Source organism: Phoenix dactylifera, chromosome 10, assembly GCF_009389715.1.
Source record: "Phoenix dactylifera cultivar Barhee BC4 chromosome 10, palm_55x_up_171113_PBpolish2nd_filt_p, whole genome shotgun sequence".
NCBI lineage: Eukaryota > Viridiplantae > Streptophyta > Magnoliopsida > Arecales > Arecaceae > Phoenix > Phoenix dactylifera.
In genome coordinates this window covers 4,266,846-4,333,186 of record NC_052401.1, presented here as the reverse complement: position 1 = coordinate 4,333,186, position 66,341 = coordinate 4,266,846, and the positions used below count along the sequence as shown (strand labels likewise).

Below are 66,341 nucleotides of genomic sequence, written 5' to 3'. Positions count from 1 at the left end.
ACATCCGCGGAAAGCCATACTGCACCTCGCGGGGTCTTACTATGCCCGGCGGCAAGCAGAATATAAGTCGTAGGACCGGCCGATCCTACGCCTAGGGCCGTGTCCCCCCCTAGGAAGGGACTGGGCTCCGCCCACCTAGAAGGCTACTATGTGCACAAAGGCCGATGTTCAACCCCCATCGACTATAGGTGTCCTGCAGATACTGCCAAGCCATGCATAAATGCCATAATGCACCCTCCCAATACTCTACTAAAAAGGAGTATGATCAAGACTACCGCTCACTCGACTCCGACCCAATCATAAACTAACATCAGGGTTGGGAGTGAGGGGTCAAGGATGTACAATGCAACTCAATATACCACTGAAATGGGCTCTACAAATCTTTGAAATAGAGGAAATGAAATCAATTTACAAAAGAAATCATTTCACAATTCGGAATCAATTTGATTACTCATCAACCCCTCGTAATTCCTCTCAATGTTCCCTCAAATGCATGTACAGAATAATCAAGCATGGAGAATCAAGATTATAGAGGAATCTACTACAATATCAATCAATATGCTCAAGTGGAATCAATTCACACTTGGCGACATTCATGAAAATGAATTAAGGATGCTCATAGTGCAAAGTACATGACTCCCACTCACCTGTCAATCTGGCACAGCCCTGATATGCCTCCAAAAATCTACAGCTGGCAGTAGGAAACTTCTTCCTCTTGTTCCCTAGCTTCTTGCCCAACTGTGACATGCATTTACAATACATTTAGTTTTGTATCAAGGGCTATAATCTACGTGCCAATTATAATATAGAGAACTTTAATTAATTCAACTCCCCCGTTCCCTAAATCTTTTCTTTTCTTTCTCTTTTTCTTTTTCTATTAATTAACTCATCATTTATGTGTATTAGGGACTCCCTTGCACGAGTACAAGGTCCCCTTAGCTTAATCTGGGCTTAATACTCTATTATAGCATGAAATCCCCTATTTTCCACCCGGATGAACAGTAATCCGAACTGACAGTGGGTTACTTCATCCCGGTTTTGATCCACTTTCAGGACTCCAAATTTGATGAAATTTTTACCTAACATTCTACACTCATAGAGAATTCCAAAGAGATAACATGCATCATCATCGGAGGCCGTTTGACCCCCTAAATAATTCGCCGAAGTTGGGACTTCGACACAGTTTTTCCGTAGTGCCGGAAAAATTTGTCAAAATCCGATTCTTCCTCTTTTAACCGCCTCTACAACCCTTATCCGACCCCTCTAGACTATATCCACCCTTTGTATAGCCTAATGTCATCAAAAGACTAGATAGGGATGGATATTTACCTTTTTCTTTTTGGAAATCGAGGTCCTTGCGTAGAGGGGAAGGAGATCTACGTTTTTCCCTTCAGCTGGAAGTGCAACCGGGATCTCTTTCCTCCTCGAATCCCCTTCCTCTTTTTCTTTCTTCTTCTTCTTCTTCTCTTTTTCTTTCTTTCTTTCCTCTGTTTCACGCCTGAGAACCCCCTCCCTCTTTCTCTCGGTTTCACCAGCTCAAACCCTCCAATTAAATCACATCAAAACACTATTCACCCTTTGTTTAATATTATTAAATTCCCATTTTGCCCCTAACACTTCAACATATCTACCGTTATGCCATTAACTTTTGATTCCTTCCAATTTTACCCTTACCACTTCAATGCATCTACAACTATGCCATTATCTTTTCATTCCTTCCAATTTTACCCCTCATATCAATTTTAAAGGACTATTCTATCCTTTTTTATATAAAAAAATATTTTGGGGTTATTACACTCACATGCTTCTCCAAATGCTATTATTGCCTTTTGGATTAAACCCAAAGGCCCTTGTCTGCTTCCCAATTTCCATAGGCGATGGGAGGAATGGGGCCCGCCCCCTCAAGTTTCTATAGACAAGAAGCTGTAGTCTTTGCTGTTGCCCATTTGAAATGCCACCACTAGTCTTGGTTTTGCCTCTCACATGGCAGGTGAAATCATGAAGTCAAAGATGTCCCCAATAATTGTACCAAAAAGAAAAAAAAATCCCCAAGACCATAATTGTCTTCTCCCACCTTTAACCTTTATTCAGTCTCATTTCATCCCAATTGCGAAGGTACCATCAATCAAGGAGAAGCAGAGACAGGGGTATTAAAAATGGATGAGTTGAAGGAAGTAGTGGATTAAAGAGCAATTGAGCTCCTTCAAACCAGTGATAGGATGACAGCACCTAGGCTAACCAAGAGAATTTGTTGAAAGTTAGGTTGATAATGGTGCATTTTTAATCACTAACAGGACTTTCTTTTAAACATCCATCTTAATCACTAAAAATAATCATAGTCATAGTTCAACAGTTTGATCTTACTTTGTTAATCAACTGAATGCCGTCAAGATGCTCTCATTCTGAAAAATTATATACTTGCAAGGAATGAAATTTCTGACTGCAAAAGACGGTCTCAATCAAGTTATCCAATTGAAACCGGTTTATTAAGATCAATTGCCGAGAGATAGTCAATTTGAGATAGGAAAGAAAAGAGATAGAAACTGGTTTGGCAAAAGATGCAATATACAATACGGTTTTTCATTTCATTCCCAAACAAAAGAAACTTGAAAATCTCAAATAGGCCATTTTCCAAATAAATTTAAACCTGGAACAACTTGAAGACTTTGTTTAATACAACACTAAGCAACCATGCAGTATAATTTGGTAATTAGCGCAAACGTTATCATCTAAAATAGCATGAAAGAATCTTATATAATGATAAGATAGATAGGATGTCTTAAGAGTTGTAGATGGATCCATGACCTCGTTTCATAGACAGCCATCTTTTACGGTTGGATTTGATGGTGATGGTCACATATAACAAAATTAAGGGCCTACAGTTCAGGAACAAATCCTACACAAGTGGGATAGAAATGGATCTGTTGTTGGGGGGGGGGGGGGGGGGGGGGGGGGGGGTGCCAAATTTAGTCCCACATCGACCGTTCAGCGGAAAGTTCTGTGCCTTAAATGGGGGGGCTCAATAACCCTTTCCTTAGGAGGCGTCTTTTGTGGGGCAAAACCGTGAAGCGCCGTGAGGAAGGCTCCGGGTACGCTCGACCCCCGAATCAGACCCAAAGCGGACAATACCTCCTGGGGGACACTTTCCTTTCGCTGCGCGGATCGGTTGGGACTGTGCTGGTGACGGGGTGCAAATCCCGCATCAGATGGCGCGCCAGGTAGGGGCCCCTAACCCTGCACAGGACCTTTCCGCTGGGGTGGCTGTGTTGTGGCGGGGTTTCCAAATTTAGTCCCACATTGACCGTTCAACGGAAAGGTCTGTGCCTTAAATGGGGGGCTCAACAACCCTTTCCTTAGGAGGCGCCTTTTGTCGGGCAAAACTGTGAGGCGCCGTGAGGAGGACTCCGGGTACGCTCGACCCCCGAATCAGACCCAAAGCGGACAATACCTCCTGGGGGACACTTTCCTTTCGCTGCGTGGATCGGTTGGGACTGTGCTGGTGACGGGGTGCAAATCCCGCATCAGGATCCGTATCAGGTGGGTCCTTTTTGGGTGATGTTCAAATGGCTAGGGGGAAGTTTGCAAGGGAGTATTTTGCAGTTAGAACCCTATCACCTATTACTGACAAAAATTTTACCTGAAAATTGGAAAAAGGTGGGGATGGCTCTGCCTTGGTTTGAACATAGGAAAGCACTAAATAGTGCTCATTTCAAAATCTCATTCTAATATTTTTGATTAAGAAGCTAAATATTGCAAAGCTCACTCTTCTCAGTCTCCTTTTCTGTCTTTCTCTCTCTCAAAAAAAAAAAAAAAAAATTGCATATAATCCTACAACACTCACAATGGCATTCACTTACAGGTTTATGTGCTTTATATTTGTTTTCATTGTCCATCATACGCAGTAAATTTGTGATTCTGCCAGGCTAATGAGAGGTTCAAAGTTCGGCTTTGGATGGTGGCAACCCCCATGGCCCCACCATGTTTCTGGAGGAAGAAAAAAAGTTCATTTGATGCATGAGGGGGTGTTGTGGAGGGCAGCAGCCCTCTTAGAGGATTATTACTAGATAAATCTCATCAATTATACTCTGATTCTTAACTTGCGAAGGTGAAAATTAATTTCGATATCAAATAGACTTACTCTCACTTATTAATCATATTAAATAGTCTCATATTTTGTAAATATATCTAGAGAATGGCCTGTACAATTGTGCAACGATAACAAGCGTAATTAGGTGATCACCAAAGTCCCTTTGATAAGTCTTTTAACACTATAATAAACACAAATAGTTATTATAAATTATAAAAAAATTAGCCAAATTGTCGATGCTTCTTTCTAGCGTCGGCAGGTTAGAGTCGCCATATCCTATTTTTTCTGTAGTGACATGTACCATATTAGAATAACAAGCATATAGTATCACAGAGAATATCTACTTAATGTTTTAATTGTGATTGTTTCCTGTTTTCTGGACTCTAATTATGGGTTAGAGTTTGGACTTTTGAGTGTAAGAATCCTCCAAGGCTCCAATCTTATCTTAAGCATTTTTTGTTTTCGGTGATTTTTTGAAATAGATAATGGTTGTAAGCATACGACAGAGGAAGATTACACTTAATAGTTGGGTGAGAGCAAAATCTCCACTTTCTGTTCTATGTTAGCAACAAAAAAGAAAAAAAATAAGAAAGAAAAGAATGAGAACCTCGCTGAAAATGGGGATGTACCATAGCTCTTCAAAATATCTCCTTTGTATTAAATTACTCATAAATGATACAATTGCAATCATTAATCAAATTCTAATCTCTCGTACTAGTTCTGCATGCTTAATATACTTTTATCTTATTGGTTCTATTGAATTTATAAGTTGCATGGCTTATGACACATATCTGTCCCTTGATTGATAGGATTAGCTTCATGCATCAATTATCTTCATTGAATTAGCTGTGTGTACAAAATAGACCTAGGGTCCAGTGGTCAAAAACAATATGAAATATTGTTTTTGAGAGCTATTTTCTTCACCATATGAAATGGGTTTAATTCAGCCTTATTTTTGTAAAACAATGAAAAGTTTTGCACGTACAAAAAGCTCTTAAAGGTTCACATATGTAACAATCTATGACCGCACATAAAAAGACTAGTCAAAAAATATTATTTGAGTTACTTAGCTTTATATATGTATCTAAGATCTACTCAATGTATAGCCAATATGAGATTAGATACATGTATGCCCGAATCCTTACATACTTCCTCCATTTAAGATATAATATATTTTTCAGGAGCTAGTCCATTTAAATTTTAAATTCCATCATAGATAATATATTTCAATTACAAACACTACAATCAGCTCATGTTCAGCCTAAATAGGATAATTATACCCCCCGTTATTCTATACCTTCAATGTTTTCTTGCTCAATAGTCGATAGAATCATGGTGCATACCATGTAACATTTTTTGTCAGTTGAGGAATCATAACCATCCATCAGCAGACATATCCTTCTTACCCAAAATTGACGGACGGCTACGATCACTCCAAGAATGTAACGGGTCGCTCCTAACTTTTTCTATTTTGTTACCCGCCCACGATGCGCGCTGGCCTTCGTGCGTCTTCGCCGAATAAAGAAGATTTAAACAAATGCGGAAAGAAACACCGAAGGGGGAAATCTCGGCGGGTTTTTGGGGTAAGTTTTTGATTTCGGCGTGTCCGATAGAGGGTACTCAGTGGGGCGCCAGCTCAAACCCTAGAGCTCGTGACAGGATTCTCTGCTGCATTAAATCCCCAAAGATCCCAAGATCTCCTCTCCTTTGATTATTTGATCGCTGGCCATCGAAACCTCCTTTTTCTCCTCGTTTCTTTGCTGCATTCCTTTCTCCGGATCCGGAATTTAGGTACATTTCTTGCTCCAAGATCGCTTTTTTGTCTTCTTGGGTTGGCGACTGAAGTCGCGGTGAGCTAATAGGATTAAATGTTGCTTTTAATGTGCCATCGTAGGTGATTCATGGGTGGATTTTTTGCTGAATTATGAGAAAAAGATCGTTTTTTTCCGGGTCAAAAGATTGGAGATCTTCTTTACGTTAATGCGTGTTTTTGGTGGTGGTGATAGTCATTGGACTACTGAGGATGCTCTGATCCGCAGCTACAATGTCTTCATAATTACCGGTAAGAAATTCTTTTATCCTTAAATCTCGCCTGTGCATTTTTTTTTTTTGTTTTAATCATTCTGCTTGTTTGATAGGTTTATGATTTTTCGGGTGGGGGTATAATTTGATGCTCAAGTATGAAGCCCGAAAAATCCTGGGTTTTGGATGACTATTTTCTCTTCTCTTTTCTATTTAGATGGAAGCAGGACGCGTGCGGCGTGCAGCTTTTGGTTTTTCTTAAGGTAGACTTTGGCACACTTACAGTACAGAGTTTTCTCCTTCACCTCAAGTAGGAGAATTGTTTTAGTTCAAGGATAAGCGTTCCACAAGATTTTTTTTGATGTTTCCAGAAAGTTGCATTTGATTTTGCTGCGTTCATGTAGTGCCAGTGTCCTGATGCCCAATCATCTGGTGTGATCTTCTGTTTCATTTCGTCCTCCAAAGTCTCATTGGAATGCCACTTGTCTCATTCCTTATAAGCCAATTTAAATAATAAAAAAATCATTAATCAAAATAATTCTACCTCATAAACATGTTGTAGGTGTACGCAGGCAATTTTTTCTTTTACATTGCCTTTTGTATTCATTTAGTCTCTTATTTACCCGATTTCATACCAGTATCATTTTATTATCATCATCTCCTTACTATTACTGTTACAATTATGATCTTCCTATCATTGCTGCTGTCATAATAGTTATGCTTCTTTTCATCATCCGTTGCTTTAGCATTTGGAAGGCTGTAATTTCTGATGCCACATTATTACTATTTCTGTTATCATTATTTCATTTATTGTTATTGCTATTAATTTTATATGTATGGTTAGCATGGTTAGTATTGTTTTTTCCAGTTGATAATTATGGTTATAGTCATACTTTTTATTTGTTTCCTAACCTTTATATTTAGTAATAACTCTTCTTAAAGACCTTTTATGCTTGCATATCAAGATCTTCCTTTTTTTTTAAATTTGATGCTGTGGCAATATTCTTGATGTTTTAAATCGAAGGATTAAGAAATAGTAGGTCATAAAAGCCTATTATCCAATTTTTAGCTGTTCTAATCAGTTTGTTGTGGAACTTCAATTTGAAAGTTGGCAATCACAATAAATCTTGTTCCCGGACTGCTGCTGCGCTTGGACTTATATGGTGATGATCATGGAGATGCCATTTTCGACTTGATCCTCTTCACTTGGTTGTTAAGGCTATCTGGTAGAGTCATTATATTTGTGAAAGATTGTTCACATAATTCTTTTTATCAGTTAGGAAAGCTAAGAGTGACTAGCAAATCATGCTTCTCAATAATGGTGAATCATTGGCCTTCAAACACCATTTTGCATTTATTTGTTTCACTGCTGTATTTTCTGTAGACGTTGGAGATATTTTTACTCTTTTATGTTCCCAACATTTGCAGCTGTATGAACTCTTCATGACTTGGAAAATGATTCTATAAGCTATAAACATGTCATATATTCTTCAAGCTACAAAAAAATTTCCAGCCCCTTCTGTGTCTAGAATGTTATAATATCTTCACATATAATGAATTTCCTGAAAATCCTTTTATTACGCTTTTGTGATGGAAAGGTATTGAGAAAGCTTAAGGTAGACGGAGTAACATGATTCCAAGTGTGGTGATGTGGAGAATAATCAAAGAGCCAAAAAGGTTGATTGTGGATTTGAATCCAAGTTGTTGAAACCTTTTAGCAAAGACGATCAACAGACTATTACACTATTTTGCCCTTTCACAAAATTATATGAGCATTGTTGGATTGTTTTTAGTATTTTATATATATCGTAGGAAATTCACAACTTGATCCTTATGTCTGATATAGAGAAGTTAGAACTACAAACCTCTTTGGATCAGGAAACATCTTACAACTGGTGTGGACTATGATTGAATTTTTTTGTTAATGTGTTTTTAGAATGTCACAATGTTAAGCTAAGAAAGAAGTTAAACGAAATACGATCCCCATGCCAGTGATGCAGGGGATATGAAACATGCATTAATGATGACTGTTTGAGGTGTATACAGGTATCTGACACTTTCATAGAAATGATTTTGACTTGATTATAGGATGTGATTTAATGGCAAAACCTTGATGTACCGAGTTATTCTAGTGTCTATGGTATTTCTAGAGATGATTTTAAGTTACTTTTCTTGTAGTTGAAGAATACATTCAATTGAATTGAAACCCGTGTCCTTAAAGAATCTATGAAGTGTACGATAATGCTCCTGAAGCAATGAATACGTCCGGTTATGAACTTCACTTCGTATTCATCACATAATAAAACAAGATATAGAGCTCTTGACAAATCTTGAAGTTTTGAACCATTTCACTAGGGGTGCAAGGCCCACCTAGAACAAACCTGACTAAGAAAACACCTAACCAAACCCACCCAACTCCAAAATTTTCAACTTGAATACAATTTGGTTTGGTCAGGTTTACTTGGGTTGAGTTGGGATTGTTCTTGTGGAAATGCAGGTTAAAAGTTTGGTTGGATCTGATGGGAGCCCTACACAAAAAAAGGGTGTGAATTTAGGTTACGTTGGACTGGGAGCCCTATTGTAGAAATTTAGGTTGGATCAGTTGGGTTGGGTTACTCAAGCTTTCAACACAGATCCAACTCAAGCCTGACCAAGGTTATGTACATTTTGGCCAACCCACAACCAAATTGCATGTTGGGTTTGGGTCAACCCAGCATACCTTTCAACCTACCTGTTAAGGAAAACCCATTATCAAATTCTCTCTAAAATCCAGTTTTGACAACGTTCTCAAAACCCATCGAACATCTATTTTCACTCACATTCATAACTGTACTCTGGATATCCTTCAGCACCTTCTCTTTTGCGGAGATTATTAGTAGAAGTTAAGGGATAGAGCATGTATATTTCCACCTCATGCTGATATGTGATATTTGGTAGTGAAATTTAACTTCCCACATACCCTTCTTACTCCCACCACCTTAGAGTTTCGAGTGAGAGGGATGGTTTGCACAACCCCACAACAAAAGTAAAGAAAAAGGAAGGGATATTTTATGTTAAATTAAGTTGGAATATGAATGAGCTCAGTCTGGTTCAGAAGTATTTAGGTTTCATCCATCATATTCAATTCTGTCTAATTTAATTTTGAGTATGTCAAAACCTAATTTTGGTCAATTCGGCACCAGTTTATGTGTAGGATGGTTGATTCAATTCTTCTCCCTTACAGATAGCATGGTTGTAAGGCCAGAAACTACTTTTCCTAGTAAGGGGTCTAAACAGATGTTTGAATCTGCAACATCTGCTTAAATTCAGTATTGGTCAAACATACTCTTCTTAAAACAACTAAGGGAGAGAGAGGGAGTGACTTGGGATGCGCGCCTAGGGGCGCCAATTTTCGTGCGGCGGGTGGGGACTTCTCCCAAATGCCTGGTGTGAGTGAGGGGGGGCTCCATGCCTGGGGGGTGCACCGGCACTCGTGCCGCCAGTGGAGCATTTCATCAAACAGTGGGTCGCACTGAGAATGGCGGCGTAGGGGATACCTGAACTGGAGAAGACGGAGGCAGGCAGGAGTGACAAGGGGGTGCGGCCTCAGCTAAGAGCAGGCGAGAAGGGCCGGTCGTGGGCGGATGTGGCGAAAGGCCCTTCGAAGGTGCCGACCTGGACCAACCATCAGATTTCGCCCGTGGAGCTGGAAGCCCTGAAGCGGCGGTTTACGGACGTGGTGGAGATCCCGCCGGAGAAGATGGAGCTGGCTAGGGCGGCGTGGCGAGACTGCGGTGATCATGCGCAGCCTGGGCCGCCGAGTTTCGGTGAAATGGATCTGCCGGGAGCTGCGGGTGGCCGGGAAACTCGACTACGACGTCGAGGATTTCACGATGGCGGATGAGACTTTCGTCTTCCGATTTCGGAGTGAGAGGGATCGGGAGGCTGCCATGGAGGCCGGACCCTGGCTGGTGGCAGCTCAACTCCTGACTATGGAGCGCTGGCAGCCAAACTTCGTTCCGGGGACCAACCGGCTGAGTCGGACGGTCATTTGGCTATGGCTTCCGAGTCTGCCGATGGAGTACCGGACGAAGGAGCTGATTTGGAATATAGCGGCGAAGGCAGGCCGTCCTCTGGTGCAGGACAAGGTCACCGACCAAGGTCGGAAACTGGGATTCGCCCGTGTCAAGGTCGAGATGGATGCGTGCGAACCGATTCGGCCGGAGACCTTCATCCAGGTTGGTGCTGACCTACACTGGCGGGCTTTTCGTTATGAGAACTTGCCTAGCTTTTGCTACAGGTGCGCTCGGCTGGGGCACGGAGAGGGAGCCTGCCCGTTTTCTTCCACAACCCCGGCGATGTCCGGAGAACCGGGAGATCTTCATACCCAGGTGCCTGGGATGGAGTTCAAGGAGGGGGACGGGTTGGGAAGCCGGCTGTCCTTTGGTCCGTGGCTGACAACTACCAAGCTTTGGCAGCTGAAGGGGAATAAGCCAGGGAAGCAGACCACCGTGTCGAAGGTGGATCATACGCCGGTGTAGGAGCCCTCTAGGTCGGGGCCGAGGTCCCCTAAAGCCACGACGACCCTCCCCGAGTCGCCCACGGACACGGATGGATGGCAGAAGCCAACCAAGTTAGCCAGGAGGAGGTCGCCGGAGAAGGAAGCGGCGGGTGCAGTGGTGATGGACACCGAGTTGACCAAACTCGGAGTGGGGTCGGGGTTGAACTTGGAGTCCGTCGGAGGGTTGGGTCAATTGGGTCGAGCTGAATTGGGGCGGGCCGAGGTGGTCAGGCCGCATCTAGGCCCATTATCGAGCCTACTACCCAATGATGGACCGGGCCAGGTGGGAACGGGCCAGGCTGCTGTTACCGGGCTGGCTCGTGGATAGGGCCCAAGCCCAATGAAGCGGGCTCGTAGCCCAGCCAAGGCAACCAAGGACCCGAGGGCGAGACGGACTGAGCCGACTCAGCTTCCCCGGTCGATGTCGTCGTCTTCCTTCGACGATCCGCGACTACGACGGAGGGAGGAAGGAAGAAGGCACTTCCGGAGCGCCTCTCTGCCGCCAACGAGGGCCCCTAGCTAGCCGGTGATGGGGGAGCCCTAATAGTTGATGGAGCCGCGGGGACTACGCAAGCGGCGGACGGCACATTTGCGTCGAGCGGACCGACGGTGGTAGATGTGGCCCCACAGTCGCGGGCGGCCGTGGTTGGAGGCGGTGGGAAGCCTCTGGCCACAGGGACGACCCTGGAAGATGCGCCGATGGAGGGGTCCCCGGCACCAATTGTGCAGCGAGGGGTGACATCCGTAGGTCTGCGAAAGGGGGGAGGCCTGTGACGGGAGCTGTGGAGGATGATCCTAGCTCACTGGCTCCGGCAAATTCTTTCCCTGGTGCATCAGCGACGGTGGTGATGAAGGGCATCCTAGGTAGCTCGGGACAGGGGTCAAACTCTCCCATTCAAACTCACGGGAAGGTGGTGCATCTGCTGCATGCGGCGATTCAGGGGGGTGCAGTGGAGTCTGGGGAAGAAACAAGGACAATTATACAGGGACCGATCAGCCCAAGTTGTCAGGGGCGAGCCTCATCCTCATCCCACAGTGTTAAATGAAAATCCTAGCATGGAATTGTAGGGGGGCGGCCAAGCCTTCATTTTTGTGGACGTTCAAGAGATTAGTCCAAATAATTGCCCCGAGGTTTGTTTTCTTTGTGAAACACGGATGTCCGGAGAAGGGTTGCGTCGGGTGTTGCGACATTTGGCAGTTGATTGGGAGTCCTTTGTAATAGAGTCTCAGGGCCTGTCTAGAGGTATTGTGATGTTGTGGAGGCGAGGGGTGGCCTCTATAGATGTTTTTTGTAACTGTTCTTAGCAGGTTGTGATGGTCATCTCGGAACCGAATGAACCCCCATGGGTCCTGTGCGGGGTTTATGCTAGCACTGATTACCGGACTAGGAGAGTCCTCTGGGGTGAGCTGACATGATTGTTGACTCAGAGGGTGCCAACTATGGTGGTGGGAGACTTTAATTGCATCCTTAGTCCCAATGAGAAACGAGGAGGCAGAGTCTATTCTGATTCAGTGGACAGGAGGGAGTTTCGGGAGCTTCTGGATGCGACTGGCTTAGTGGACCTTGGCTTCTCCTGACCGAGATTTACCTAGTGTAACAATCTGTCTGGACGAGCGAGAGTGTGGGAGCGGCTTGACAGGGCCATTGCCTCTCTGGATTGGATTCAGCGATTTTCCTCCTACTAGGTTAGTCATCTTGCTTGGATTGCTTCGGATCACTGTCCTATTTTGATTTCTACAGCTTCGAGCTCCAGCCATCATAGCCGATTTCGTTTTGAGAAGCTGTAGTTGTCATATCCCCAATCTTGGGGAGTAGGTCAGAGAGGCTTGGGGCATGCCAGTGCAGGAAGATGCCATGCAGAGGGTGTCGCGAAGATTGGAGCTCACTAAGCGCCGCCTTCGTAGATGGAATCGGGAGGTAGTGGGCAACATATTCCGGAAACTAGAGGAGGTGGAAGGTTTGATTGCGGATCTTCAGGGGAGGGAGGACCGAGAGGGGCAACTGGAGGAGGGTGAGATGGCTGACTTGCGACGTTACTTGGCATCACATCACTCTTTGCTGCATCAACTGGAGACCTTTTGGAGGCAGAAGTTGAGGGCACAATAGGTCAAAGAGGGGGACCAGAACACTAGCTTCTTCCATCAATCGACGGTCATCAGAAGGCCAAGGAATATGATTCGATTACTAAGAGTTGGGGCGGGCCAGCGGGTGGAGGAGGACACTGCAGTGAGACAGGCGTTGTTTGATTTTTTCATAACCAGGTGGACGGAGGTAGAGGGGCCCTATGTGCTGGTCAGCTCCCCAGGCCGGCAGTCCGACTTGAGGAGGCAGATAATGTAGCATTGATCCAGCCAGTGTCAGACAGAGAAGTGCAGGAGGCAGTATGGGCTTTGGCGGAGGACAAGGCACCAGGACCGGACGGATTTCCGCCCTTCTTTTTTTGGAGGTATTGGAGTATCATTCGGAGGTCAGTGGTGGAGGCAGTGCAGCTATACTTCAGTCGGACGGTGATGGCAGATGACTGGCAGGTCACTTATATCACCTTGGTCCCGAAACGTCAGGATGCGTCGGAGCCGGGCCACTATAGGCCCATTAGTTTGTGCATCACTTTGTACAAGGTAGTGACGAGGCTCATGGTTGGGAGAATGAAGGCTTTGTTGCCCAGCATGATTAGTATGGAGCAAAGGGCGTTTGTGGGGGGCAGGAGTATATCAGATAATATCTTGCTAGCTCAGGAGATGATGAGAGACTTGCAGCGAGCCTCGAGGAGGCGATGTTTGATGGCAGTGAAACTGGATATGGAGCGTGCTTATGACCGGATCCGTTGGGACTTCCTCAGACGTGCATTGGAGAGCTTTGGATTCCATCAGATCTGAATTGACTGGGTTCTTGGCTGTGTGTAAGGGCCTAGCTTTTCTATTTTGGTTAATGGTACGCCATCTCCCTTCTTCGAGCCACTATGGGGCTTCGCCAAGGATGTCCTCTGTCCCCATATCTGTTTATTATTTGCTCTGATGTGCTCTCTTATGCCCTACATATAGCTTGCGAGGACCAGGGGTTGGCTGCCTATAGTCTAGCCCCTGGCGCCTGCCCTATTTCTTATTTGTTGTTTGCAGACAATTGCCTGCTGCTTGCCAGGGCGAGAGCGAGGGATGCACGAGCCTTTCAGAGAGTGCTGGCTGAGTACTGTGCGGCGTCTAGGCAGAGGATTAATTTTCAGAAATCATCTATGCATTTCAATCCGAGCACGGAGAGGAGGGTGCGACGGGAGATCAGGGCGTTACTGGGGATGCAGGAGCAGGAGGGGGCTCTGGACTATCTTGGAGTCCCCATCACCGGAAGGAGGCTGCGGGTAGCGGAGTGTTCCACATTGGTGCAGAGAGTGCAGAGTAGGCTTAAGGGTTGGAGGGCCTCATCGCTCTCTATGATGGGCAGGTTGACGCTGGTCAGATCAGTGCTTTGTTCCATGCCTGTTTACATTATGGCTCATACTGTTGTGCCGAAGATGGTGTTGGTGGGGATAGAGCGGCTTATGCGTAGCTTCCTGTGGGGCTCCTTGGGGAGGGGTCATGGGATGCATCTGGTGGCCTGGGAGAGAGTTTGTCTGCCTCTGAGTGAGGGTGGTTTGGGGGTACAGTCACTCCTGGCGAGGCGGGCAGTGCAGATTGTTCTGGAGCCACATGGACACTGGAGTCAGATCATGATAGCGAGATATGGTCGGGCAGGCTTAGTGGGCCAGGTTGTGGGCAGCCGGAGGAGCTCTTTCATGTGGCGAGAGGTTGGGAGGTATCTGCCTATGGCCCGAGCACACTCTAGGTGGTTAATTGGCGACGGCCAGACCATTGACGTGATGAAGGACCCATGGGTGGATGCACTTCCGCTGAGCTTGTGGCCGACGATGATCAGTGGTGAGGGGGCTGTGGGACTCCGGATATGCGATCTCCTCGTGCCAGGGGTTATGGAGTGGGATGATGACAGACTGGGCCAGTTGTTTGGGGAGCACTTAGCGGAGCGGGTGCGGGCTCTTTCCGTCCCGGGATCAGCAGGTCCTGATGTTAGGGTATGGAGCACCACCTGCAGGGCTAGAGTCAGAGTTGGTGATGTTTCTCGGGTTCTTCAGCAGGAGTCCGAGTTGGGCAGGGACTGTGGTTGGGTATGAAGGTTCGGCCTACAATAGAGGATTGCACTATTCCTCTGGAAGGTGGCCTGGGATCGCCTGCTGACTAGCTCGGCGTTGAGCCGACGGAGAGTTAGCATTTCTCCCTTGTGCACGTATTGTAAGGTGGAGGAGTCAGTGGATCATGCACTTTTTCAGTATGTTTGGGCGAGGACTTGGAGGCTGTCAGGGCTCTCGGAGGGTACTTGGAGCCAGAGGGATAGCTTTCTGGAGGTGGTTCGGCGTTGGTCTAGCTCCCCTCAGATGCGTTTTGCGGCTATTAGGGCGTCATGCATAGCTTATCAGGTGTGGATGGCCAAGAACGTCCGAGTTTTTGGCAAGACCAGTCTGTCCCCACGGTTTGTGATGGAGCGGGCACGGGCACAGGCAGCAGAGTTCTTTCATGCAGATACGGACTATGGACCTTTGACAGCTTGGGACACCTGGGGCCCCCATCCTGCTTCGGCAGCTTCTCATATGGTGTTTTTCACCTGGGATCCCCAACCCCCGAGTTTTCTCAAGATCAATTTTGATGGCTCAATCCAGGATGGAGGCAGGAGGGGAGGGGCCGGGTTTGTCATGAAAGGCCTGGATTCCAGCACGGTGGCAGCAGAGGGCTGTCAGATCTTCGACATCTCGATCCCAGGGGCTGAGCTGCGAGCGACTTGGATGGGATTGTGGTATGCGCGATTTGTTTTTCGGGCGAGTTCCATCCTCTTGAAGGGAGACTCGGCCACAGTGATCAGCTGGGTTCGAAAGGGCCCTCCCAGCGATGGAGGAGTTCATTTTTTGCTCCGTGACATATGGTTGATGGTGAGGGAGGGGGTGCTTTTTCGAGCTATGCATGTATATCGTGAGGCCAACGGAGCAATGGACTGGGTGGCGGCGTATGTTGCGAGCCACTCAGGAGACACCCTATAGGTTGGTGAGGACGATTTGCCTGGTGCTTTCCGGGATCTTTTGTATGCAGACTCTTCTAGGTGTATTCGTACCCGTATAGTATGAAACGCCTGCTTTAGCAAAAAAAAAAACATACTCTTCTTTTTTTTGGTGGTTGGGGGGGGGGGGGGTGCAGGAGGTTTAAATATTGCTTTAAAGAGACAAATTCAGCATTTCTTTCAAATTCTTCTTTTGAGTTCCTGCATTAGTGCTCTAGTGCATAATGTGCTATAGCCTGGTGGCTGTCCTCCAACTGGACAACCTTCTTGCTTGGAACCTTTGGAGGTTCTTTCCCAAGGTTATGATAAAGGTAATTCTTGCAATCATTTTTTAATTGGTGACACTCCCACAATTTTTCAAAAAAAAAGCCTTTTGTTTCCTCTTCATGCAAATATCAATGTACCGGAACAAAGTTATTGAATTGTATTGTTTGAAATTTATGAACAAAACCTCAATAAGATGACCTCTCTGTAATCTTTTTCTGCAGAGATTTTTGTATTTCATTTCTGTAATTTAATTTCTAGGAAATTATTTGCCCAATTTATTTTGGAATATATGAAGTATTAACAAAAAAATAATGGAGGAAGGAGATGGAGGGGTATGGAAAAGTATAAAGAGTGAAAGAAATGAAATGCAGCGGATGAGAAGATTAATTTCTTTTCATTTTTTTCATTTGCGATAGCAAATTTCAGATAGGTTAAATTTAGGCTTGAGCTTGATTAGGCCAAGCACTTGTCTTCATTGGCTTAACATCTTTATCAGTTCTCTAAGTAATGTTTTCTGAGTGAACAAGAGTTGCAGCTTGACTCATATCGGATGATTTATCAAATGAGTAAGTTTTTAAGAGAGACAATCTACATCTTTGTATTATTTTTCCTAATTTAAATAGCACAAGCCAAACAAACAGATGAAATGATCTATTAAGTATCAAGAGACATCCTCCACTTGTAATGTCATCAGAAGTGCTTGTTATCATAGCTAAAGATTAACTTTGTTACAAACTGAAGGCTTATGAAACTTGGATATCATTGAAAGATTTGGATGTAAGGCAAAGTTCAAAGATATGGCATGACACCATCCAAAATTTTGGACATGGGATTATGGATATGAGTTCTACAATTTAACACATTGATGCATTAGTATATGAGGTTGCATATGCTTGCTCACATCATCCGTTCAACCAAAATGAGCATGATCCTCTTGGATGCTTTGTCTCTCTTCTCATGCTCTACTTCTATGGAAGAGGCAGACCGTGTACTTTAGTTGAATCCGTCTAATCCTCTTGCATCTAAATTCATCTCTTCCTCTCCCCCAACCCACAGAAAAAGAAACCTCTCCTTGCACTCTTTATTGTAGTCTTTTCGCAAGATTGAACCCTAGGTGATTGGTTCTCTCTCTCTCACCTTCTCTCATGTGGATACAATCTGAAGGATCAGATCCACAAAAATTTGCTGAAGTTATTTAAATTAAAATTTTTGATACAAATTCCAAATTAAATTTGGATCTTATGCACCATAAAAAGATGAGAAAATTATATTTAGGGATCAATTATGATCTAAAAGCCTAGGAAAGACTATATTTATGCACAAACATGCCCCAGACAGGCAAAAACTAGGCTTGGGTCCACCATACATGATCAAGAAGGATAATGCTTAAAATTTCTTTACTCTTCTACAATATCTCAGGGATGCCCTTACCCCTACATATGTAGGCTTTACTCCTAGGATTAAACCAAGTCATGTAGTAAATAAATTTATCCTGAACATTGAACTAAACTTGTGACAAACCAAAACAAGAAAATGGCATCTGTGTCTCCAAAGCTGTCATAGTAATTTCTTTCCATGACAACTTGGTTAGAATGAGCATTTTGGTGCATCCAACATATCTAAAGGATGTCCCGTCGAGGCATACTAAAATCATAGTATTTTGCATGAAATTGGCATTTGAATCTTAAGGCAGGGACCCTTGAAGTTTGGATATAATTAAATCCAAGAAAATAGAGAAAAATAAAATTACTTTGAAGAAGAAGACTCATCTAAGTCTAGATCATATCATTTCTCCTCTCTACATCGTATGATGCTCGTTTTCCTTGTGGTTGCTGTCACTAGTTGGCAACAAGGAATGTCCGGCCATCCATCCTGGCAATTTGCGTAGGCATGGAAGCAAACATTGTAGCTAGGGTGCGAGGGAAAATAGGATTTTGCTTTGATATTGAGGGGGAAAAATATCCTGAATCTAACTTCCAACCTCACAATTTTAGGTTTCTCATGGGTTTGATTTTCCCAAGTGTGGCAAAACTTGGCCTAGACTCTCCAACTTGCCCAAGTCTAGCTGAAAATTTGGTTTGGGTAGGCCTTTTAAAACCCTGGACAAATTCCAGTTACCCTGAACACAATCAGCCAAAGTACAGGTCTTGTTTGGGTCATGTATCAGTTTGATTAAAGGGTACTGGGAACTTAGTTACAATTGTCTTAATCTGGTTTAGGAAGCTAAGTCCCAACTCCTGAGTTATCTATACTAGGTCTCTACCAGCTGATTTTGTTGTTTTGCAAAGATGAGATTGGGCTTTTATTCTAGTAGAATGGATATTTTCTGAGTATTGAGGATGAATATTTTATGTTGTCTTACTTTTCTCTACTTTTGTAGTAGTTTTTTCTTATATAAACAGAATATTATGTTTTAAACTAGGTGGACTTGAACTTGGCTCAAATTAGAGAGGGTTCGGTATGACTTTACAGCGTACCAACACATTGAATCTACATATGGTTAAATTTTGCATGTTTGACCCAACTCAAATTTGATATGACCTGAACCTGACCAGGCCCACCTGATTTGCCACCTGTAGTTTTCCTCCTTTGATGCATTCATCTTCCCATGTAAATGTGCCATTTGTCAGAGGTGCTTGATCTTCCTTTTCTCATGACAAGCCTTTTCTTTTCCTTTTTTGTGTGCTTGATCCTCCTTTTCTATTTTCTCCTTGATATTCTTCTTTTAGGTTTCTCCTATGGCAACAGTAAGTTTGTATCTTTGATTTAAAAGTGTCATTTGACCTGATCTTTTACTATTGCCTCAAGGAAATATTGGGAAATTTCAGACAGCACAGATGAGAAATTTTGCTTGTTGAAAAGTGAGAACTTTTTATTGGGTGTGGGCATATTCGTACACGCATTGTATGAAGAACCCGCCAAAGCAAAAAAGCAAAAAAAAAAAAAAAGTGAGAACTTTTTGCTCTTTTGAAATCTTGAACTCTTCCTAACTTTAAAAAGCGCTTGAATTTTTAAAATTAAGAATCACAACAATTTTTTGGATCTTGTTTGCAAGCCATGTGAAGTTGATGATTTGATTCTAGAAGTCATCATGTAACTTCGTATTATACACTGTATGGTTACAATTGTTGTATAACAGCTTAGTTTGATAGTTTTGGCAAATCTTGTTTCCAGATCACAAAATTAGAAAAAACAATCTTTAGGCAGTGCCAAGTGACTTTATTAAATTTACAATTTGAGAGCCAATAATCAGTCCTTTTAGTAATTTCTAATTTAATAAATTGTAAGGATTATGTTTTCTCAAGAGATAAACATACATGATACCTAGGAGACTTTCATTTACACCTCAAGGTCTTACAATGCCGAATAGTGAGGGTAATTTTTTATTGGAAGTGGAAATAGTAGTTCAAAGGTGAGTTAATACATCAAAAATTTTTGTAGGATAAGAACATCTTTCTATGTTTTAGACTAAATCTTTTATCTGGAATATTAATTATTTCTGTCATCAATTGATCATTTGGTTGCATGCAAATAACTTTTTTTTTTGTAGTATTTTTCTCCTTTTTGTTTCATATCGTCCATATGGGGATTTATGGTCTAAAACTATGCATGTATTCTATGAGTGCATAAATGAATCTTAATCTGAATAAAATTTCTTTTTATCATTCATTCTTTGTAGAATTAGTAAGTTTGTTTTAGTTGCCTTTTACTTGCAGTCTTTTTGTGTATGACTCCTGAAAGATCACTTTTTTTGCCTTTTTTTTTCTTTTTAAATTTCAACGTCATAGTTCAGCTATCCGGCATCACTTGTTCTTTAATAGTACAGAACTATTATCATATGCAGGTTAGCGAGTTCTGGACTGCTACTATGTGTTGGATTTGTAGTCTAAAGTCACGTTCTGGTTTGTGAGAGAAAATGGTGGATATACGTGTTGGTCCAAGTGAACTTCACCTGAAGAAGGAGCTTACTGCACTTCGAAAGGCACGGTATTTACGTGACCCTGAAACTTGTTCATCTTGGAGGTCCCCCTTAAGTTCCAAATTGTTTGCAGTGACTTCTAGTTTGAACAATGAAAATGGGATCAGGAGGAACCTAACAGGAAAAAATAATTGTGGTGCATCACTGGAACCACCTTCAAGAAGTGAAAACAGAAGGAAAAATGTCTACCTTTATAATTGGAGGCATCATTCTAGTAAAGCTAGTGGCAGTGGAATTAAATTGGATGATGATGACAGGCAAGAATCAGTTGAAGGGAGTCCAGAGGACAGCTTGAGCTATCCTTATGATTTAGATTCTAAGAGTGATACTTATCTTCAAGCTCCTGTAAACGTTTATAGGTTTGCAGGAGCAAATTCAGAGACTCCAGTTAGAAGAACTGTGAAACAGGCGAGAAAAAGTTCTATTTCAAAAAAGGGGGTAATTAAGCATTCAGCAGTTTCAAAGCTTCTAGATCTTCCATCCAGCTTGTTAGGAATTCTTGACTCAGTTGAGCAGTCCGATGATACTGAGAACTGCAATTCTGAGGATTTATGGCAGTTAACAAATGGGCTAACACAGAAAACTGGCTACCTGTCTCGCACTGACTCACCTTTGTTCTCTGGATCTGGATGTGGGAATTGGTCATGTTCGTCCAAAATCCGAAGAAGTACTAGAAGGGAAGGTTCATCTCATTCTTATACTCCTGCCTCAACTAGCTCTTACTGCAGACATTATGGAGCTCGAAACCCCAGTACTGTTGGGTCATGGGATGGAAGTGCTGCTTCTTATGATGGGGATGAATTGGACCAACCAGACTTACCAAGGCACCAAGGATGTGGCATTCCATGCTATTGGCCAAAGAGAGCTAAAGACACAGGCTGTGGAGGTTTTTATTCTCCTTCACTTTCTGATACTTTAAGGCGAAAAGGTAGTAGTATTCTTTGTGGGAGTCAGACATTGTATAATAAGAAGAGATCATCTGGTTCCCACAAGCAAAAATACCTTTCAAAGACTTCCCAAGGTTTGCCACTAATGACTAACAGTTGTGATGGAGGTGGTTCATCCTTAGATACAGCTAGTGATGAACTGTCCACTAACTATGGAGAGCTTGATTTGGAGGCAATGAGCCGGTTGGATGGAAGGAGATGGTCTAGCTGTAAAACCCAAGAGGGAGTGGAATTAGGCCGAACTGAAGAGGCCGAGTTGGACATCACAGAGCAAAGAAGCTTGAGCCAGAAGTATCGGCCAAGGTCTTTTGATGAAGTAATTGGCCAAAATATTGTCGTTCAGTCACTTAATAATGCCATCTTTAGGGGTAGAATAGCCCCTGCTTATCTGTTTCAAGGCCCACGTGGGACAGGAAAAACATCAATTGCAAGAATATTTGCTGCAGCCTTGAACTGCCTATCTACTGAAGATAACAAACCATGTGGCTTCTGTAGTGAGTGCACCACTTTTTCTGGTGGAAGTGGAACAAATTTCAGAGAAGTGGATGCCACCAATAAGAAGGTTATAGATGGAATTAGGTTATTGGTAAAATATTTGGCCATGGCTAAAACATTTTCGCGATACAAAGTCTTTGTCATTGATGAATGCCACATGTTATCTTCCAAAATGTGGTCAGCCTTTACGAAATTTCTTGAGGAACCACCACCTCGTGTTGTCTTCATATTCATAACTATCGAGCCAGACAACTTGCCCCAAGCTATTGCATCACGGTGTCAGAAGTACATTTTTTCGAAGGTTAAAGATGCTGATATAATCCTCCGGTTGAGAAAGCTTTCTGCTGCAGAAAACCTTGATATTGAATTGGAGGCTCTAGATTTGATTGCATTAAACTCAGATGGTTCACTTCGGGATGCAGAAACAATGCTAGATCAACTGAGTTTGCTAGGAAGAAAAATAACCACTTCTCTTGTTAACGATCTAGTGAGTTTGCTTCCGAATATCTCTGTTCATTACAGTTTCCTTGCATTTTATCTTTCTGATATTAGTTTTGACAAACTGATACTGATCTGATTTATCGAATGCTGGTGAAGGTGATCATTATCTGGGAAGGTATTAATGACAACAAAACATGGGTTCACTCTGTAGAGTCTAAAACGTACCAAGTGATATTGTTAGAAGATTTCTGAGCATTTGGTTAGCTTTTGATTTCGGGAGTCAATAATCTGAAAACAGGATTAATCTTTGCACTTTTTCCAGGATATGTTTATTTAGCATTTGTGAGTTTCTGTGTTTGTTTTTTGATGAAGTTTTTAAATCTCTATATTAGAATTATCAGTTTTTGGGTTTTGATTTCACTGATGCTGTCAATAATAGCAACTGTCATAGTCAAACAGGCATTATAAATTTTTTAGTGAAACTAAAGATTGTTAAATATTGGCTTGGACTTTTCCTTTATCTTGAATTTTGTAGTAGGATTGACTTCTTTTATATCAGAAGCAACTTATTGTGTAAACTTCCAGGTTGGGGTTGTCTCAGATGAGAAATTACTTGATCTTTTGGAGATAGCCATGTCATCAAACACTGCAGAAACTGTCGAAAGGTCCAGAGAGCTGATGGATTCTGGTGTTGATCCGATGGCTCTGATGTCTCAATTAGCTGGGCTCATAATGGACATTATTGCTGGAACTTACCGGTTGGCCAACTCGCAATGTGGTACTACAACTCTTGGCAGGCGAAGTTGTGAGTATACAAAGTTCAACTAGTACTCCTTTCTGTCACCTAAATCAGTACCTTTTAGTAAAATGAACACATAGTGAGCTCAATATCTTTATGCATAGTATGTGATACCCTTTATTCTTGAGGCAAACTGCTCAATCAATATGCTAATTTCAAATTGGGCCTTTGTCATTCAAACATGGAGCAGATTCATTTCATAAATGCTGCTCAGATGGTTTCAGGCTGTCAAATTGATGGGTCATGCACATGTAAATCCATATGAAGTTTTCGGAGAAAAGTATCATTTTGGTTTGAATCAAGTCCTGAAGGTGGTGTTATATTCAACATGAACTCAGAAAAATTCATGTTACCTGATTAATATTTCTTGTTACCAATGTACTGTCAACATTTGACTGTATTAATATCAGTTTACTGTGGCATTCTTATATCTTTGCATAAGTTGCAACTTTTTTTTTTAATTTAATTTCATTATCATCATTGATTGTACCATTTTGGCATAATTCTTTGGTTTCTCTTCTGTCATTTGCTACTATCAACAAGTGATGCTAAAGTCCTGCAAGATTCATGGATCAGGCTCCCATTCAAGCATGGCTCTATCAGCTAAACACCTCCAGTACAAATCCTATGAGAAGGAAAAAAGACCTTCATTGGTCTTTTTTTTTCTTTCTGCAGCCCAAAGGCTGGATAATGGACAGGCCCTTAAAAAATGCAAGCTACATGGACCAACAGGTCCGATTCTTGCAGGATTGTTAGCCATATCTAAATAGGCCCCAAATGTTTTGCTTCTGCCCCTTTCACATTTCTTTACAGCAGTACTATTTTCTAAATTTAAAATGTCACATCAACTATATCTGCATGTGTTAATTTTTGTCCACATAAACTGTATCTGATAATGGTGGTGTATGTTGTTCTGCAATTAACTCAGATTGACTCAAAGGTCTGATTCTTATATTCCTTTGCCCCTGGATTATTCTCCAGTAACTGAAGCTGAATTAGAGAGGTTGCAACAAGCATTGAAGATTCTTTCAGATGCCGAAAAGCAGTTAAGGCTTTCAAGCGAACGCTCAACATGGTTCACTGCAGCTCTTCTACAGCTTGGCTCTGGCCATAATCTGGAAACTAATCAATCAAGCAGCATCTGCAAACACAGTGCTAAAAAATTTAATGATAATGCATCTGAAATGGTCAAAGACATCCCACTTTGCAAGAACAAGTCTCATCCTTCACTTATGCCTCAGGAACTAAATGTAGGTTTGATTCCTAGATCGACCAATGGACATCCAAGCCTTAATGGCTCATCATCATCATATAGAATGACAATGAATGAGAACTTAATCTGTGATGTGTTGCCTTCACATAGTAGATTTGTCGATAGAAGCTTACTGGATTCCACACAGACAAATGATGCCCCAGGAAAAAGAGTTGTAAGGTGTGTAAGCCCTGAGAAGTTGGCTGAGATTTGGAGAAGGTGCATCCAAAGATGTCATTCGAAGACATTGAGAGAATTACTTGGAGTTCATGGAAAGCTAGTATCAATCACTGAACATGAAGGTAGGCCATAATTTTATCCCAGACTATTATCTGACTAAATAGTTGATTGACATGCTCTAGACCGACATAGGGAAGCTTTCTCTGCTTGACTACTCATTTACTTCTCTTAAGCATTTATTACATGTCTGTGCACTTGTTTGTGATCATATTAGTAAGGATTGAATTAATTGTGCCAGTGGCATTCTGGCCTGGAGCTAGCCAGGTACATATAAAGGTCATGCCTGACATGCTGTTTCATGCTGGTGCTTTGTATGCTTGGCATGCACTAGCATGCACAGGCACTGTAGCATGCCCAATACTGGGATGCAGCTGGTATCATGCCAGTGCAGTGTGCCAGCAAAGCGCTGATACTGTATTTATCATGTGATGCCATGCCGTGGTATGCTGATCAGCTCTGCAATCCTTCCATGTATGTAGATAATGCTTATGTTGTCATGTGGAATGTATGACCTTGGCCACCAGCCAGAAGTCAAGACCAGATTGGTGCTCCTTGGAACTAATAAATAATAGTCCTTTAGTCTGCTTCCATTTAATTAAACTTTTCGCACTTTTGTTTTTGATACCTTGCTACAACTCAGTAAGGGTTCTACTGTGTGGAGATCCTTGAGGCAGTAGCACTCAACAATTGAAATCAGCAGCCAAAATGTACCAAAAAAAAAAACAGCAGCTAATTAGCCTGTTGTACATTTTAGGTTCTTGAGGGAAAGCATTAAAATCAAGTAAATGTCAAACTCTTGATGACTTATATATTTCCATGATTTTCTATTTCTATGGAAGCTTTAGCCTTATATATTATCACACAATGCTCCATAGCTTATGATATATGTGAAATTATATATGTCTAGAGGTGTATGTACGGGCAGATTTCAAGTATTAACATATCTTGAACACTTCTGAAAAAGTTTAGAGATAAAAAATAATTTTATGTAATTTTTGGAACTTTGCATATTTAAGGCAATTAAATTTCATAGCATGTTCCTGAGAATTCTGATATTTCGGGACCTCTGAGATAGCTGTTGCCTGGCTGTTAAATTTTTCTTATGGGCTGCTGCACCCAGCCCTTCAATGTTTATCCTTGACCTCATGCACCATGTCTGCAGGGTTATAAAAATTTTGTTATTGTGTTTCACATAAAACACAAGTTTATCAACGCTTTCCATTTATAGTGGATATTATATTCAAAACTGTTTCTTTATATTTTGTTACATACCCTTTTTTAAGCTAATATTTTTTGTATCTACAAAAGGCAAATAGCTGGTCAGTCATTCGTATTGCAATGAAGTTGCTTGCATGTAAGTTAATGTGCTACTGCTTTGCAGGCATTTTGGTTGCTTTCATGGCATTTGAGGATAAGAATATAAAACCCAGAGCTGAGAGATTCTTGAGAAGTATCACAAACTCAATGGAGATTGTGCTGAGACAGAATGTAGAGGTCAGATTAGGACTTTTGACTGAAACTTTCATGTCAAACTCTCCAATCAACAACCTGACAGAAGTAATCACAAACCTGGATAAGGAAAGGAAGGTAGAATCTGATATTTTAAACAAATCTTCTGATAAAGATGGACTCAAAGGGAACCCCAACATGACTAGGAAAAGTTTGGATCATTCTGATGGAAGGATGCAGAGAACACAAGAGAATAGCTCTCAGGTGGCAGACAAAGACTTGCAAGTGGCAATTTTTCCCATGTTTTCTTCAGAAGGAAATAATGGAGCTAGCAACACCAAAGAGACAGCCCAGGAGTTTTTAATGCAAAGGACACACATGACACCTACTGATGAGCGAAGGTTGGAGAATGCATGGCTTCAAGCTGCAGAAAAGTATAGGCCTGGATTTGCTAGTCTTCCAAAACCTGAGAAGAACCAAGTTCTGCCACAAAATGGTGTCACTTGTCAGAACCAAAATCAGTCTTCTGCTGCACAAGATATGTCACTAAAACAATGGGAAAATGAATTGAATAATGAGATTAGAACTTTAAAAATCAGCTATACTCAAGGGCACCAAGAGGAACAATTTGTTGGGAGCGTCAATCACTATGCCATTTCTCCTAGTTTGTTACACAGTAACGGCTACAATACCAATTTTGACAGAGAGAACCTGTGAGTTATAATTTCTTTCAATATATTTTGAAGCAGACAAGTGTATTTATCAAATTCTCTTCGTCTGCTATTGCCATTTTTTTATTCTTTAAAATTCGTCTTATGCAATCTAGAACTGAATCTTAATGATCTAAGTTAAAGGTACATCATATTTTGTAAAAATTGTTGTAAACATGTCACACAAAATGATTTTCAATCTTTTCTTGTACAGCAAGAATAATGTTTATTATTTACTGCTGTTGACGTACTCATGTTTGTTATTCAAGTTTTCATCTTAAATTTGTATTTTCAGTTTAAATTTTCTACGATGGAAACTGGTAATACATTATAGAACAATTAATCAGCTAGCTGATACAGTGTTGGCTGGTTGTTACTTTGTTTTGACATTAGTTTTATAGTGTGACTAAAGATGGGTGAAATAAAACAGCAAATACTGTAGAGTACTTTTTGTTGTTAAGACCAATATCTTTCCAATGTTTTCTTGAGTCGACGTTCGTTACAGTTCATCACAGCATGGGGTTATAATATCAATAACTTATGATATGTTGATAATGGTGGATATGTTAATATACCAATATCTAGTGTGTAGAATTGAAGCTTCTTTCCAATTTTATTTTGGAGATGTTATTTCCTGTATTTACAAATCACATTCAGGCTAGATTTTTTTTTTTTGGACATGGTCAGGTGTTTAACATTTGTCTAATAAGGCAAAGTATTGCAAATTTTGGTTTTGATTTGTTTCTTTTCTCTTTTCTTGAGTCTCAACATTCAAACCATTTTAATTTTGTTGCTTTTTGATTTGAAACCCAACAATAGATTTTATAATACCTTGATTCAATCCATGTTGATGTTATTCAATCATTTTCATTTTTTTGTTGGCTATACTAATTATCACCATACTGCAGGGGGTATGAATCCGGACCTGGTTGTAATGGGCTCTTTTGTTGGAAAACTCGCACACCTCAGGGAGGAAAGGTAACAGTTCTCATTTACACTGTTCTTCAGGAGGTTTAGACACCCAAAGTGACCAAGACTATTTTTATTATCAGGTGAGACAAGGAACTCGTGTACGGTCACAAAAGACTTGTCGCCTTTCATTGTATGGGCTCTGTGGGAAGTCGACATCGATTGAAAGCAGATTCAGGAAATGATTAAACAAAATCAGAAATATAAAACCTCTGAAATGCATTTCTTCTTGCACCTTGTATATTTTCATAGAGCCATTCATTCTTCACATATAGAAGGTAATTTGATGAGTCTGCCATCTCTTCAGATTTTGCTAGCTCGAGTCATTTTCCATAGGGAACAGAATAAAAACGATGGAAAACCAAGACAAATTCCTTCCAATATATTCGCTTCAGAACAGGTGGCTGATCGAGTTGGTTATTCTGAGGAGAATGCATTTACTCTTCATGCTGGAGGCAGATGCTGTAGTACAACATTGATGAATTGTGTCATTCAAATTTCTAGTTTTTTTTGTACCTGCATGGTGTTAAATTACCATGCATGTACTATGATGGTGCTTGCATCACGGAATGAATCATCAATTAAAATGTATTCTCCCACTTATATGGAAAATGGATGAACAGAGCACTTGCACAGGGTTAAAATGAATAAATGATGGCCCTCTTTAACATTAATGTGTTCTGCTGATTGATCCCATTCTGCAAGTAGTTCATATATTTGGTGAAGCTTTTTGAGTTGAGAATTTATGCAATGCAGAAGATGGGTTCCCAATCACTAGGACACAGTTGATGGATACTAAATCTATTGTTTCTTGGACTTATCAAGCAATTTGGCAAATCAATATACATTATACTGTATAGAGACAGCCTTCACACTCTTATCCAGCATAAATTGTGGCCACTCTAAGTTCTAATGTACTTAAAAGTAGCATTCTCCAACAAACTGCAACTATTCTGAGGAAATGAATGAGCATATCAGTCTAGAACATACTAATATACGAATTCTTTTCAAGTTCATCACTTCTCAAAAATAGAAGAGTAGCTAAGTTTAGCAGAAATTATTGCAATTGCTGCAGGGGAGTCTGGGGTAACTGAAGTCAAGGATATTTAATTATGTAAGAATCGAGAGGATCGCTAACCATGGTTGTTCTGAATTATCCCATGCAGGTTGAAGCAGTAACTTGAATGATGGTGCAGTGGCAACAAAATTTCAAGCAATCAGGGAGAGCTTGGATGTTAAAATATTACATGAATGGTTTGTGATGGTATGACTTAATTTTGTGCAACGATGGTCTTCCCTCTCAGGAATTTATGGAGAAGGATAAGACAGAATTCTAAATTAACGATGTGAATATGGAGACTTGTTCTAGAATTGCACTGCTAGCATAAAGCAATACTGTTGAGAATGATGTTAACAAAAGAAGCGAGCACAAAAATAGAGGCTTTCAAGCAAGTGCCTAAAACAAGGTTTTCTTCTTCTAAAATAATTAATATAAGGGAAATAACACGAATTCTACTGCACTAGGTTATTGCAACTTCGACAACCCTTTATACCTTCCCTATAAGGAGATTTTCCATTCTTTTATGCTTCATTGGAAGAAAAACTTAATCCTTTGATTTGTGACATTGCTAGTGGATTACAATAATGTTAAATACTTTTGGCTGTGTTGCCATTTTTCAGTTGGTTATATAAGTTTGGAATATGGATGTATCCATCTCTCAACTCATTTGCTGCATCATTTATATAATTTAAGCTCAAGTTTCACATAAATATTTTTTTCTCTTGCAACCTACTTGTCAATTAAAGGTTGGAAGGTTAAGGGTAGATTAAGGAATCCTTAAGAGCTTTTTAAATGAGAACAAAAGTTTAAGCAATTATGAGAAAACTAAAAAATAGAAAGAGATTAGAAGGTGTAGGATGATAGTAAAAATGAAGGGTTGTGATACAAGCTAGTCAACCGAGCAAGAAGCTATGAATTATGAAAACTAGGGGTTGTCTATACTATTCTCTATGAATTTTCTTCATTCTCCCAACTCGAACTTGATAGAAAATAACGAACCCGACGGATCTCTTGCTACATGCCTCATTGCTCCAGAATCTACAATCCAATTAGAAGCAGAATAAGCAACGGGCACCGTTGTGTAAACATTGTTAGCCTAGATGCACAAATATAATTAAATATTTCTAATATTCAAAAACAATAAATAAGAAGAATAAACTAGCAAATAACTAACTTGACAATATAATAATAAAATGAAGAAAGAGAGAGAAGATGGCTTGTGGATCGAAGCACGCTGATGCGCTGTCCCAGGAAAGTTTATGCCCCCCACGCACGGGTCTGCTGGCACAGATCTCCTAGAGATACGACGACCCAATACAGAACCACGTCTTCCCCGTCAGTGCGCCTCCAGGGAAGAAAGAAGAGCACGTTCACGCTTGCAGATAGCTCAAAAGAAACTTAGAAAAATTATGAGGAGAAGAAAAATTTTCTTTATTTCTTTTCTCCCCAATGATCCCTAGAGCCTTTTTTTATCTAGACTCTTGGAATAGGGAGAAGAGAAAATTTTGATTGTCCTTTGAAATGATCCCTAGAGCCCTTTATATAGGCTCAGACACGTCAAAAGAAGAAGATTCCCCTCCCGCGGATTGATGACGTGTCTTCTTGTGCTCCTTTGATTCTTCGGCTTATTGCATCTTGGCCGTTCATGCTTCCTTTTTTCTTCGAGGGGCCTTTCCATGTTTGCTCCTACGCTGGATACATGACACTTGTCATGGTTTGCTTTCATTAGAAATTCTTCCATGTTTGCTCCCTTGCTTGTGCACGGATGCTTGCCACTTGGCCGTTAACCAATTTTGGTTTTCAAATTTTAAATTATTTGATTTAATTCAACAATCCCCCACATAAATTAAATATTTAAAAAATTTAAAATCAAAATAAAATTTTAAAAAAAATCAAAATAAAATGCTGAGTATCTTATATTATGTAATAGGTGTAGGTACCTTTCGGTTTGAACCTTCACTTAGTGACAATTGATTACCTCTGTGGAGCCAAAGTGGACTATGCCTTGAACCTTGGTCCATGGCTCAGATTTCATCAACAGCACACATAATATAGCGTGAACATGCTCGAAGCGGGTTTGCGCTTTACGGCCATGCGCAGGTATCTCTTCATGTGTGTTATTAGGGAACAGCCCACTTCCCACAGTCGAGGCCTCACGACTACACGCATATAGGTGAATCCTGAAAAAGGGTACGAGCAAGTAGGTACCCTGCCTCATGGGTCTCGGATTCATTAAGAGTAAAAACTCAACCTAACCCTTGCTTTTTATGAGCACTGTTGCCCTAGGGATGGGAAAAACAAATAGTGCTCCTCATTAGTCACCTATCTAGCTTGTTTCTACCCATTGAACCTTTTCAGGTTGGGTTACCACCGTGGTGACTTTACTTATGGGCTTAGCCCCATCCCCCTCGACAACTCTAGAACCACTGTTCTAGACAATCCTTTGGTAAGCTGATCAGCTAGATTCCTTTCGGATCTTACAAAATTTAGTGCAATCAAGTTATTCTTTAATTTGTATCTCAATGATTTATGGCGCACTTTCAAGTGCCTATTCATTTTCACATTTGCATTTTCTTGATTGCATTTATCTATAGCAGATCTGCAGTCACAATGAATAGATATAGAAGGTAATGGTGAAGTCTCAATAGGCAAATCTATCAGTAGATCTCTAAGCCACTCGGCTTCAATGCTAGTGGTATCTAGGGCAATCATTTCAGATTCCATGGTGCTCCTATCCACTACAGTTTGTTTGGTAGACTTCCATGATACAGCTGCACCTCCTAAAAGAAAGACAAAACCAGTGGTGGATTTGGTGTCAACTGTATCACTGATCCAGTTGGCATCACTATAGCCTTCCAGAACAGCAGGATAACCACAATAGTGTAATCCTAGAAATATGGTACCCTTAAGGTACCTGAGAATTCTTTCTAGGGCAGTCCAATGATCATTATTAGGATTGTGAGTATATCTACTTAGTCAGTTCACAGAGTATGCAATATCAGGTCTGGTATAATTTGCAAGAAATCCTAAAGAACCAATGATCTGGGCATACAAGCTTTGATTGACTGGATCACCTAAGTTCTTCTTTAGATGAAGAGATGGATTATAGGGAGTAGATACAGGATGACAATCAGAGTAGTGAAACTTTTTAAGAATTTTCTCCACATAGTGGCTTTGGGATAAAGTTATTCCATTTTCATTCCTTATGATTTTAGTATTAAGGATTAGGTCTGCTTGTCCTAAATCTTTCATGTCAAATTTTAGAGATAAAAATTGTTTTACTTCATTAATAATTTCTAAGTCTGATCCAAAAATTAGGATATCATCTACATATAAACATAAAATTATAATTTTGTTATTCTTCTTTTTATAATATACACATTCATCTGTGTTATTAATTTTAAATCCATTAGTTAGAATTATTTCATCAAATTTAAGGTGCCATTGTTTGGGGGCTTGTTTTAGACCATAAAGAGATCTAATCAACCTACATACCTTTTTCTCTTGACCTGGGACAATGAAACATTCGGGTTGGTTCATGTAGATCTCTTCATCTAGGTCCTCATTCAAGAAAGCAGTTTTAACATCCATTTGATGTATAACCAGCTTATGAATGGAAGCCAAGGCAACAAGAATCCTAATAGTAGTGATTCTAGCTACAGGGGCATAAACATCAAAGAAGGCAATCCCAGATTTTTGAGTAAAACCTTTGGCTACTAACCTAGCCTTATATTTGTCTACAGTTCCATCTGGCCTAAGTTTCTTCTTAAAGATCCATTTACACCCTATGGATTTATTTCCTGGGGTAGGTCTGCCAATTCCCAAGTATGGTTTTGGATTATAGATTGCATTTCATTATCTATTGCTTCTTTCCAGAAGGGGGCATCTAGAGATTTCAAGGCATCCTCTAAAGAAGTAGGATAGTCTTCTATTAGGAATGTGTAGTAGTCTTCTCCAAAGTTCTTTTCAACTCTAGTTCTTTTACTTCTTCTACGTTCAGTTTCTTCTTCTTCTTCTCTAAATCTGGTTCTGCTAGAACTAGTCCCTAAGTTATTATTTGTATTTATTTGATCATTTATCCTTATTTTAAAAGGAAATATACTTTCAAAGTAGATTGCATCTCTTGCTTCCATTATAGTGTTGTTATTAATTTCATTTATTTGAGAGTTAAACACTAAAAATCTATTAGCATTACTCTCAATTGCATATCCTATAAATATTGCATCTATTGTTTTGGGTCCAATTTTCTTTCTTTTATTTTCTGAAATTTTTACTTTAGCTAAGCACCCCCACACTTTTAAATATTTTAAGTTAGGTTTTCTATGTTTCCAGATTTCATATGGAGTTTTATCATTATGTTTGAATGGAATTCTATTCAAGATATAAGATGCAGTTACTAGTGCTTCCCCCCAAAGATTTTCTGGTGCACCTGAACTAATTAACATAGAGTTAACCATATCCATTAAGGTTCTATTCTTTCTCTCAGCTACTCCATTAGATTGGGGTGAATAAGGAGCTGTCACTTCATGAATTATCCCATGTTCTTCACAGAACTGGGTCAGCTCAAAAGAGGTATATTCACCTCCTCTATCAGACCTTAAGATTTTAATCTTTTTATCTAGTTGGTTTTCAGCCTCTGCTTTATAGACTTTGAATTTATTTAAGACCTCATTTTTAGCTTTGATAAGATAGAGGTGACAGTATCTAGAAAGGTCATCTATGAAAGTTACAAAATATTTGTTTCCACCCCTTGAGGTTCTCCCTGAGTCACATACATCACTATATATGAGTTCAAGGAGATCAGAATCTCTACTTACAGAGTGAAAGGGTTTTTTGGGTAATTTGGCCTCTACACATATCTCACATTTATCATTATTCTTAATTTCTGATTTTGGGATTAAATTCAAGTGCATTAATCTTTTAATTGAACTATAGTTTACATGTCCCAGCCTACTATGCTAGACAACAGGAGAGTCAATATGAAGAACAATAGAATTTTCATTCATAGATGGAATAATCACATTGAGTTTAAACAATCCATCACAAAGAAAACCTTTTTCGATGAAAGAGACACCATGGGTTACAACAACTTTATTTGATTCAAAAACAATTCGGTATCCTTGCTGGACAAGCAAGGATCCACTAACTAGATTTCTACGGATGTCTGGAACGTGGTGCACGCCTTGCAGAGTAAGGATCTTCCCAGAGGTAAGTGTCAGATCCACTCGTCCCGCTCCAAGCACGCGCGCCACAGCATTATTACCCATGGTCACAGTTCCTCTACATGAGATCTGATAAGATGAAAACCAGGAGCGATCAGAACAAACATGTATACTAGCTCCGGTATCAATCCACCAGTCAAGTGCTAATTGTGTCATGTTAACTTCAGGTATGAAAGAAACAGACCTGATAGCAGTCTCAAAGGAGTTAGCCCCACAGGTCACCATGTTGGCCTGGGCACCAGAAGTGGTAGGACCCTTACTTCTAGGTTGACGAGGAGTAGTGATCTTGTAGAAGCATTGGTTGGCCATATGGTTGGTCCGACCACAGACAAAACAGCAACGAACAGATTCTCCTTCTTTCTCTTTCTTCTGGTTCTGAGAGAAGTTGGGTTTTCTGTTGTTGGGCTGAAAGGAGTTCCTATGGTTGAATGATTTCTTCTTGAAGGACTTGTTGTGGTTGGGACGGAAAAAACGATTCTGATTTTTGGATTTGGGCTTGGATTCAACATTGTTGACTTTGGGCAAAGGATTGGAGGAGTGAGATTTTTCTCTAAGGCGATGTTGTTCTTCAATCCTAATAGAATTTAGGACTTGGGTTAGAGACAGATCACCTTGGGTGTGGCTCAAAGTCTTGGCAAAGTCTGACCAGGTAGAGGGAAGTTTGTCTATAATACAGGCAACTTGGAAAGACTCATCTAAGTGGGTTCCATTTGCCTGGAGTTGAAGAATCAATGTTTCATATTCATGGATTTGATCATTCATAAATTTGGAATCAACAAATTTAAACTTGCTAAAGTTAGAAGCTTTGAATCTCTTTACCCCGGCATCATCAAGTCCATATTTATTTTCTAAGGTATCCCAGAGATCTTTGGCACTCTTAGCTATATAATAAATATCATAAAGCCTATCAGAAAGGGCTCCTAGAATTTTATGAAGACAGTGGTAGTTGGTTTCTTCTGGAGTCCTAGTGGAGGATGCATCATCAGAAGGAGCAAGGTTTGGGTTGTTGCGAGTAGAAGGTCGTGAAGCAGATGGGTTAGACCCACCAATGGCGGAGATCAAGCCTAAGGTGGTGAGCTAGAACCGCATTTGATTCTGCCACCTTCTAAAGTTTTGACCATCAAATTTTTCAGGTTTAGCACTAAGATTTTCAGATGCGTGGGAAGCCATTAGTTTGTAGCTTAACACAATTTTGACACCTGTGGAAATGAGAAGGTTTATGTCAAATTATTGCACTGATATTTAAATTGAACTTTAGATGTCTAATTAAAAAATCCAAAGAATAACAGCCAGATCAGCTCCAGATCGGTGGTGGAGCACTTGGCTCACTTAAGTACCAGCCTTTTTTAGGCACGTATGCCTTTTTGACAAGCTTTTCTTAGACACCGTTATTCAATAGATAATTTCACTAGATATCGTTCAATTTTATCCTAAGTGCAATATTAAGCTAGCTCCTATGAATTAACCAATTTCCGAATTTTCGTTTGAATGGAATCTGGAAATTACTCCGTAAGGAGTCCAAATGGAGGTATTAATAAAGCTCTTGGAGGTTAAGCAATCTAATATTTTACTTAAAAAATTAAGTATTAAAGTAAAGCTAGCATAAATGTGTAACAGCTAAAATAGAACAATTTATAATTATGCAGCAAAATATTTAATAAATATTGCAATCTAAAATCTAGTGCTAACCGTACATAAACTTTCCTGGATTGTTAGCCTAGATGCACAAATATAATTAAATATTTCTAATATTCAAAAACAATAAATAAGAAGAATAAACTAGCAAATAACTAACTTGACAATATAATAATAAAATGAAGAAAGAGAGAGAAGATGGCATGTGGATCGAAGCACGCTGATGCGCTGTCCCAGGAAAGTTTATGCCCCCCACGCACGGGTCTGCTGGCACAGATCTCCTAGAGATACGACGACCCAATACAGAACCACGTCTTCTCCATCAGTGCGCCTCCAGGGAAGAAAGAAGAGCACGTTCACGCTTGCAGATAGCTCAAAAGAAACTTAGAAAAATTATGAAGAGAAGAAAAATTTTCTTTATTTCTTTTCTCCCCAATGATCCCTAGAGCCTTTTTTTATCTAGACTCTTGGAATAGGGAGAAGAGAAAATTTTGATTGTCCTTTGAAATGATCCCTAGAGCCCTTTATATAGGCTCAGACACGTCAAAAGAAGAAGATTCCCCTCCCGCAGATTGATGACGTGTCTTCTTGTGCTCCTTTGATTCTTCGGCTTATTGCATCTTGGCCGTTCATGCTTCCTTCCTTCTTCGAGGGGCCTTTCCATGTTTGCTCCTGCGCTGGATACATGACACTTGTCATGGTTTGCTTTCATTAGAAATTCTTCCATGTTTGCTCCCTTGCTTGTGCACGGATGCTTGCCACTTGGCCGTTAACCAATTTTGGTTTTCAAATTTTAAATTATTTGATTTAATTCAACAAACATTTCTCCCACAATGCAGAGAGTTGGTCTACTTTGTGATTTGTTCAATGCATTCACAAGCAAAATCTCCAGCTTCCTGCAATTGTAGCATTTCATCCTAGGCTTCTCTTTCCTATCAATGCATGTGTCTCTACTGCGCTTGGTACCAATAAACATCAAGGGCATTGCACTTTTTTTTGGCTGTTTAATAACTCTCATATGTGCCAATGAGACTATCATGCATGCTGGTCAACATGATCAAGTGTGCATGATGATCCTTCTAGTCCCAATTCAATTATGTATCTATCTCGCAATGGTATTGCAATGCAATCTATTAGTTAGGTATTATTCTAAGGCTCTGCTTATCAAACAAGTTTAGAATCCTAGGGTACCAATTAGCATAATTATTTTTTTGTTAAGCTTCTCTTCCATGTTCTAGTCAGCCATCACTATTTCTTATTAAAATATATTTAAGTGCACACCATAGAAGTAATTTACTTGAACCTCTGAAAACTACCCTGATTGTGATATCATTCAAGACATAAATTGAAATCTTATGAATCATCTCCATGTCAAGAATGTTATGCCAGTCGACCAAGTTTAAGTGAGCAAATCGCAATATTAAGCACAATCATCAAACGATTTGCTATATATATACACAGATTTTCTGTACTGCCCTTATGAGCCTAAACATAGCATGCAATATCATCTTAAATAATAAAATTCACAAATTTATGCAAGCCATCATCAATACAAATTAACATATTTGTTAGAAATTCAATGACAGCCCTGCATTTGTGGCGGAAAAACTTAATCTAGGTCCCTAAGGATAACCTAAGGATAAACAGTTATTACAGATTACAGGTCAGTCTGATGCCATCCACTCTAGATCCAATCAACTTAGGTTCAGCTGAATCGAGCCCAAAAGGATGAGATTCAATTCAATTAAATCCAGCTAAACCATGTAAAACAATTTAGGATCAGGTCAGGTCTGATCTTAATCAAACCAAGTTGATCGAACTGACATATATAACCATAATACAGCCGGTTTGGTCAAACCAGAAATAACCCGCCTTAGGCTCGTTCAAAATAAAATTAATAGATTAACAAATTGAGATCGAACGGGATAATGGATTTTGCAACTTAATAAAAAATTAATGTTACAAGCCCATGTCACCAAGTTGCTATTCCTAATCTAAGTTTACCGGAGATATCGACATATCTCGAAGCTCAAGCTCATCATCATCGATCTAACAAAAAGCCACAAGAGACTTCTCCTAAATCTCTACCGCTCAAAGCCAACCCTAAGGGAGAAGAAGAACAACAGAGAGAATTGGAGGAGAGAGAGTGATCTCTCAGTAGCTCATAGTGTGTTTTGAGTTGCTTGTAGGGTGTGCCTATTTATAAGGTGGAATTCTATCCAATTAATATCTCAAGCACACCTACAAATGTGATTGAAACTCATCTCACTAATTTACTTGATTTGGACTTTGCTGTAGACATTGATGTTCATATTAATCCACTTGGGTCGAGTCAAACTTTGGCCCAGAGTCTCAAATAGACTAATCAAGCACTAATCTAATGTTTGGCAGCTTGGATTATGGAAGAGGCCAAGCTGATAGATGAGTTAATGGAATAAATACCTAGCAAAAAGGGAATTCAAATTTTTAGCTTCCAGTAAAGCAATCTCCTATACTACATTCATTGATCATTTGATTCCAAAAACGTAAACATTGAAAACATTTCAGCAATATATACCATGCCCAACATATATTACAATAGATCTGCTCAAATTGCAATTTAGTTACAAAAGATTTTAGACACCAACACATACAAAATTATTTATGCATTTCTTTGCTGCTTTGTATCATGTTCTATCTCTTGACTTGGTTGACTGTACCCTCGTAAGAGCTATATAATATGCCATTTAAAAAAATAAAAAGAAAAAAAGAAGAAGAGAGAGATAGCAACATAAACCAATCAATCTAAATTTAATTCAGGTGTTAATGATCAGAGATTTGGACGCAATACATTGGTAGTTAGATATCAAGAGATAGAGATAGATAGATAGAGAGAGAGAGAGAGAGAGGTCTGACCACCAAGATAACCTTCAGTTGACATTTGAATATGATCCCTATCTTTATTGCAAAATTCTCGTTACAATTGGAGCAGCAGCTCATCCAGCCACCACGTGATTCCTCGCATGCTACACCCGCCAAATGGACCGCTGTCTTCTTCCTCCCAAAGGCATCTTTTCAGTGAAAACTTCTATTTAAAACTAATCTACTTCACCTTCTCCTCTGTTTCTTTCCTACTGTTTTTTCCATCTACCACTTTGATTCCCAGTGATGAAGCTTCAACTTCTAAGCTTCCTCTCAGTTCACTTGCTACTACTGCTCTCAGTGCCTGCCTCCTCCTCTCCATGTCACTTCCCTGCTGTCTTTAATCTTGGGGACTCCAACTCCGACACCGGTGGGCTGTCGGCCACCTTTGGGCCATTGACTTACCCTTATGGGGAGTCTCTCTTCGGGAAGCCTGCAGGCAGATACTCGGATGGCAGACTCATTATCGACTTCATCGGTGATCATTTCTCATTTGCTTCTTAATAATCTAGTTGTTGATCAAGTAGTTGCACTAAACCATTGCAACTATTCATCGGCTGAATGGCCTTTTTACTATTGTGTCTGGTTGTTTCAAGGAGACAGACTAGAGTTTCATCTTAGATCCATATGAGTTATGTCCTTGTCTGACAACTATTACTACTTATTGGATTAGATTTGCTCATTTGCATGCTTGTACAATTTTCAGCTGAGAGCCTTGGATTGCCTTATATCAGTGCCTATCTGGATTCCATGGGCACCAATTTTAGCCATGGTGCAAATTTTGCGACTGCGCTGTCTACAATACTTCCACAGAATATAACTCTATCTCAGGGTGGTTACAGTCCATTCTCCTTAGATGTGCAGCTGAAGCAGTTCTTGCAGTTCAAGTCCCGGTCTCAAATGATCTATAATGAAGGTAAGTCCTATTTTAAAATCACAGGGTTTATCTACTATACAGAAGAGTAGCATTTGGGTTTTACCATGTATTTTGTTATAGATTTTCTTGCAAATAAATTATATATAGGAGGAATCTACAAGGATTTGATTCCCAAAGAGGAGTACTTCTCTCGGGCGCTGTATACATTCGACATCGGTCAGAATGACCTCACTGCATTCTACTTCCTCAACGAGTCCACAGAAGAATACATTCCCAATGCTCTGAAGGAATTCTCCAGAGTGATCAAGGTATAACAGATTATGAAGTCTAAATGCTTAATTTGTTATAAATATCAAGCTAATGCTTACTATAGTATCAAGAAAGACATAGTTTTAATGGAGAAGCTGGGTTGGCACAGAGCATATATGAGGAGGGAGGGAGATCATTCTGGATCCACAACACTGGTCCGCTAGGCTGCCTTCCCTATGTTCTGGTGCAAGGCCACCTTGCACCATCAGATTTAGACTCAGCTGGCTGTGCAATTCGTTACAATAAATTAGCCCAAGAATTCAATAGAATGCTCAATGACACAGTGGCTCAGCTCAGAAAGGATCTCCCTCTTGCAGCATTCACATTAGTGGACATGTACTCCATTAAGTACTTGCTCGTAAGTCAGGCAACAAAGCAAGGTAAGATCCCTTAACAGCTTTGGACAATGGCCATAGTGGTGGCATATCTTTGTAACTTAATTTTGTGTTAAAGATTCATTAAGTCCATCTTTATAATCAAATCGTATCCATTTATCAGAGATGTTAGGATGATTACAGGATTTGTGCTACCGTTTAGAGCTTGTTGCGGCTACGGTGGCGGCGTCTACAACTACAATTCTAATATTCGGTGCGGAGATATGGCGAAGGTGAATGGAACTATGATACTTCTTGGGAAGTCATGTAGGAATCCCAGGAAAAGAATCAATTGGGATGGAGTTCATTACACTGAGGCTGCAAACAGATGGGTGTTTAATCAGATCTCCAGGGGGGCTTTTTCAGACCCTGCTATGCCATTGAGCATGGCATGTCACAGGAAGACACCAACAAAATGATACTTACTGATAGCACTTTGTGCCAATAAAGCTCATTGCAAACAAAAATTGGTCTCCCAATCTTTGAACTCTGGCACAAGGTAATACTCCTGGAATGTGAATGACAGCATCTTCGCATACCATCTCCGCAACTTCAACTTATGCATAGGATCTACTCATTTCTGAAATTTGAAGTCAGAAGAAATTGTTCAAATAGAAAATCATAAACTTTATATATACTGTCATTCTTCTATATCTAGTATAAAATATAAACTATATAAACCCTTGTTGAGACTTATATATATATATATATATATATATATATATATATATATATATATATATATATATATATGGTACAACAGCTGCTTACACTTTAGGGTGAGTGCAACCAGCAGAGTTGATGGAAAGAAGATGGCGTAAGGATGAAGAGGAGGCTACAAAACATGTCTAAAGAACTTTTTCTGAGTGGTAAGCAGCGAAAGAGGCGACCCAGTCTGCAACCATATTCGTCTCTTGATACACATGAGCAACCTGAAATGAGTCAATGTCTTGCTATCCTGCAGATATCCTTGAGCAGTGGGCGGTCATCTCCCCTTCACTTCTTATCCTAAATCCACTCGACCACCATCGCTGAGTCTCCTTCTAGAAAGATGTTGTTAGCCTCTATAATACACCTTGCGAAGGTTTCGAATGTATCTTCATGATGTGTCTCTCCTCCACATGCATTGCACATGTTCAAACTCTTGCGCCACAATATAACAACAGGTTGCAAATGTAACCTTCTTTACAATAAATTCAAAGCATGCAAGTATCCTTCTAGTTCTATTTTGTTGTTATTTTATTACACTGAGAGAGATGCGAGGAAATCCATCAGCTTAATTTCAAGGAGGAGGTGAGATGAATGCATCTAAGCAACATGGTTTCCAAGCAAAACAATACCTCGACATTGCTAATGGATTAGATTGCAGCAAAGTTTCCTCACAGCTCCGACTTCTTTGTTGCTAGCCTGCACCATATATCAAGAAAATGCACATATTTGAGGACTTATTGTATAGATTCTGCAAGCCATGACTCACAAGTCTCATACTTTACCATCCTTTCTTGACTCTCCATCTCCATTGGGTTCATGAGAGTTACAGCTACATCACAAACCTTAGATCATGATAAGGCTGCCTTTGAGGCCTCTCCGGCAGAAATAAACTTGGGCCAGGCCTAGCAAATGACATTAAGAACAAACGCCTACTAAGAAATTGATTACCTAAATAAACAAAGAATAATAACCTTAGGAATTGGATTGGGTGGGGGCCGCGCGAACGCGTACCCCCGCTGCCACAAATTATGACGTCCACTCTCCCACTTGGGGAGATGGTAGACCAGCGCTCCTCCCAAGTGCAATGGAGGCCGCGGGCCCAGGCCGTGGGCCTTCCAGATCACCCATGGACCCCGTCCAGGTAAGTATGCCTCAATTAGGCCCCTCGCCACTTTTTATAGAGCACGAGTCACCCGTCTACTCCTAGCACAACCGATGTGGGACTAATATTATGATAATGAATGTGAGATCTTTATACGTAATCATAAAATCAAAGAAACTGCATCAGCTTGAGTGCTTGAGATCCTCATTTATTAACCAAGAGGAATAATAATAATGAGACACTATATTGTTTGATGAATTGAAGGAGATAAACGAATAGATAGATCTAGGTGCACAAGACAATGAAGACGAAAAAGAAAAAATGGTAGGTTTTCTAAAAAGATAATTGATTATCCCTATAAATGCTTCACCAGTTGATCTTGATCAAGTAGGAGAAGAGAACCTGTGCAAGCATATCCATGCACCATTAACGGTATGTACATAGCTTCATCTGGTTGAAAGTGCGCACATTTTTACTAGAAAAATGCTTTTATGCAATGGTCATGGGCGGGCGTAGACAAAAAAAATAGGAAAAAAAAATCTGCATAAAAAATATATGCGGCCATTTGCAGTGTTGGAGACCACTGCGACTTATCCTGTCATCCATAAAACTCATGTGCAGATGTACATATAAAATTTTTGTAGGAATATAGATCCGCATAAAAACTTATACGCGGAGATCGCCATTTTTTCTGACTTTGCTGGAGAACATTACTAATTTCATCAGCCACCATCTGAGGGCTACCATGGCCTTAGAGAACTTCAAAGGTTTGCTAACTAGGTGAACCATCAGATTTGGTGATATATGTTTCTGTGATATATGTCTGTCAAAAACCTGAAGGGTAGTTTTGAAATCTTGGTCGAGCTCAAATTTGTTTCAGGTGGATCACCAATCCCACTTTAAAGCTTGATTGACTTTCCAAAGGAGATCATCAAGTTCTCCTAATTGATGTTTGAATCCTAAACTCTAAATGATCCAACCAAGAATCTGATAGCTTTGAGCTTGATGAGGTGATCCTCAAGTTAGATTATTAAGAAAAACATATTATGAAGACAACTTTTGTGAATAGAGGACTCAAAATTCTCTTCAACGTTCTCTATGGATCAATGATGTTAATGTGTTTCTTCCAGTTGAGGATGTTGTCAAAACCATCTCACACCATTTACTTTCAGATGCAAATTAAAGAATTGCATTTGAAGATCGAAATGCATCTTAAGATGGAAAATACAATCTCAAGTCAGATTGGATGAAATCGACAGCTAGCTAGCCATGTTGCCAATCTACTTTTGAAAAAATGGATGTAAGAGGCTTTTAAAGACCAATAAGTATGTGAGACACAACTTGCATCTCAATGCTACTTGGATGACATCCACAACTGGTGGAACTACCAAACTCACTAGTCACTAGCCAACTCACATCAATCTCAAAATGGATGAACTAATGCGAGTTAGCTCTCTCTCTCAAGATGCATGACATGCTTCTCACGATTAATTGGATAGCATCTACGATCAATAAAAGTTAGCCAATTCACTAGACCGAACATCTACAAAAAAACTCACTAATCTAACTAGCCAACAACACTAATATGAACATGTTGTAAAATCAATCTCAATATCACGGCAAAGATGCAAGACCGCTCGTGGCAGAGTACCATATATCTCAAAGCATAAGGTATGTATCTCAAAACTTGTCATCGGTCGGGCCAAATCAGGTCTGATGATGGCCAAACCCTAAATTTGGGTTAGCTCAATTGAGGTCAATATCATTGGTATATTCATACCATAATAACGTGTATGAACAGTATGAGCTTGTCAATTCTTGAGATCATAGGGATCCCGTTGTAATTAACATTAACATCCTGGACAACTGGGTCATTCCAACTATCTATAGAGCAACCCTATCTCGGGTGGTTCTATATACACCCCCCTATTGCTCAGGACACCCCCCAAAAATTAAAAAAAAATTAAATACTCTCTACACCCCCCATTTGCTAAGGACACCCCTAAAAAATTAAAAATTCCTAAATTACCCCCCACCCTCCCCACCCCCTCACCTAAATTGCTCTCTACACCCCCCAAACCCCCCCCCCCACCCCGCTCTTCCCCTCCAAAACACCTCGCCAACGCCCAAAACCCCCCCGTTCCCCCTTCTCCCTCTCGTCGCCGGCATTCTCCCGATCTCCGACCACCTCGCCGGCTTCTCCCGGAACCACCTCGCCGGCTTCTCCCGAAATTTTTTTTTTTCACGGTTCGTGCTCCGTTCGGCACTGTGCAGCCGAACAGATCTGTTCGGTTGAGGATTGCCGAACAGAAGGCTTCTGTTCGGCACTGTTCAGCCGAACAGAAGCCTTTTGTTCGGCGATCCAGTGCCGAACGGAGCACAAACCGTGAAAAAAAAAATTTCGAAACAAGGTGGAACACGTACCTTTGCGGCCGATTCTTCGTCCCAAATCACTAGTTGCTTGTCCATGCTTCGAATGGGGCTTAAATCTCCTTCAAAGATCGCCTAAACGATGTAAATGGATCGAGGGGTTTAAGGGAGGTTTGAGGGGTGTTTTTTTTTTTTCTTTTCAAAACGAAACGGAGGAGGAGGAAGGGGGGTGTATGAGAAAATTTCAAGGGCAATATGGTAATTACACTAAAGGTTAGTTTGGGTATTTTTTTTTTGGTTTTTGGGGGGTGTCCTTAGCAATAGGGGGGGTGTATATAGAACCACCCCTATCTCCCCATCCCCGTTCCTGTTGAAGCGGGGGAAAGGAGGAGTCTTTTTGGGGGAGATCGAGTCGAGAGAGGAGAGAAAGAGAGAGAGAGAGAGAGAGAGGAAGGAGGAGAGAAGTCGAGCGATGGCAAAGCCACTGGGGCCGACGGGGGAGTTCTTCCGGCGGAGGGACGAGTGGAGGAAGCACCCGATGGTCGGCAACCAGGTGCGTCACGCCCTCCCGGGCCTCGGCACCGCCCTCGTGGCCTTCGGCATCTACCTCGTCGGCGAGGCCATCTACAACCGCGTCCACCGACCCGATCCCCACTCCTCCAACCACTGAATCAAAAACCCTGGGTTTGATCTCTTCTCCCACGTATGCCCCCTTGTTTTACTTTGAAAAAAGATCGTATTTTGATCCCGTTTTGACAAATGGTAGCTAAATGTGCTTCTTTCTTGATTTGAGCTTACTTTCTGAATGTTTTGATCTTATTTTGCTTCCTTTTTTTAGATAGGTGTTTTGGATCTATTGGAAAATGTTAATCTTTTCCTTTTCTTTTTTAAATCCAGAAGTTTGATCCTTTTTTATTCATGATTGCCAGTGTTTTCTTCCTGGTAATTCCTTTAATTTAGGGTTTTCTTTGTTTGGCCCAGTTTGAAACTAGATGAATGATCTTAGCTAAACCTAATGGATAACATAATTTATCTGATGCAAATTGAGGGTTGCAAAGGGCTCGTATTGAGGTTGGATGCATCATGAGGGGTTTTTTGACCAATAGGGTGAAGGGTGTTGTTATTTTGGGCGTGAATAGGAGATCTAACAAGATTCAGAAAGGGAAAAGAGTATTGTTATTTGGTTATGGCCAAATAATTGGGGCTGTGTACTTGTGTCTGACCACCACTTATAGATTGATATGGGAATCTACTAAACGGGTTTCTGGTTTTGATAATAATAAAAGGGTTTCAATAAACGCTTATGACTGATTGCTTCTAGATGAAGAAGCATTTGGACAATTGTCTCCCAACAATTGAAAAGAAGAACTACAGTTTGAATGTTGTTATTCCCTACAATTACATTAGAAAAGGACCCGTAAAGTTTATAAACCTTCTACTTTATTTCTTAAGGACTTGTTTGGGATTGCACTTTTCTGAAGTGGAATAAATGACTTAGAATACTAGGAGAACGTTTCCAGTTACATATCCATGTTGCAAGGAACATGGATTTCTATGGGACCTCCCATCAAAGTCAAGTTCTAGCTTGCCTTCTTCTGGTGACCTATTTATAGGCCTAAGAGAAAGAAACCAGGTTCAACTATAACTCATGAATCGACTTGCTGGCATATGCAATTTTTTTGCCTCTTTATATGTATGTAGAACAAATAGATTGCTTAACTGTAAGTACAGTTTTATCAAATAAACCTCTATTTTCTGTTCTTTAGATATGCTTTTTAATTTATCTGATATTGTCTCTTCCTGTGCTAAATGTCTGCAAGAGTTCTTGTAAAACTACTAAACACCTTTAAGATAATAAAAGTGACACCAAATAATGTCCAACCTTACAATGAAGAAAGTGGTGACTCGTTGTCTTTTTGGCACTATTGCTGGATTTATCCTAATAGTTGATAGATCCACAATAGTCCAATGTAAGAGGTTGACGTGAGTGGGCTAATTTCTCCAATACTAACAAGTTCGTATTTAGACAATCTATTGCAGACAATAGATAGGGAAAGAAGAGTTAGTAGTCATTGTCTGAACAGAGTTAAGGACCCAAAATCTAATATGCTTGCCCTTACATGGAAGACCACGTATTTAAGAAGAATGATGGGATCAAATGACTTCATCTGTGCACCAGGGAGATAATTTCCATAAACCCTCCCTAAGATTTTTGATGTTTTCAAGGACTTAACAGTATACAATTTACTTCCAAATTTTGATACAACTCTTCATCCATTGATAGATCCAGATCTGTAAATCCCTTGAAAATATTCTTCTCAGCTCTGAAATCCCTTTAAGGAGTTGAAGGAAAGTAAAGATTTTTCGCATAGTAGTCTGTCAGTTTCTTTATTATGTTTTATTAGTGGCTTGTCCCTATTGGCTTTGTTTCAATGCCAAGCCTTGGTTATCATGTTACATTTAAAACCTTACTCTGATCGAGCTCCCAGCCTTATTACTTTGCAGGTAAGATGTCAATTCATGAAATAGTGCTTATTAATGTTAATCGTGCCTTCTTAAAGAAAATCTTTGCGAAATATCAAAATCCACCATCAACAGTTCAGTATTTTAATGTTTGGTGTCAAGATTGTTAGGTGCCTCTGGAAGAGTGCTATACATCTCCGCAATAAAGGGAGCCTCATTTTTGCCCAACCAATCTTTGTACTACTCAGAAAACCTACATTATGCAGAACCTACATTATGCAGAGCTACTATTTGCATATCACCTTGATATTATTAGGCCTCTGAGTCACTTCTATGCATATCCTTGCTATCTAAAGTTAAGAGGTTACTTAAGATGCTGCTTGGCATTACTTTCATTTTTTTTTCTATTTTCAAAATTAAAAAATAGAAATTTTGTTGCTGTTTTTTTTCTTTTCTTAATAAAATATAAACATGTTTTGTATAGTCAATTACCAAACATCGTGATGGTGGCGGAAGTAGTGGTAATAACAATGAAGGTATTGGAAATGTTGGTGGTGTTGGCAGCAGAGTTGGTGGCAGTATGACGAAGGTAGTGATGGTGTGGTAGAGGTGATGGTGGTGGTAGTGGCGCTGACAATGACGGTGGTGGTGGTGGTGGTTGGGGGGGGACACCAACAACGTGGTAGAGGCGACGATAATGGCAGTGGTGGTGTGTTGGAGGCAACAATAACATTGTTAATCACAGTGGTGATGGTGCCGACAATGTGGCAAAGGTGGCGACAATGTAGCGGTGGTGAGGTGATGGTGGCGTGGTAAAACATGAGTTTTTATTTTTGAAATATTGAAAGTAAAAAATTTCTTACTTTAATTTTTCTATAAATAATGACAAATAAAATAATAATAATAATAATAATAATAATAATAATACCAAACATGTTTTTCATCTCGGTTTTTGTAGTTTTATCTTAAAATTAGAAAATAAGAAATAAAAGCAATATCGATTTGGCTTTAAATGTTATTTATTGGAAATTTCTAGAAAACTAACCCTTCTTCTTATGCCTTGTATTACGAAGTTAAATGTACTTGCTCCACATCCTTTTGGTCTGTGATTCTTCAGTATTTCGTCATTCTGATGCTTTAAAGGAGTTCAATTTTCTTTTTCCTTTTTGTTACTTGAGATTCTTAATTTTTTGCAGGTGGAGGTTTGGGTGAAGAAATGCAATCCGGGACCTCTAGCCTTTATCACTTCGTCATCTTCTTATTATAGTTTGAAGGGACATGATCCTTGTCGGAGGATTCCATGTGAACCAGCTTTCATAATTCCAACCAGAGACTCATATTACTGGTTTACTTCAACTTTTGTGTGTTCAAATCTATGAAACCTAATGTGTCCGCCGCCTTTTATTCCTTCGTACACCGCTGCTAGGCTGCGAACAATTGCCATTTTATGTATGGTTGTGGTTGCAGAGGCTGAATACATAATATTGTGCACAAATAAAGCTTATGCATTATACCATTTCATGGGAACTGCTGAAGGCCTCCAACCAAACACTCAGCATCATCAGCACCACTGCCTCAGCTCCCTCTCCCCTGATATTATCCATTCCTGCTCTTGTTCTGTTATCTTCACCTGTCCTCGCAGCAAGAATTGGGATTTAATTTAATTTTGTGAGCCCAAGGGAGAAGCTCTAGGTTGGGATTTGAGAAGCTAAACTAGGTAGCGATCTGAGAAGCTGAAGTGAAAACGGATATCATCTGAAAACAAGTCCAAACTGAGCAAAGAGAGGTAATGGGTGATAGAGAAGTAAACAAGAAAGAAATCGTGGCTGAATCTGAATATGTTCGTTGGTCTCAGCCCATGTCATCAAGTTACCATTATTTTTCTCATATTACTGTCGAATGATAGTAACATCTCAAATTCAGTGGGAATCACCAAAGCAGAAGCAACTGTACTCGTATCTGTGGAACACAGCCGTGTTAAACTGTCCTTGGAGCTGTCTATCTATTGCCAATGCAAAGCCTGCTTTCTCGGCATGCTACCTTTTGTGCAACATGTTTGCACAGCCAAAGCCACCCCTCATCTAAATAGCTGGTGTTTGTGCATTAAAACAACACCCAATCTGGCTATCCGAGCAGAAAACTATATTTTGTTGGTGAGCATTAGAAACTTGCATTAAGCTCTTTTGAGCAATGAGAGTCCAATAATTATACTCGACGCTATTTGCACCATGTGGCTGTGCACCATGCGAAGCACCTTGTCTCCTTCTCATAAGCTGTTTTTTTTTATTTTTGCTGAAACGGATGTATAATAGATTTTGGAGTGCTCCGCGTAGGTCCTCCTCCCTCAACCAGAGGATCTCTTCAGAATAGTTAGTCATATAAGAAGCTATCCAGTCTGCTGTCTCATTGGCCTCTCGGTACACATGCTTAGCCTGAACGGTCAACCCCCTACATTCCATAGCCTGTATGTCTCTGAGTAGCGGGTGGCTATCGCCGACACCACTCACATTCTGCTGGATCTAGCTAATAATTGTCGCCGAGTCGCCCTTCAGCATTATAGCGCATGCAGGCAAGCAATGTCGGGCATACCTCAAGCCATGCCAAATTGCCCTCAACTCTGCCTCCGGGATCGATATGTCAAAGATCTGGCAGCCGCCAGCCGCAATCATCCTGGAATTCGGATCTCTGACGATGAAGCCTGCTTCTCCTCTGCTTCCGCCATTCAGTACACATCCGTCGAAATTAATCTTGAGGAAACTCGAGGATGGGGGCTCCCAGATAAAAATCACTATGTGGCGCGCTCTAAGAGCAAAGGAGGAGCCCCATGTGTCCTGAGCTATCAAGGATCCATCCGACTAATGCGACTGAATAATCTCAGCTGTCTGTCTTTAAGCTCGCTCAATGACGATCCGCGGAGGGATACAGCTCTTGCCAAACGTCCAAGCGTACTTGGACGCAAACTCATGATTGGCTCACATATGCACTATCATGATCGAGATGTCTTTAGATTAGGGCAGGGGATGTGTCAGCCTTGCCAATCCCATGCTCCTCTCTCTCTCTCTCTCTCTCTCTCTCTCTCTCTCTCATTCCCAAAATTGCCGACCGAGTTGATAAGCCCAAATTTATGGTGCAACCAGAGTGTTGGGACGATGCTTTTGACACTGGAAGCCAAAATCCCGGGCTAGAAAGAATAATATCCTGAGTCTGGCATTTGAGTTGGCTTCATGCTAGTGTCGGGTCCAAATTTGTTTTATGTGATAATTTTGCTTGCATAAATTTATGCCGCGCGCGTTTTACCCCCCACTTTTTCCTTCTTTATATGCATTCTTTGTTGCAATTATAATTGCATATAAAATCCTCCATGTTTCTCCTGTTGCCGTCGATATCATTCATTACTTAAAAGGGCCGAACCCCAAAACTCAATTGTTGAAGTGTCCACTTAGGTCCTAACAAGAATTGTTAAGATATTAACTTAGATAAACTCATAGTAGTGAAAAGGCATATTGAAATTGAATAAAAAATATTTTGAAGTATTTTTTTAATTATAAAGAGTCAAATAGATTGGTTAATGCATGAGGCAATGCAAATATAGTACGTTAGATTTGAGGGTATCTAAAATTTACAGCAGAATCGATCGAAGATCTTCCAATAATAATGTCCACAAGCATATCTGCATCAATATCATGCATCAGGAATTCTATATTATTCAGGCTGGATCGCTTGACATACTGTGTATGCAGATTTTAGAAATTTCTGTAAATTGACAACACTTTGTCTCCCCCAAAACTTCCTTGAAACAACATCATTTTAGGCTGAGTACCTACTATTTCCCAAACTAGCTTGTCTTTTAACATTAAGAAAAGTTGTGATAACAAAGAAGAAGCAAGCATACATCATCAAGACTTAATTTCAAAGGCCATCTAAGCTTCAGCCACTCATATGTTACACCAAAAACCAAATCTTTGCAGGAAGATCATTGGGAAAACATGGCAGCTAGCACTCTTAACCAAAATATGGTTCCAACAAATCAAAAGCTCTTTTTATGGCCTGACTTCATATGGTACTTTATGTCTAGCTAGAATTGAACAATGAGTATGCTTTGATTACAGCTTGCATCATATCTAGATTGCATGAGTTTTCACTCAAACATCTAGATCAACAAGTCATGGGAATTACTGCCATGAGGGGATGAATCTTTGTATTTTGAGAGGGGGAGGGCACAAGGAGTAATCAAAACAATTAGATGGTGTGTGTGTGTGTGTGTGAGAGAGAGAGAGAGAGAGAGAGAGATCTGGAAGGTTTCAATCCATAGAGGAGTTCTAGTATTGTCTATTGAAGCGAGTGATGAGAGCACAAAAGTGCGATCTACACATCACTTAAATTAGTATTATTGCTAACAAATAATAATAAAAGTGCTGCATTAATATTATATTTTTGTGGGGTGCAGGTGATCATAAATTAAAGCTAAAATACGCATTGGGTCCAAAAAGATGCAGTTAACTGAATGGTTCAACCCTAGTTGCACACTAGAAGGAACCTAAGTTTAGTCAGCCAGTTCACTGCAACCAATTCCCAGAAGCCTGTGCATCTCAGCCCGACGGAGCCCACGTGCAGCTCATCCTCTTCTTCCGTGAGTGATCCACAGCATCCAAAGCTATGCTATCAGCTCCCTCATCCGTCCACACCGTCAGCCAGGCATCATACGAATCTCAGCGTGCGACTCCTCATCCCGTGTCCATGTGATCAGCTCCCAGCATCCACCACGATTTTCAGCCTTCCCCAAATCCTGCAGGATTCCCAGATCTCAGCTTCCTTCCGCTTCATCCGCACGTCCCAGCTGCGATCCAGTCGTCCGTGATCATCCTCTACGTCCAGATCTCAAGCGATGGAGTCCCAGATTTCAGATCTCCCGAGATCCCAGCTCTGTGATCACGATCCACCCGCATCCCAGCAAAGTCCCAGCCGACTGCGAAGGATCATCCACATCCCAGGCGATCGTGATCTTCCAGAATCCCAGATCCTCCGCGTCCGGAGCTTTCGGAGTCGCGATCGCTTGCATCCGTCCATCCATCCGCGCCCATTCCCCTGCGAGCATGAGGGCTCGCATGAACTATATAAAGCCGGGCAGGCTGGGGAAGAGGGGGGGATCCTTCATTCAAAAAAATAGAGGAGAGTTCATTCGGGAAGGAAAACAGAGGAGCCGGCCCTAGCATTTTGAAAGAAAAAAAAAAGAGAGAGGGAAGAAACAGGGGATGCCCTGTTCTTCCGAAAAGAAAAGAAAAAAAAAAAAAGGGGAGGAAGGGGCTAATGTTTTAATGGAGGGCTGAATCCTTCGGTGAAGGGTGATGGGAGAACCCTTGACTTGTTACTTTCTTGAAGTAAACTCTGAACTTTGGTTTTAATGGATTTACATCTTTTCATATGTTCTGATTCTCTCATATTTTTTATTAGATAGATTCATCATGTTTTATATTTATTGATGCATGGATTGCTCTGATATTTGATTTGTCGTAGACATAACTGGCACGATGAATGCTTAAACATTGAGTTCATGTATTCAAAAGATATATTTCATGATTGAAACTATTTTATTTATTTGATCCTTGATCGAGAATTACCAAGTTTATTTCTTGAACGCAATATTGTCAAGGGGGATTCCGGATCCCTAACCATTTCTATTTGATTGAACTTAGTTTATTGATCTATTATTCTCTGCTTTTAATTTCTGAAAATCAAAACATCATCTTAATCCACATATTTATTCAACTGAAAATTACATCTAAAAATTACGCTAATAATCTATAGATCGTTCCCTGAGGATTCGACCTCGGACTCCCGAGATTTTACTACTTGTGCGATTCTCCTGCACTTGGGAGAACAATTTTATTTTTGCACCAAGTTTTTGGTTGAATCGAGTCTTAGATTACTGTTTGGGAACCTGATGAAGTAGCAAGTTGGCCGAGGCATTATACCTCTCTTCTTTCTTAAAAAAAAGAAAAAGATAAAAAGAGGTTTCCTTCTGAGTAATAAAGTCAAGAAACAACAATTTGAGACATATAATGTTGATGCTTATAGAGAGGCTAACAGAACTGCAAATTGGATGGTGACATACATAGCTAATAACACTGGATCTACCTCATGGATGATTACGACCAATATTCCTTTTTGAGTTTTTGAATATTTTATTTTTTGATTCCCATGGATAATATTTATTATAGATTATCTTAATGAATCTGATTTACCTATATATATATATCTATATATATAATGTTGGGACATTAAGAGAATAGATTATTCACTTGTTCTGCCCCTGTTTCAAACAGAGGAGATTTTGGGCTCAAGTATTTGAAGATGTTTTCCAAGTACTTTGCATGGATAATTCATGGATCGATTATATTATAATGAGTTATGGCTGGTCTTCTTCTTTTAAGCGCAGCACACGAAGAAATAATGTCTTTTTCCCTCAAAAAAAAAAAATAATGTGTATTTTAAAGTCTTTGTAAGAAATAAACATGGTTTGTGTTTTTATTAGTGAAAAAAACAGTTTATTCTAATAAGCTGTATAAGATATCATTAGGAGTCATAGACCCGAACCCCATCTAGATTTGATTTGGACTGCTATTTGTTGGGCAAAATGGACTCATAAAACATTTTCTCTGGATATAGTCTATTAAATCTGTGCTCATTCCAAACTTAATGTGAGCTCATCATGTAATCTATTTGGAAATTGAAGAGTCTTTCTAAACCTGAGCAAGACCTAGATCGATATGATACAGACCATAAAATTTGCCTGGTATATGATGCATAACTTTTCCCTAACACTAGAGGCTTGATTAATGGTGCTATGAGGTCATATGATCTGTACTTGCGTGCCACAAATACCAAAACTACTGCTATTTTTCTTGAGGGCCCTTTAGGGGATTGATTAATGGTGATATGTAGCAATATGATTTGTTCTTGTGTGTCACAAATATCCAACCTTCTCCTAGTATTTTTTATCTCGAGGGCCATTTGTTAAGGAATAGACGGACTCAAGTAATATCAGGGCATGGGTTTGATTCACATCTTGTTGCTTTGCATTTGTGCAGCTCAGGTGCTTTCTCTTCATCATGCAAATGGGTTAGTCCTTAGGCTAAATATTAAATCATTTGTGCTCCATTGCAAAGCTGATCCTGGTAAAAATTTTAAACAAACCTAGCTCTAGCCTTTGCAATCTCATATCTTGAAACATATTATTGATGTCGCTAAAACTAAGTAGATGATGCTTATGATATGATAATGTGCTTGGTTATTTTATTCAGTGAAGAAAGTTGAGAATATTTGCGATATAACGTTGAAAGGGTGCCGAAAACTATGGTTTGCAGTATAATATATGGATTGTTTGCAAGTCTTGAGTGATGAAAATGATCTTCGGAATAAATGATTTCAGAAGAAAACTTGATGGCCAAGCATGGAAGAAACACAGTAAATATGTGTAGTTCTCCTAGCATCAGCCTTTGAGTCAGGCTCATATGTCAAATGATTCACATTATATAGAGCACGACATGATCTAAACTTGTTCCACTCTTGCTGAAGTGTATAAGGATTGAGATTTCACAACTGTTTCATTGGTAAGTGTATGCTAGTACATATTGAGATCTTAGTTAAGGTTAGGGTTGTAAATGGATTGAGTTAACTTGTAACTCAAATTGATCTCGACTTGGTGTGAGGGCCCAGTCCATTAACCAGCCTATGGCCCAGAATGAATTTTAAAGTGAGATCAGACCTTAAAAAAAAAAAAAGGAACAAGCTTCCCCTATTTATCGGAAGAGGAGACCGACTCCGGCTCCTCTTCGACTCCATCGGAGGCTAGAAAACCCTAGCCTCCATATCTAGTTAAGCAAACATCATCCCTCCTTCGAGCCTGATTGTTGATCACCCAGGTTCCGCTGATTTGAGTCTATTTTTGTTGAGATTACTCTTGGTTTTCCATTGGGGATTTTCATCAAGCTATCGTAGTTTAGGTAACGAACTCTAGATCTTATTCTCCTCCCTCTTTTAGTCCCTAGACTACCGTAGTCGGCCGATTGAAGCCAGCTAATCACCGGATTTCAAGAAGAAAGGTTTTTCTCTATTTTTCTTCTTCCTGTCCGATAGGCCATTGCTGCCAAGGGTCGTGGCTGCTGCTGTCGCCGAGGTTGTTGCTGCTGCTGTCGCCGAGGTTATTGCTGCTGCTGTTGCCGGGAGTCGCCATCATGGGAGGTGGCTGGGTCTCTTTCTCTTGCTTTTCTCTCTCTCCTTATTTCTCTCTCTTCCTTCTTTTTCTTTTCTCTCTCTATCTTTGTGTTTTCTCTCTCTAGTTGATTCAGAAAAGTTTGAGTGGAAGGGACTGGTGGATAGTTTCGAGTTACTACATGATAGTGAATCCTTTAGTAGTGGAGTAATAGAAGGTTTTGGGTTGCCGGTTACCTCGGATGATATATTTATGTCAATTTGGTTCTGCAGGAGGAAAATCGACGTTGAGCAGGGTTTGCATACCCTGATTCATAGATTGCAGTGTGGATAGGTGACTGGTCTATCCGGGTTGTTGGCTTAGATGTAAGAATCCTTGTACATCTGTTTGTATGATTATAGATATTTTGTATACATATATGTATGATATGCTAATGATCAAGATAAGGAAGATGCAAAAATTCTTTTATGATAGTTTCTATATTAAATTATATTTTGATCATGTATGTTTGTGATTGATAGTATGATGGATGAATATATGAGTATAACTGATATTTGCATAATCGGACTAAAAAATATGGTGCTCTGGACTAACCATATTATATTGATTGCTCTGTTATGGGTGAGAAACGTGATTGTAGTTAGTCTAAACTGAGAAATAAAAAGAATCAATTTGTGGATGTAAACTTTGATTGAATGAACAAGGACTCTAGGCTGATCTTGTTATCATTATTACCCTATCATAGGCTGAAAATGTGGCATTATCGATTGCCCTATTATGGGCCAGAGATGTGACACCTATTGACTGCTCCATCATGGGTAGAAAATGTTACCTAAATTTGGCCCAAAGTCAAAAAACTAACTAATCTTGGATCTAGATCGAGTTAAAAATGAATATAATAAAAAGTTGTATGAAAACACTATTGCACATTTATGAGATGTCGTATGATTTATCACTCTTAGGTTAGATTTCTATTGATATTTGATGTACATATGTATACTATTTATTTCAGTATTATTGATAGCCGGTTTGTGATTTCCTAATATGTGTAAAGATTTTTTACGATTTTCAAACTTATATTATTACTGGTCTGTAAAGCTTACACTACCTCTTTTTTTTTTCCAGAGTTGTAGGATGCATGGTACTTGTTTATGGTTAGAATCACGGGTGAAAGGATAGAGGATCACTGAAACTAGCTGAATGATTAAATTTTGTAATTATACCAATTTTATTATTTATTATGAATTGAGATCGTTATTGTTCGATGTTATTGAGCTTGTAATAAATTTTTAGGCCTTATATATTCTCTAGGATTTTTTCTTATGGAGTATGCGGTCGTGTTATGGGTATTGGGGTTGGGCCCAACCTAATTATTTAAACTCGTAGGCTGAGCTTAGATTAGAAAGATGATTCAAGGTCTGTTTAGGTAATTGGACTGAAAATTCTATTAGATTCATGGATTGAGCCAGTACAACTAGTAAAATCATAAAATTATATGCTGAACTAGGCCTATATTCATAAGTACGAATACTTCAGTCTATTTAGCTTATAATTCTATGATTTTGCCGGTTATACGCTGATGTAATTCATAAATTTAATAGAATTTTCAGTCCGAGGAAACAAGAGGTCATGAGGATTGCATCATTTATTTATTTATTTATTTTAATTAGATTTGCACGTTGCAGTCCAAATTTATGGTGTCTTCTAGCTCGTGAGATCGTTTATTCTTATCCGAGGTTTGAACCCACTCGCAAGTAACATCAAATATGCGGTGAGCCATCTTTGCCCAATCGAACCCTCTCGAAGTCTCCGGCACTCTCTCTTTCTCTCTAACGAGCTCGAACCTTCTCGCCCTCCCGGGAACCCACTAGACCGCCACGTGTCCCGCCAGCTTCTTCTTTAAATGGCTCGTCACCTTATTCCTTTCCTCTCGTAGCCGACGCGAGTTCACAGTTTCCGTCACAGCGTTCGGATGGCGATGAGATTCTCCGTTGTGTTCGCCGTCGGTGTGGCTCTATTGCTTGCCGTCGCTTCGCCGGCGGGCGGTTCGCTGCTGCCGTTCTTGGACCGGGGCGGGAGCCCGCTGTTGGAGCGGTTCCCGGACCCGTTCCGAATGCTGGAGCACGTGCCTTTCGTGCTGGACCGGGATGACGTGGCGGCTGTCTCCCACGCCCGGGTCGACTGGAAGGAGACCTCCGACGCCCATCAAATCATGATCGACGTCCCCGGTAAGACGGAGGTCCACCTGATCATATGATGTGCCAGTTTGGGGTTATTCTTTTTCCGTTCACCCCCTAGCTTACTTTGAAATTTCAGAATAGGCCTTTAGAAATTGGTCCATTTGCTTGCAATTTTAATTTTAAGTTTTTTTTTTTTTTATGAGAGATATAGTCATATAGATGGGGGTCTCAAATCTGTGGAGAAAAAAAAAAGGAAAAAGAGAGGGGAGGGAGAGAGGAAAGGAAGCTGTGGGGGTTATTTTATGAATTTAAAATTTTTAGAGATTGATATGTCGGAGAACTCTATAAATTAAGGCGTTTTTGTGATTTTGTTTCTCTCAGTTTTTTTTTTTTTTTTTTTTGATGTAAAGTGAATTAGTGAAATATCACTTGAAAATAGTATTTAAATAAATATTTGATTTAATAAAACTTTGTTACCAAAAGTCGTAAACATCTTATAAATAATTTGAAAATACAAAAAGTTTCACTGTACCTATTTATCAGCCTAAAACGTTCAGCTTTTCAGCTTCTCGGGCTTTGGAAAACAAAAACAGAAAATATGAGGAATTTAATTTCCAGACGGTACTGGATTCTAATGGTGATCATTTTATTGCAATTAAATGAATGCAGGGTTAAAGAGGGAGGAGCTAAAGATAGAGGTGGTGGAGAACCGGGTTCTGAGGGTGAGTGGCGAGAGAAAGAAAGAGGAGGAGAAGAAGGGGGAGCAATGGCACTACGTGGAGCGCTCCTACGGCAAGTTCTGGAGGCAATTCCGGTTGCCGGAGAACGCCGATGTCGACAAGGTGTCGGCGAAGCTAGAGGACGGCGTGCTGACCGTGACGCTGCCGAAGCTGGCGCCGGACCAGATCAAGGGCCCCAGGGTGGTGAGCATTGCCGGTGGCGAAGCAGAGAAGGAGAAGCTAGGAGGAGCCCCTGAGGCCAAGAAGGTTGAGCTCTGAACCGAGCTCGTCAGCGACTTCTTTTGGTTCATGTTCTGCTGAGTGTCATCAATATGTTTGATACTGTCAAGATGAAAAATATTAAATGGTATCTTGTGCATGTATTTAGGATGGTCATTCCCTTGGCTGGATGCATGGGAGACTGGCCGTCGTAATGTGAATCTTTTTTGTTTTCCGTCACCTTTTGGCCATCTTTGCAACGAACGTTTCTTCTTGGGAAGTTGCCAAACGTTGGTGCAATGACGAATTTCTTTGCAACGAACGTTTCTTCTAGGGGAGGTTCCAAACGTTGTTGCAATAACGAATATGAGTAAAGAGCATAGGATTAAATAAGAACTTAAGTGGTCCTATTAGTAGTTTAATTGGGTGAAGTGGGATAGGTGAGATCACGACCTTCATAGGTGTTCTCCACTGCTGGGCTACAAATGGGTTATCTGATTTAGTTTTTTTGTTCGGTCTTAATTTGGCATCCAGATCCGATTCCGTTGAAAATCTGGATGGGTCGGATATATGCCTACATATTCGAGTTCGGATCTGAATTTATATATTTTTATATTCAAAATTTTATTATATAATAATAAATAACATCAAGTAAAAAAAAAATGGATAAGAAATGGGTTGGGTTCGGATTTAGATTGGGTGGATTTGATCCGATCTGAAAAGTAGAATGAGGTGGATTCGATCCGATCTAAAAAATAGAATGGGTCGGATTCGGCTTCGTGGGTCCTAAAATTTGAATTGGGTTTTGTATGGGTTGGGTTATGGGTTGATCTGATGACCCATTTGCAGCCATATTCTGAATGGATTTGCAACGAAGGAAGAGTGGTTGATGATCTCTTGCGTGGATCATGTAAGCAATCCTAAGAGTAAAATAAACAGGTAGATGTTGACTTAGAATTCATTTGACTTTGCACAAGAATTGATTTAATTAAAAAATTCAAAGTTATAATCAATAATCATGTGCTTTTGGATGAAGATTTTCTAACCAGGCAGGGTGATTGGAGACAGTTGATGCTTCTCGGAGTTTACCCCCATCTGAAATGGTATTTAATATCATCATATATCCCGGTAGCCAGGTCACGTTACCAGGATAAGCTGTCTTAGGGATAGGGCTATCAGGCCAAGGCGAAAAAATCAAATTGTATATCGCCAAAAGCTGGTGTCTGGTTGAACTGATGAATCTCATCATCTTAATTGAGGCCGATGCTTGAAAGCACATCCCAAGTGTCAAGCCCATTTTGAAGTTCCCCACCTTGCCTTCATGCAACGTGGGTTCATCATCCTTGCCCTAGAGTATTAGGAATTATATCATGGCCGCCGTGCCTTGATCCAATGGCCTGAGCTGAGCATGTGACAAACGATTGTAGAATATATAAGGCTTGTCTTTTGATTCATACACATCATTTCAAACTTAGACGATGGTAGAAATAAATAATTTAATACATTTATTTTTAAAAAACTTATAATTATTAATTATAAGATTTTGTTCAAAGCAAATTCTTTCAGAAAAGAGCTAAGCAGAATGTCTAAAATCCTGAGCTTCTCATCGCTATCTACTCTACTGCATTTGTAAGAAAAATTATGCTATCTACTCTACTGCATTTGTAAGAAAAATTAAGAGAGAGGTAATAAGCTTTATGACACAGTAAATTATTAAAATTTTAAAATCATTAATTCAAAACTAAGCAATGTAAATTACAATTTTAAAATATATGGCATGCACTAATAAAATCACCAGAGGTAAAGAAAATTTACTGTCCAAATTCAATCAAATCCAAAAAAAAATTCTGGAAAGACCCGTCGCAGGTTCCAACACATAAACCGATCCCTAGACCCGATGCTTCTCTAGGGTTGAAGGCTCTGATCAGTATAATTAACACTATTAGCCTTCAATTGAGAGAGAAACAAAGAGATTAAAGTGAAAAGAGAGAAGCTCGATTTGGGTCTGAGTTTGAGTCTGATTACGAGCTCGGTCTATGTGGTCCGGGCCGGCAATCAGGGAAAAAGTCTAGATCTAGCCGGATTGTGGATCCGATCTAAAGAGATAAGGCCATATTAGGGGATGGATGTTTTCCTCATTTTTTTTTCTCTTTCTCTCTCATTTTTTGGGCAAAATCTTAGATGGCAAAATAGGGGCTCCTCATGTGAGAAGGGAAGGAGGAAGGGTGGTTCGACAATAGCATGGTGAGCTTGCCGGGGTTCCTGGGCAGCAGATAGCCACGACGGTGGCAATGCCCGAGGGTGGCGGTTGTTTGAGAACATACCGATTGAAGAGGAAACCAAGTCTGAAGTCGGGTCACAAATCGAGGGATAGAAGCTTAACCTAAGGAAGAATAAAGAATGAGGAGAGAAGGGGAGCTCATCGGCGAGGAGCAGAAGCGGTGCATCTTGGTCGACGATAGTGGGTTTCAGCAGAAAACAAGCGGCAACAATCGGATCGGGAGAAATAGAGGAATAGAGAGGGGTTTTAAGAGAGGAAAGTGGGGTTTTGGGCGCAATGCTTCACCATGGTAGCACGATGACAACCAGAGGCGAGGAAGAAGGGTGAGAAAGTGGAGAGAAATTTTCGTAGGAGATGAAGGAGATTTAAAGGGAGGTTTCAGAAAAAGATAAGTTTGGCCTAATGGATTATTGACCCCCTAATGGATTTTGATGAATACAAAACACTAGAGTATAATTCCATTTATCTTAACAATTTAATTGAGGAATTCATGTGTTTTATTAAGAATATTGTTAAGAAATGTCTAGGCAAGTTCCCATAATTTTTAAGAATTTATTGAAGAATTTTTGAGATGAAGAAAACAGATCAGGGATAGCCGAGACGTCTCCGGATAGTCTCAGAGACGTCTCTGGCACAAACAGGAAGAACTGGCACAGGAGACGTCCCCGGCACCTGGCGAGGCGTCTCGCAGGGTCGGAGTCGACTCTCTCAGTAGCGGAGTCGACTCTCTCAGTGGCGGCAGAAAGGCAGATTTCAAGTGATACGCGCGAGCCGTCCCCACAGTACGCGGAGTCGTCCCCGCAAGTTAAAAAGCTGAGTTTCCGAGTCGTCCCCAGTGTAGCGGAGTCGGCTCTCTCAGGGTTTTCCAGAGGATGTCTTTTTCGGAGTTAAGGCAGCGGAGACGTCCCCTGAAAGAGCGGAGTCGACTCTCTCAGAGAATTCCAGAAGACATGTTTTTCGGAGTTATAACGACGGAGTCGTCCCCAAGGCAGCGGAGTCGTCCCCATGCAAAAAGTGCAAACAAGCCGAGACGTCCCTGTAAAGCGCCGAGACGACCCTCTCAGAAAAACAGAAAAACAAGGATTCAAACCGTTCATCATCGGAGTCGTCCCCGTAAAGTGCCGAGTCGACCCCAAACAAAGTGAAAAGTAAATTTATACAGCCGAGACGTCTCGCGTTGAAGCGGAGACGTCTCCGGAGCGCCTGGGACGCGACTGACAACTTTTGCAGGTTTGGTTTGAATTTCAAATCTCTTTTACTTTATCTCTAACGGCTATATTTGCTTTTTGGGCTATAAAAGGGAGCTCCTAAGTGCTTCTCAACAACTTCTCACCAACCCAAAGCAAGATCATTCAAGAGAGAAGAAAGAAAAAGAGGTTCAAGGGAGTTAGTGCATTCAAGTGAAGAAATCGAGTGCTTTCAAGTTTCCCAACTGATTTCAAGCTCAACTACTCTCTTCCGCTCGGCATTCAAAGCTCACACTCAAGCCTACGCGATCCACATCGGAAGAATCATCATTTCCCACGCTTCCAACGGCAAAAGGATTCTTCCGGGTTTTATAGTTTATCATTGTTATATTTGCTTATTTAGAGCTTTCCAATCGTTTGTAAAACTCTTTCAATATTGTGCTTGTTCCAGTCAAGGGACTTGGAACAAGGGAAAGGCGTCCCAAGCCTAGGTGAAATTGGGGGTTATAGGGTTTGTTGTTAGCCCGGTGTAAAACAACGAGTTCGGTAGTGCACTCGCAAAACTACCGGACTGTAATCTTGGATTATAGTGGAAATTCCCAAAGGTGCTTTGGGGAGTGGATGTAGGAGCAGTGGAAGCTCCGAACCACTATAAAACCTTGTGTTTGCGATTGACTGTTCTCATCCCTCTATCTTTACTTTAGTTCTTACATTTGCGTGTTTTATTTTTTAATTAGTCAAAAAGTTTTAAAACACCCAATTCACCCCCCTCTTGGGTGATCATCTCTGGGCAACATGGATGATAAAACACCAACCGCTCGTTGGTTGACAATGGTTCTGGCGCCGTTCGTACCGGCCTCGATGCCTTGGTTACTGTCACGCCCCCGCCTCTGCGAGGCACCTAGTGCCCACGTGGGAGCCACATGAGGGGGGAACACGGGGCTCTCCTGCCAGATATTGTCCGGTTCTGGGACTTCACGCAAGCGTCCTTCACCCCTTTCCGGTTTTGTTTTCCACCCAAAACGCGTCTACAGGATTTAGAGTCACCCGCCTCATATGCCCAGGCTCTGGAACGAGTCTTTCCGATGTGGAACTATTAGGCCTCGCACTAATATCACGCCCCCGCCTCTGCGAGGCACGTGAGGCACCTAGTGCCCACGTGGGGGCCACATGAGGGGGAAATACGGGGCTCCCCTGCCAGATATTGTCCGGTTCTGGGGCTTCACGCAAGCGTCCTTCATCCTCCTCGATTTTGTTTTCCTCCCAAAATGCGTCTGTAGGATTTGAAGTCACCCGCCTCATATGCCCAGGCTCTGGAACGAGTCTTTCCGATGTGGGACTATTGGGCCTCACAGTTACCATCCGATTCTTATAATAGCCAAGGAGGAACTAGCCTTGCAGTGGTTGTTAATGGCATTGATCAAGCTGCTAATTTCCTGGAGACGGCAATCAGGACCCTCTCTTTTTTATTTTTTTGTTTTCAAAGGAAAGGCAACTCATCTTTTTGATTTAAATCAGGAAGGCCTTCACACTTCAATAAATTCTAAATTTTCTTCCAACTACTTCCCCTTCACCATAATATTTCTTTATGGATGAAAAATGTAGACCCTAATTTTTAAATTTTACAGTGTCGGATCCGACCGGACCTGACAGCACTCCAACCGCAGAGACACCGTCATGTCGGCTGACAACAAATAAATTTCATCAAAAATTCTGCACGATGAGATCAAAAGATTCAAAACCATCTATCACACTCTTGAACGGCTCAGATTGAAGAAAACATGTCACCTCCTCCCCATCATGGACCCATCCAGAACATTCACGACATTGTCTCTGCTTCTGCCACGTGTCTTTAGAACAATCCTTACGTGTGAAGCAACCAGAAGCACCCAGAAGAGAACCCATACCCTCCAGAAATCAGAAGAGAACTCCAGAAATCCCTCCTCTTCCTCCTATAAAAAAAAAACCCCATCAACCCCAACCCTTCTCAATCCAAGAACAAAGCAAACATCAAACGCAGGCATTCCATCAGCTCTCTCTCTCTCTCTGTCAAACTTTTTTGTTAATAACGTTTGTAAATCTCCCAATGAGGGCTTCTAAGGTCTCGGCTCTTCTTCTTCTTCTTCTTCTGGGCCTGGTGGCTCTTCCAACGAAGGGCCTGATGCCCTACTCTCGGAGCCTTTGGGACATGATGTTGCCTAGCGATGATCCTTTCCGAATCCTGGAGCAGGCTCCCTTCACCATGCCCAAGGCCGTGGACGAACTCGCCCTCGCACGTGCCGACTGGAAGGAGACTCCCCAGGCTCACGTGATCTCTCTCGATGTTCCAGGTATCATGTACATGGTTCCTATGCCACATGCCCCGTGTCTTATCAAATCTCTTAATTAACTCAACTGTGCATGGCATCCATGTTTCCCTTAATGATCTTACTAAATTAATATCCAAAAATGCAAATATATGACTATGGTACTTTCATCATCATCATTATTTTTTTATTTTTATTTATTTACTAAAACAAATGATTCATATCTTTTTAGTAAAAATATATTTGATAATATTAAAAAATAATAAATCTTAAGGTGCTCTAGAAAATACTTCTTTTCAATCCCATAAGATGTCTCTGGAGTGGTTGGTTGGCCGTATATAAAACCACTTAGTCCGCGACTTTGTTTATCTCTCTGAAAATATGCTTGATTCGAAAGTCCACTCCATCGCTCATCATAACATAAATATTTCGGGCCAGCCATCCTGAATCATCATCACCTTCGCCATAAGTATGAATGTGAAACTTAGTGGAGTTAGACATGATCGATATAAGATGGTTGAGCTTTAAACAGTGCATTAGTTGGACATTGAAGCGTTTCTCATTTTTCTTGGATAATTTTACCTTAATTTATCTTGGAAATTACTGCAAGTGATTGCTCATTGGCATTGGTGGCATCATGACATCATGCAGGGGTAAAGAGGGAGGATATCAAGATCGAGGTAGAGGAGAACCGGGTGCTAAGGATCACCGGAGAAAGGAAGGGCGGGGAGGAGGTGGAGGGTGAGAAATGGCATAGAGCCGAGAGGACCTCCGGCAAGTTCTGGAGGCAGTTCAGGCTTCCGGCGAGCGCGGACATGGACTCCATTAAAGCTCACTTGGAGGATGGAGTGTTGACGGTGGCTGTTCCCAAGCTGGCTGGGGAGAAGAAGAGGCAGCCGAGGGTGGTGAACATTGTAGAAGAGACCAACAAGGGTGGAGACGTCAAGGCATCAAAGGCAGAAATGTAATTATAATTTGAGAATTTCCCACGTATATGTTCTTCTTATGTTTGTTCTCTCACTACTTGTATGGATTTGTGGGTCTGTTTGTTGGCTCCGTATGTGGTTTGAACTTGTTTCTTTTGCTGAAATAAAATGGCGTATTAAGTTTGGGCTTCTTTTGGTCACTGTACGAATTATTTGGTTTTTGGTTGACTGGATTAGCAGTTCTCCATTGTATCAACTTTCCATGACTATAATATGATGAAACCAAAAGTCTTTGCTGAAAGAATAAAAGAATAAAAACCAGGGGGCAGATTTCCACCATTTGTGGTACATTTTTGTTCAAAATTTCACGAATTATCATATTAATTCGATGTATTAATACTACAGTGCATATCTGTATATGTGTATGTTTTGGTGAAGAAAGGGATGCATATCCTTCTCTAGTGCCTAGCCCAAAGAATAATTTCCTTTTGGTAAAGGTAAAAGAAAACTCGGTTTCATTAATTAATGTAAATGAAAAACAGACTCAAGGATTCTGTCATAAAAACAGAACTGCTTCTTCTAAACTCACAAAATTTCTTGCATTCGATCTCTTGGTTACAGATAGAGTAACTTGAATCTTCTATTCTTCTGAACGCATGGGCGACATACACAAACTTATTGGCTAATAGTTCTGCATGCATGCAAGAGAAAAGGAAAAGAACCCATTCAGATGTCCAGGAATGATCGGTGGTTTTACAAGGGGAAAATGGGGCTCCAATATCTTTTTTTGAGTATACTAGTTGAAGAAGGGAATGCATGCTGAAAACTTGTGCCAGAATATATGGTAAACAGAATCAAAAGAAGAGAAATCCTTGGAATTAGAAAGCTCTAAGGAAGAAAATTTGGTGGTGGACTGTTAAAGTTCATGAGGCAGTTAAGGACAGAAAATAGCAATAAATGTAAGAATGTTTAATTGGAGGCAACAAAGCTAGTATTCTGGCTTAAATCTGTGGCCTGGGATTTATTATTTATAATCTCATCAACTAATATACTATTTGTTGGAGTTTAATTGTGAATGATAAACAATCATCTCTCAACCTAGAACTCACTCAAGGTGGTACCTAATTCCTAACCCAAGTCAATTTGGGCAAGAGAGGGGCTTACCATGGATAACAGAAGGCTAGTTGGAAGTAGAACTTCCACATTTTATTGGTTCTGAAGCTTATGTTCATGCAACTAGGGAGAAGATTATGCAACTTGAATTCCCATCAACAACAACTTAGTCTGCAGTTAAAAGCCTGAACCATAAGGTCAGCCAGGGATACTCTCTATTGCAAAACAATCCTGAAGACATTTTTATATTAACTGTTGAGCATTTTTTTGTTAGCATCATAAAAGAAAGTTTGAGAAAAGAATACAAGGAGCTATAAACTTAAAATATAAGATCATCACCACATCTCCCATCCCATCCATTCTGTTGGTAGTGCCTTTCTTGAAGCAACTGTAGGAACATCTATAAATAGGATCATGAACCAGTCTTCAAATAAAGGAAGCATACCTGGATCCATTGTTTTCTGGATGATCAAGTCCTTAGTTCGTATCTCCCTCTTGGCCCCTGTTCGAACACCCGGTGATGGAGACCGATGCAGTGTTCACCATCTAGGCAAAGGATGAGACCCGTTATGTTATCCTACCATCAAGGATAATGCCTCCACTTCTCACGGGATCGTAACTGACCACGATGTGGTCATGTGGGTCAAAACCCAACATTCTCCCACTTGACCCATATGACCATACTTTGGTTAGAAATGATATAAACATTAGGCGCGCATCATTCTAATCCATAGTCAGTTGGGTCATCATAATACCATAATTAAACAGCTTACTAATGCGAGTCAAGGCGGTTCCACATCAATATAATGACATAGTTCCTTCCAAGTACTACAACACTAGCAAATTATTTAATCATAGTCCATAAATGAGAAGTATCTTTAA

At 40.6% G+C, this 66,341-nt stretch overlaps 5 protein-coding genes, 2 long non-coding RNA genes and 1 other non-coding gene across 14 annotated transcripts; 6 read left to right on the top strand and 2 right to left on the bottom strand.

The window, feature by feature from the left end:
* Nucleotides 1-5,597: 5,597 nt before the first annotated feature.
* On the top strand, nt 5,598-28,663 carry LOC103701612 (protein STICHEL). Of its 5 annotated transcripts, none has more exons than XR_005513647.1 (9): nt 5,598-5,878; nt 5,982-6,149; nt 19,856-21,919; nt 22,459-22,678; nt 23,654-24,226; nt 25,546-26,326; nt 27,232-27,301; nt 27,376-27,570; nt 28,459-28,663. XR_005513647.1 is itself a non-coding variant. In XM_039130818.1 (9 exons), the coding sequence occupies exons 4-9, from the start codon at nt 19,928-19,930 to the stop codon at nt 27,475-27,477; spliced, it is 3,738 nt and encodes a 1,245-aa protein (XP_038986746.1). In that variant the 5' UTR covers nt 5,598-5,878; nt 5,982-6,149; nt 6,327-6,372; nt 19,856-19,927; the 3' UTR covers nt 27,478-27,966. The 5 variants fall into 5 exon arrangements, 4 of the variants coding, with proteins under 4 accessions (XP_038986746.1, XP_008781968.1, XP_008781969.1 ...); XM_039130818.1 differs by lacking the exon at nt 28,459-28,663 and adding an exon at nt 6,327-6,372 and having other exon boundaries at nt 27,376-27,966; XM_008783746.4 differs by lacking the exon at nt 28,459-28,663 and adding an exon at nt 6,226-6,372 and having other exon boundaries at nt 27,376-27,966.
* Nucleotides 13,610-15,727, top strand: LOC103701709. The gene is made up of 2 exons (XM_039131089.1): nt 13,610-14,803; nt 14,933-15,727. The coding sequence occupies exons 1-2, from the start codon at nt 13,610-13,612 to the stop codon at nt 15,725-15,727; spliced, it is 1,989 nt and encodes a 662-aa protein (XP_038987017.1).
* An 8,705-nt stretch (nt 28,664-37,368) lies between the features above and the next one.
* LOC103701710 (GDSL esterase/lipase ACHE-like) lies at nt 37,369-40,104 on the top strand. Its single transcript, XM_039130817.1, has 5 exons — nt 37,369-38,588; nt 38,817-39,026; nt 39,135-39,295; nt 39,406-39,676; nt 39,815-40,104. The coding sequence occupies exons 1-5, from the start codon at nt 38,357-38,359 to the stop codon at nt 40,087-40,089; spliced, it is 1,149 nt and encodes a 382-aa protein (XP_038986745.1). The 5' UTR covers nt 37,369-38,356; the 3' UTR covers nt 40,090-40,104.
* A 6-nt stretch (nt 40,105-40,110) lies between these two features.
* On the bottom strand, nt 40,111-41,526 carry LOC120112150. 2 transcript variants are annotated; one of them, XR_005513645.1, is made up of 3 exons: nt 41,164-41,526; nt 40,442-41,077; nt 40,111-40,250 (listed from the first exon to the last, which is right to left on the bottom strand). It is a non-coding gene; the product is annotated as an uncharacterized LOC120112150 (long non-coding RNA). The 2 variants fall into 2 exon arrangements; XR_005513646.1 differs by having other exon boundaries at nt 41,353-41,526.
* On the bottom strand, nt 41,370-41,530 carry LOC120112276. Its single transcript, XR_005513752.1, has one exon. It is a non-coding gene; the product is annotated as a U1 spliceosomal RNA (small nuclear RNA).
* A 2,690-nt stretch (nt 41,531-44,220) lies between these two features.
* LOC120112149 lies at nt 44,221-47,843 on the top strand. Of its 2 annotated transcripts, none has more exons than XR_005513644.1 (2): nt 44,221-44,556; nt 47,513-47,843. It is a non-coding gene; the product is annotated as an uncharacterized LOC120112149 (long non-coding RNA). The 2 variants fall into 2 exon arrangements; XR_005513643.1 differs by having other exon boundaries at nt 44,223-44,537.
* An 8,601-nt stretch (nt 47,844-56,444) lies between these two features.
* LOC103701614 (22.0 kDa class IV heat shock protein-like) lies at nt 56,445-57,931 on the top strand. Its single transcript, XM_008783751.4, has 2 exons — nt 56,445-56,756; nt 57,378-57,931. The coding sequence occupies exons 1-2, from the start codon at nt 56,501-56,503 to the stop codon at nt 57,704-57,706; spliced, it is 585 nt and encodes a 194-aa protein (XP_008781973.1). The 5' UTR covers nt 56,445-56,500; the 3' UTR covers nt 57,707-57,931.
* Nucleotides 57,932-63,052: 5,121 nt separating this feature from the next.
* On the top strand, nt 63,053-64,537 carry LOC120112147 (22.0 kDa class IV heat shock protein-like). Its single transcript, XM_039130815.1, has 2 exons — nt 63,053-63,444; nt 64,072-64,537. Exons 1-2 carry the CDS (start codon nt 63,201-63,203, stop codon nt 64,386-64,388), a joined length of 561 nt encoding a protein of 186 aa, XP_038986743.1. The 5' UTR covers nt 63,053-63,200; the 3' UTR covers nt 64,389-64,537.
* Nucleotides 64,538-66,341: the final 1,804 nt, after the last annotated feature.

Coding starts and splice junctions, on each gene's coding strand:
- LOC103701709 (XM_039131089.1), top strand. CDS start 13,610: ATGGGGCTTCGCCAAGGATGTCCTCTGTCCCCATATCTGTTTATTATT. Junction 14,804..14,932: donor TGGGCAGGGACTGTGGTTGG/GTATGAAGGTTC, acceptor ACGTATTGTAAG/GTGGAGGAGTCAGTGGATCA.
- LOC103701612 (XM_008783747.4), top strand. CDS start 19,928: ATGGTGGATATACGTGTTGGTCCAAGTGAACTTCACCTGAAGAAGGAG. Junction 26,327..27,231: donor AATTTTGACAGAGAGAACCT/GTGAGTTATAAT, acceptor ACCATACTGCAG/GGGGTATGAATCCGGACCTG. Junction 27,302..27,375: donor GCACACCTCAGGGAGGAAAG/GTAACAGTTCTC, acceptor TTTTATTATCAG/GTGAGACAAGGAACTCGTGT.
- LOC103701710 (XM_039130817.1), top strand. CDS start 38,357: ATGAAGCTTCAACTTCTAAGCTTCCTCTCAGTTCACTTGCTACTACTG. Junction 39,296..39,405: donor AATTCTCCAGAGTGATCAAG/GTATAACAGATT, acceptor GGGTTGGCACAG/AGCATATATGAGGAGGGAGG. Junction 39,677..39,814: donor AAGTCAGGCAACAAAGCAAG/GTAAGATCCCTT, acceptor GGATGATTACAG/GATTTGTGCTACCGTTTAGA.
- LOC103701614 (XM_008783751.4), top strand. CDS start 56,501: ATGGCGATGAGATTCTCCGTTGTGTTCGCCGTCGGTGTGGCTCTATTG. Junction 56,757..57,377: donor AATCATGATCGACGTCCCCG/GTAAGACGGAGG, acceptor AAATGAATGCAG/GGTTAAAGAGGGAGGAGCTA.
- LOC120112147 (XM_039130815.1), top strand. CDS start 63,201: ATGAGGGCTTCTAAGGTCTCGGCTCTTCTTCTTCTTCTTCTTCTGGGC. Junction 63,445..64,071: donor GATCTCTCTCGATGTTCCAG/GTATCATGTACA, acceptor GACATCATGCAG/GGGTAAAGAGGGAGGATATC.